This window comes from Rattus norvegicus, chromosome 10, assembly GCF_036323735.1.
Source record: "Rattus norvegicus strain BN/NHsdMcwi chromosome 10, GRCr8, whole genome shotgun sequence".
Classification (NCBI taxonomy): Eukaryota; Metazoa; Chordata; class Mammalia; order Rodentia; family Muridae; genus Rattus; species Rattus norvegicus.
In genome coordinates, this window is record NC_086028.1 from 34,395,503 (window position 1) to 34,456,450 (window position 60,948).

The 60,948-nt window shown below is 50.4% G+C and overlaps 2 protein-coding genes across 2 annotated transcripts in view; one reads left to right on the top strand and one right to left on the bottom strand.

Moving 5' to 3' along the window:
• LOC102555091 (nuclear envelope pore membrane protein POM 121-like) overlaps window positions 1-1,586 on the bottom strand; it is a 4,019-nt gene extending 2,433 nt beyond the window's left edge. Inside the window, exon 1 of the mRNA XM_006246352.5 lies at window positions 1-1,586. This exon is cut by the window's left edge and continues 1,227 nt beyond it. Within this exon, the coding sequence (XP_006246414.1) occupies window positions 1-871 (871 nt within the window). The 5' untranslated portion in view covers window positions 872-1,586.
• Window positions 1,587-19,331: 17,745 nt separating this feature from the next.
• Window positions 19,332-60,376, top strand: Flt4 (Fms related receptor tyrosine kinase 4). The gene is made up of 30 exons (NM_053652.2): window positions 19,332-19,389; window positions 34,337-34,433; window positions 34,928-35,172; window positions 35,416-35,528; window positions 35,617-35,779; window positions 35,973-36,112; window positions 36,388-36,556; window positions 36,827-36,944; window positions 39,708-39,862; window positions 39,956-40,118; window positions 41,277-41,403; window positions 42,409-42,517; window positions 43,307-43,669; window positions 43,980-44,126; window positions 44,221-44,352; window positions 44,490-44,596; window positions 44,901-45,036; window positions 45,522-45,626; window positions 45,958-46,071; window positions 46,271-46,359; window positions 46,490-46,640; window positions 47,060-47,154; window positions 47,552-47,674; window positions 49,205-49,316; window positions 50,981-51,080; window positions 52,143-52,248; window positions 52,987-53,135; window positions 54,468-54,588; window positions 56,552-56,637; window positions 59,912-60,376. The coding sequence occupies exons 1-30, from the start codon at window positions 19,332-19,334 to the stop codon at window positions 60,108-60,110; spliced, it is 4,092 nt and encodes a 1,363-aa protein (NP_446104.2). The 3' UTR covers window positions 60,111-60,376.
• The last annotated feature ends 572 nt before the right edge of the window (window positions 60,377-60,948 follow it).

The following is a 60,948-nucleotide window of genomic DNA, read 5'->3' on the forward strand; positions in this document are numbered from 1 at the left end:
TAGAAGCCCCTGGGGCTGCTGAAGGAGCACCAGGCCCAGCCCTTCGGGTAGCATGTACACAAATTCTCTCTGGTGGCCACTGTTCCTGAGAGGAACTGTAGGAGCTGGCAATGGCATTTCGTTTGCATGAGCTCTTGAAGGCGATCTGGTATTCCTTAGTACCGCTCTTTACTGAGTTCTTGGAACAGATATCTCTATCCAGAGGACCTGGCTTGGGTATAAAAGAAGAGAGCACACCATTGACAAATAGACGTGTAAAGGCTGACGAGGCACTCACGCTGCGATCAGAATCCTTTCCCTGATCACAAGGTCTTTCAGTGACTGGGGAGCCTTCCCCCTGATTGGTAAATCCTTCTTCACCTTCTCCCAAGATAGTGAGATCTTTCTTTTTCTTGATTTGAACTTGGCTGCTCTCTTGGAGAGCATTAATCTGTGTCTCCTTCCTAGATTGAGTCAAGAGGTGGCTAGTAAGAAACGACCATATAATCAGGACGGGCTGCACCAGAACAAAACGGAGTGTGTCTCTGCCCTTACCAGAGAACACATTCAGGATTATTGAGTTTTGGGACATCCTGGGACTAGAAAGTGTCGGCACTGAGTTGTGCTGGTTACCTAAGAATTCAGAGGAAAACTTCTCCACTGGATAGTTCTGTGCCTGGGCAACCACAATGCGCTCAGGGTGCTGCTGAGGATGGGCTAAAGCTGCACCATCTTCAAAAGGCAAACTATCAGCCGTGTTCAGACACCCATCCATGGAATTAACGCGGGGAGACCGGGAAATACAGTGATCGGGTGCTAAGGGATTCTTCTGCGGGTCCCTAGCGGACACAGACAGGGGTGGAGGGCAAGCCCGGCCCAGGTATCCACCCATACGGACTGCTCTGCACAATTGGCGACTTCAAATGGAGTCAATGGTTCAGAGACGCTTCCCTAGCATCGAAGGAGCCCACGACAAGGCACACACTGTGGGGTATGTCGCCTATGACGTGGCACTGGAACGAGTGAGCAAAGAATGGGCACGAGTGAAACAGCCACGCGGGGGAAGGGCCCGGTGAACCGCTCTCTTGTCTAGAGGCCAGTAGGCAGCCCCGCCCCCACTGTTGGAACCCTGCAACACTGAGGTCTCCTAGAGAGAGAACTATGGAGCTAAGGAACTCCGAGCTCAGCAACATCCCCTGGAGACCGCAGCATACTTTCTCTGAAACAGTGGAACAACTGCTCAGAACCAGAGCTCGCCTGTGCCATCCAGACCTGGAGAGAGTTAGCAAGGCTGGAGCGAGCTCCAGGAATTGAGGAGAAAGATAAAGAGGAACCGAGTCTAAGTGGGTGCCGCCACACCCTCCCATCAATCAACAGCCAGAAGACTGTACTTCCTGAAATGTTCAAAAAGAGTTCTATCATTTAAAGTTCAAGGTTAGGGCTGGAGAGATGGCTCAGCGGTTAAGAGCACTGGCTGCTCTTCCAGAGGTCCTGAATTCCATTCCCAGCAACCACGTGGGGGCTCACAACCATCTGGGATCCGATGTCCTCTTCTGGTGTGTCTGACAGCTACAGTGTACTCATAAAATAAATAAATCTTTAAAAAAAAAAAGTAAATCCTTGCTTTGAAAAAACTAAATAAAGTTCAAGGTTAAACAACTACATCAAAATCAAAGAATATACATGGATCTAGACCTAGGCCTCCCCTCCCATGTGTAGCAGATGTGCAGCTTGATCTTCATGTGGGTCCCGAAGAACTGGAGCGGGGACTATTCCAAAAGCTGTTGCCTGTTCGTGGGGTATAATCTTCTAGCTGGGCTGCCTTGTCTGGCCTTAGAGAGAGTCGCAGAAACTTGATGTGCCAGGGTGGCGGGGATACCCGGGAGGCCCCACCTACTTAGAGGATAAGAGGGAATGAGGAAGGGTTGTGGGAGGGGGTAACCAGGAGAGGGGCATTGAGCAGGATGTAAAGTGAATAAGTAAATAAAATAAATTTTTTAAAAATATCTGGCTGTTGATAGATACCATGGCTTACATGAATCTTTTTTAAAAAAAAAAGCATTATGCTAGATCAATGAACATCCACAAAGTTATGTGCTTACCTCATGACTCCATATATATGACACATTTTTTGGAGAGAGGAGTTCTCAGGGATGGAGAGTAAATCAGTGGTTCCCAGGATTTAGAGCTGGAGGGAGGACTGAATACAACATATAACATGGAGGAAACTGGAGAGCAGAGAGCATCGTACATGCTGATCATAGCAGCTGGTGCAACCATGTACACATTCGACGGTATGGCACATGATACAGATCTTTACTATAGATAACCTTTAAAGTAAGTATTTAACACTTAACCTTTATTAACCATAACTTGATAACACTTTAGAACCAGTATTTTTCTTCTAAAAGATGAGACAGACTCTCTCTTTTATGTAGCTCTGTCCGTCCTGAAACTCATTATATAGAGACCAGTCTGGCTTCCCACTCCCAGGGATTCACCTGCCTCTGCCTCCCCACTGCTGAGATTAAAGGTGTGCAGCACCATACGTGACTAAATAAAAATACTTCTTTGTTTTTTTCAAGACAGGGTTTCTCTGTGTAGCCCTGGTTGTCCTGGAACTCACTCTGTAGACCAGGCTGACCTCAAACTCAGAGATCCACCTGCCTTTGACACCCAAGTGCTGGGATTACAGGCGTGTGCCACCACTGCCTGGCTAAAAATACTTTTTAAAGGCATTATTCTTCGTTTGGTGTTGGGAGCTATGCCCTTAAAACCCTCCATTATTGATGCTAATATTAGAGTTAAGTATGACTGGGTTCATTAAGAGGTCAGGATGATGGAAAATCCACAGTCAGCTACAGAAGACTAATACAGATCTGGTGGTCAGGTTGCCCAATGATATGACAAACCTGTGACCTTTCTGAGAAACCAACATCCTGTTGACATCAGCTGACCACAAGCGCACTGTGTCCTTGGCTTGTGTAGATGTTTCCCGCTTCCCCCCTCCCTCTGTTACCCCTGCTATGGTGTAAATTCAGCCTTGGGAAAAAATAAAATTTGTCGCCTTGATCAGACTCTTGTCTTGGCGTCCTTCTTCTTGACTCATGTCCCCTATTCTCTCCTAGGTGGTCCCCAACCTCCGCTGACTGCCCTGCAGGCTGGGCAGTTTGGGCCTACAAGGTAACCAAGGCAGGATGAGTGAAAGCTGGGCATCCCCTTTACTTGGCTCAGTCACCTGCTAACTGCACATAAGCATGCTCATAGCTCTGGGAATGTCTGTCTAAAAGGCCAAATCTAAAATGTCCTCTTTTCAGGGCTGGAGACAAAAGAGATAAGAACTAAATTATTTTCCTGCCCACTCTACAATGTCCTGCTCAAGACACCCAAAAGTCATTGTCCTAAACCTTCAGACTCCTTGGATTCCAGAAATGGTGCATAAACACACACACACACACACACACACACACACACACACACACACACACAAGGAATCACCCTATTCTGTACACTTGATGCTTAAAGATGCTATTTAACCTATATGGCCCATACAGACTATATGAAAAGTAGGACACTTACATATGATATGACAGAGGACAGATTGTCACCCCATCATGAGCCCACCATAATCAGAAGCAGTCATCTGTAATGTTCATGAGAGAAGGCTCATCAGCAAGACCTGTGAACTTGTGCGTGGGAATGAGGCGAGGTGGGCAAAATGTGAAAGCCTTTTTCCTCCACGTGCTCTATATAGGCAGCCATGATAAGGTGTGACCCAGGTTTAAGGTCAGTCTTCCTACCTCAAATGATCCAGCTGATGCCTGGATTAGGTTGGTGTCGTGTCCCATTGACCTTGATCACAGAACTCTGCAACACCACGAGCCTCCCTAAAGGCTCTCCTCCTGTACTCCAGACATATCTTCTTTAACCTCCATTATGGAAAAGCAACCTACTTTTCCTTGGGTAATTTGGATCAGTCATTTCTCCTAACTCTGTTATTCATTTCTTAGCAGGTAGCCAGGGAGAAGAAATATTTACTGTATCCTCAAAAAGGAGTGATCCCCTGAAAGAAGTGCTCCCCTATCTGGAACCAAAATTTCTAAGGTCACAAGATCAGGAAGCAAAAATTTTCTTAGTAGAATCATTCATGTACATATATATGGATGAATATATATACATACATATATATGTATACACTTTAGTATTTAAATATTTTAATTTAAATATATTTTATCATATTCTTCCCCTCTCCCAAATTTATCCAGTTCCTCTCCTCCTCCTTACCCACCCAATTTTAAGTGCTTTCTCAAAAAAAAAAGAAAAAGACCAAAAATCCAATACAACAAAATACCCAAAACTTAGAAAAATACATCACCCAAAAAGAAAGAAACTAACCAAATTAGAACACAGGCACGCATGCACACACACACACACACACACACACACACACACACACACACACACAGTCCATTACATGTTAGTCAGCCATTCCTGAACGTGAGGCCTGTCCTGGAGTGGTTGATGTACCCAGTGTCGTTACATTGGAGAAAACTGATTCTTCCATCCCAGAAGATATAAATGACAGTTCTGTTGTTAACCTTTACCCTAGTAGCTAGGGTTACATTCATTCATTCAATCATTCATTCATTCATTCCGTTTTAAGAACATAGCAAAACAAAATAAGGTAAAAAAAAAACTATCACATCGAAGACAGGCCAACAGAAGAAAAAGAGCCCAAGAAAGGTCACAAGAGTCAGAGACCCACTTGCTCACATGCTCAAGAGTCGCATAAAAACACTAAACTGGAAGCCGTAATAAAAGCTCAGAGAACCTGGTGCAAACCCATGAGGGCCCTGTGCATGCTGCTTCGGTCCCTGTGAATTATTAAAAGCTGTGCTCGTGTTGGTTTAGAGGACCTTGTTTTCTCGATGTTCTCTGGCTTTTACATCCGTTCTGCCTCCTCTTCTGTGGAGTTCCCTGAGCTCTGAGGAAGGGATCTGATAGAGACGTCCATTCCACTTAGGGCCGAGTGTTCCAAGGGCTTTCACTCTGTTGTCATTCCAGGCTGTGGTCTCTGTGTTTGTTGTCACCTGCTGCAGGAGGAAGCCTCCCTGGTGATGTTGAGCAAGGCGCTGATCTATGAGTATGGCAGAATATCATTAAGAGTCATTTGATCGCTACATATTTTTCTTTTTTTCAGGACCAGCATTATTTGCTCTAGGTCCCTGGGTTATCTAGTCTCACGTTTACTTACCCAAGTAGTGTCAAAAATGGGTTCCATCTTGAGAAGTGGGCCTCAAGTCAGACCAGGTATTGGTTGGTTACTCCTACAAGCTCTGTGCCACCGTTGCCCTAGCATATCTTTCAGGCGGTACACCACTATAGGCAAAGGAGAGCCATTCCCTTTTAATGTGGTGGTTTGAGTGACAATTCCCCCAACAGGATTGTATGTTTGAATGCTTAGCCACCAGTTACTGGAACTGCTTGGGCAGAATTAGGAGGTGTGGCCTTGCTGGAGTATGTGTGTCCTTGTTGAAGGAGGTGTCACTAGGGGTGGGCTTTGAGGTTTTTAAAAGCCCATGTCAGGTCCAATCTCTCCTCCTCCCCTCCCCCTCTCCTTCCCCTTCTCCTTCCCCTTCTCCCTCTCCCTCTCCCTCTTCCTCTCCCCTCTCTGCTTACAACTTATAGACCCGGTGTAAGCTCCAGCACATGCGCGAGCGCGCGCGCACGCACACACACACACACACACACACACTGCCACACTCCTTGGCATGATGATCATGGACTGACCCACTGAACCTGTAAACCAAAGGCATCTTTCTATAAGTTTCTTTGGTCAAGATGTCTCCTCACAGCAAGAGATCACTAACTAATTCACTATCTAAGATCTAGCTAACCTAGATAGACTGGCTCTCTAGCCAAAACCTAGAGAGAACAATTCACTCAAGAGAAAATGCATGGACTCTATCTTTAGCACCAGGGTGGAAAATAGAGGAGTAATTATAAACCAACTGATCCTACAGCCACCTCCCTCATCTATTAGGCTCCCTTCCTCTGGACCACTATCCCCCTGATTTAAGCACTCTAACCAACTACAAGCACAAGTGGGGATAGCCTAGAACCTAAGAGCCTACCTAAAGTCATTCAAACTGGCCAATCTCAAGACCGTTTACTGTGTCTCATCCTTCCCTCCCTATGAGGACAAAGACCATAATAACTAACAGCTTTTTAAATACAGATGCTTTAATTAACAGGTGCAGGACACCCCATGGTCTAGGTGGTAGATATCCAGGTCGCAGCAGCAAGGTGAGTGAAACCTCCAAGCTTCTCCTTCTGGGTCCCGTAGGGTGAGCACATCACCCTCTCCAACGAGGCCTTTGATGTTTCGGATGATAGAGGGGCTGGTGTCATCCATAAATTCTACATGCACCTGTGTGCTCTGTCCCTGTGAACCAGTCCTGCCCAGCACTTTGGTTACCCTACCTTGATGGGCTGCACGTGACTCATATCCATGATGGCAGCGATATGTTGGAGTACTAACACTTCTCACACACAGCATCCTTCTGACTAGCCCTGCCTGGAGATTTTCCTTGCATCCCCCTCACAAGTTACATGTTCCCGTCCTTGGATCTGTGAGTGACAGTCTTTAACTTCCAATGACAGCCACCATGAATAATAAAACTTATATTTAAGCCAGCACACAATGCATTTGGAATCACCAAGACACTTCAAGAGAGAATGAAGAGATATGGTTTGCTGTAACAAATGGAGGATTTGTTCCAGACCCATATGCTTTTAAGGTGGCTTTTAAGGTATTGGCACAAAGGCAGGTGACTAAACCTTGGACTAGGCCAAAGATCCCAGAGACAGGTTTAGCTCATAGACAACTTCAAAACACATCTTGTGATGTTATTCATATGTGATCCTTCTGGTTATAAGATCCATCCCCCAAGAGATGTTCTGGGAACCACTGGTGGCTTAAACAGCTCCAAACCATAAACCCTGGAGTCCTCCTGGAGTCCTGCTTTATGGACGACTGTGCTGGTGTCTCTCTCTCTCTCTCTCTCTCTCTCTCTCTCTCTCTCTCTCTCTCTCCATACTTCCCTTTCTCGATAGGCAGATTAAGGTAAGCATTCTGAGTACATGGTAGTGGTTTGGTGTATTATTTTGTCACTGTGATAAAACACCATGACCAAATGCAACTTAAGGAAGAAAGACTTTATCCTGGTTCACACCTCCCTAGTCACGGGGCAAGCATGGCAGAGCAAGAATGCAGCAGGGCAGGAAGCTGAGAGCTCTCATCTTCACCACAAACAAGAAACAGAGTTAATTAGAAATACAGCCATGCTATGTGCTCTCAAAAACCCTCGACCAGGGACATACTTCCTCCAGGAAGGCTCTACCTCCTAAAATGTCCTCCAAGCTGTGTCCACAACTGGGACTCAAGTGTTCAAATGCATGAGCCTATGAGGGACATGTCACACGTGGGCAGTGGATTCAACAGGCAAGAACCTCCCGCTTATTCATATCTATATCCTGAGTGCCTGCCACATAACAGGATAGACATGATTGACAGCTGAGGGGAGAAGCAAGTGCTGCAGGTACTTAGCACAGAGGTGGGGAGCATCTGACAAGTGTGAGTACCTCACTGGGCCTCCTCGAATCCCAGCACAGATGGAAGGAGGGAGGGAGGGAGGGAGGGAGGGAGGGAGGGAGGGAAGGAGGGAAGGAGGGAAGGAGGGGAGTAAGAGGAGGGAGGGAGGGAAGTAAGAGGGGGGAGGGAGGGAAGTAAGGGGAGGGAGGGAGGGAAGTAAGGGGAGGGAGAGAGAGAGGGAGGGGGAGGGAGGGAAGGAAGTAAGAGGGGGGAGGGAGGGAGGGAGAGAGGGAGGAAAGTAAGAGGGGGGAGGGAGGGAGGGAGGGAGGGAAGGAAGGGAAGGAAGGGATTTGTCTTTGAATCTCACAAGTGTCTGAATAGCTTGTCTCCTGATGCAGCTTGTCCCAGTGCACCGTGGTCACGACAGGACAAATGATGAATGCTAAATACTAGTAGTGAAGTCTCACTAAACACGGTGTGGAAATATAAAATGAATCACTCCAATGTCTTGGGAAAATAAACTGGAGGAGTGATTTTAAAGGTGACCCATCTAAGGTACATGGTGCCCCATGGCAAAATATGGCCACATGGTGGCGCCCTGGAAGCTGGCAAGAGACCGTTGCCATCATTGCTTCGTGTTGTACAAGCCAGCCTGTTACATACCAGCGTCTCAGCCTTGAATGTGAATATTCTCAGCCTGTGAACGTCCTATTTTAGAGTTCTCATCACTGAGATAGTTCTTCGCTAGGGTCCAGAGTCGAGAGATACAGGGATATGTGAGAGTCTGTGAGGTAGAAGACACAGGTCATGGATATGCAAGGCCAACAGCCATAAATAGGTAGACACTAAGAAAAGACACATTGCCAGGCATGACAGCACAGGTTTGTGACCCCAGCACTTGGAAAGCTGAGGAGGAAGCATTTCTGTGAGTTTGGGGCCAAATTAGGCTACGTAGGGGCTTTCATGCCAGCCTAGATTACAGGGCAAGGCCCTGTCTCAAAAACAAACAAACAAAAAGAGTACATACACACACATAAATAAGGCCTTTTTCCTACTTTATCCACTTACAGGTACACACACACACACACACACACACACACACACACACACACACGGGGGTGGGGGAGAGTAGTCTGATGTCTGTTCTGACATATATGTACTCTTTAGAAATATATTACTTCAAACAAAATAGAGCCTCTTTAAATTTTTCAGGCATCACTCTTAGACCTGTCTCTCAGAGTCCAGAAGGAAGCAAGCCCCATTTCCCAACCCCCTTTTAGATATTTAGAGATGGAGTACTTGTGTTCATGTGGGACAGTTTCAGTGCCAGCCCAATCACAGGCGAAGGGACCCTCACCAGGCCAAGCAAACATGACCATGGCAGCCTTGCCCTTCTCTCCCACACTCTCTGCCTCGCTAAAAACCATTGGATTGCATTCCTAAAGCTAACCAGCAAGGTCTACTCCCTTATTGGGCCACTTCCTCCTGAGGCTGACCACCAAGGTTCAGCTCTCAAAGTACTGAAGTCCAACCATGAAAAGACCACTTCGGCTGCCCTAATTAACACGCCCTATTAAAGTTAAACACCTTGCCCTAACCCAGAGTTTCCCGTTACCTCTATAAACCACCATTTTCCTATGGGCCACATCGGTCTCCTCTCTATCCAGAAGCAGACCTTTGTACCCACCGGGACAAATAAATGCCCATTCCCTCTCCTTTGTTCCTTCTCCCTCATCCTCCATCTCCTGCCTTTGTCTCTTATTCCCTGCCCTCTGTCCCTCTGGGGCAAATAAATCTCCTTTGTGCTGAGAACTTGGTCTGGGGAGTCCCGAGGCGACTCTTAGGTTCCCTACAACAAGTATGCCTCCACACTGTGCATAATGAATGATCCTGAGCAGGACGGTGGCCTGGGAAGGGGATCCGGAGGCTGGGTGGCCGAGCTCCTCCTCGGGGTTGGGGGGTGGGAGGAAAGGGCTTTCTCCCTTCTTTGTGATGAAAAGCTCCCGCCGGCCTACCTATCTCCCTTCCTTCTTTCCTCTAGTTGTAGTTTGAATTTTTTTTTTTTTTTTGGTTCTTTTTTTTTGGAGCTGGGGACCGAACCCAGGGCCTTGCGCTTCCTAGGTAAGCGCTCTACCACTGAGCTAAATCCCCAACCCCTGAATTTTTCCTTCAAATTGTCATGTGTTGAGGGGCTGGGGATGCATATCAGTGAGTTGAGCATGCGCGAAGCCCTAGATTCCGTCCCCAGCACTACGTAAAAAGGACATGGTGTCTCGTGCCCGAAATCTCAGCACTCGAGGTGAAGTCAGGTGGACTGCATGAGATCCTGTCTCATATGTGCGTGAGCGAGCGTGTGTGTGTGTGTGTGTGTGTGTGTGTGTGTGTGTGTGTGTGTACAATTTAATCCCCAAATTGATGTGATAATGTTAAGTGTGGTAGGATTAGACAACATCTTCAAGGTGGAGACTCTACCCAGGTCTGGTGTCTCTAGAAGAGGACAAGATACACAAACCAGTGCACCTACTCTTCTGTATCACAGGACGGTGCCCTATAACATGATATGAAACAGCCAAAAAATAAAATAAAATAAAATAAAACCCATACCAAGCCCCTGGACTTTCTAGGTAAATAAACTTCTCTTCTTTATAAATCACCCAGTCTTGGGGATGGGGGTTAGTAATAGAAAATACGCTAAAAGATGTCTCTTTTTTTCTTCACCTAGAATAAATTTCACTGAACAGTTCCACTTGCCTTTTTTCACAGGCATCTCACGGCATTAGTACACAAAAGTCTAGTCCTGTTACCTGGCTGGCTGTCTGGTACTCCACTCTGGGTAGCTGTTCTAACTCCCTTTCTGTTGCTGTAATAAAATTCCCCAATAGGAAGCAACGTAGGAAAGAAACTCTTTATTTAGCTTACTATTCTAGGTTAAAGTTCATCCTAGCAGGAGGTCAAGGCAACCGGAACCTAAAACAGCTAGTCACGTCCACGGTCAAAAGCTTAGGGAAATGAACGTGTGCGTCCGTTACTCAGCTGAATGTCTCTGCTCTTACACGGTCCAGGGGCCCCAACCCAGGAAATGGTGCTTCCTGCTTTCGGGCTGGGTCTTCCCACGCCAGTTAAGGCCATCAAGACCATCCCTCACAGACATGCTCACCGGCCAACCTAATCCAGACCATACTCATTTGTCAAGTCGACAACTAGGATTAACTGCTGCAGGGGCTTTATTACGATATTCAAAAAAAAATCCTGTTTTAGGGCTTCTCTCACACACAAATGTGGAGGTCTTAATATCCACACACTACAACTCACAGGCACAGAATTACATTTTTTTATTCATAACTGAATGAAATTACATCCGAGAACCATTCTCCCAATATCTCAACCATTTATAGGTTAAATCTGGACCTCCCTAGATGACCCTGGCTCCCTTTAGTAAGTCTCCCAAATGCCACCCCTACACCCATCCCATGTGGGTGTTGTAAAGGCCACACAAAGTTCCTCCTCCAACCTCAACCGTACCCCCACAGCCTGGGCTCTCCTCTATTTTTGACCACTGGTATGTGCCTGGCTGGTTGGAGCTATGCTCTGCTGAAGCCTCCCATGGTGCCTGTAGCTCCTCCAAGCCATATCTGCTGGGAATACTATGGGAACTGATCCAGGGACTTCTCCTCAGCCTCCCTAACTTGTACTGAGCAGAGCCCTCTCTGCAGAGCTGCTCTGAGCCTGTCACTCTGATTATCTCTCTGAGCCCATTCCACAAGCTAGCTGGTCATGTGATCTTTTCTACAAGACCCACATTGTTTCTGACAGCTCTCTCAGAAGTAAGGTGCTGCCTCCACACCTTGGGGTATCCTCCCATGACCACTCCCAGTCTGTCTCTTCATGAGCCAGGGTCTGAGCACTGGGGATTCCCAGTCTCTTTGAGTTGTAAGCCTCATCTGACTCCTCCTCAAGTCTTGCCTCATTCCCTTCCTCCTACTTGCCTGTGACAAGCACAGCTTTCAGCGGGGGAGGCAGGGGAGGCAGGATCTCTGAGGTAGTGTTAGCGCCCTTCCCTACCTACTTCTGTGGCTTCGTTTTATAAACTCTGTGGTCTAGTCCCTTCAAGCGTGGCTTTTCCCAAAGTTCAAACCAAAACCATGTAGCACCCCCTAGCAAGCTTTAATCAAAATGCTTCTAGCACTTAGGAGATTTACTTTTTTTTCCCCCCCTGTGTTCTAAAACATTCGATCTGATGTCCTTGGCTGGACGATTTCTTGTTGGAGATCAACATCCGCCTTTCAAACTTCCAACATGCTGTCATAGGTGCATGTCTCTCATGTTGGCTGCTGAGTTGCAAGGGTGACAGGGGAAAGTGTTCTTGATGCCACTTGTGGTGAACTGGCTCAGCTAAAATGAGGCAGCAGTCCATCTCATCCTAAGAGAAAAAAGAAATCACCTTCCACATATATATATATATATATATATATATATATAATGTATCATATATTCATTCAATTCTTATATTCATTTTTATGAATCCATTTAATTTATTTAATTAAATTTAATTAATGTATTTAATTAATATATTCTTTTTAATCATCTCTGTTCTTTCAGAGAAAGTCATTGACCCATTTCCAATTAATATTTGTAGACCATGTGAGATAAAGGTTCAACTTAACTGCACATGACTATCTCGTTGGCACCAATCCCATTTATTGAAGAAGCTATTTCTCCCCCTAAGGTAGTGACCTTGGAAGCCTTGTCAAAAAGTTAATTGATTCAGGACAAGATTTTATGGAGCTGGATAATAGAAAAGCACCAGAAATCTGTCCTCCTATCTAGATAACTCCACTGGCAGAACTCGACTAATATCACTATTTTGGAACTTGAGAGTCTGTTGATGGCAGCATCCAATAGAAGACCTGAGAGGCAAACTGCAGGCTATTCAGTTCCTAGTTCAGCCATGAGGTAGGCAGCTATGCACACATTTCTGAAGTAGCAGCTTATCAGCAGTTCTCAGATCCAAGGTGGGCACAAATGCATATGAAGAGTGTCTGAGAAGACTGCTGAGAATCTCATCTGATCAGGGAAGGAGCCGAAGCAGTGTTGGTCATCTTTGCTCCTCCATCCATGGTTGCAAACCCTGGCCCTTGCTGAATCGACTTCTAGGATGTTTAAAGGCAGTGGCATGTTCACCCCTTCATTTTCCTGAAGTGAAAACTTAAGGGTTCTTTGGAAAGTCGGTTCTGTTGGATGGTGTTTTGCTGGGGCAAACACGTGATGGAACGTTTCACTGAAGCAGTGAAAGGCTAAGGCAGACTAGTAAAGAAACATTTTGCTGAAGCAGACACAGGTGAAAGGATGTTCTGCTAAAGCAAGCACATGAAAGGACACACGATGAAGGATTCTTTGCTATTAACACACATGTATTGGTCTGCCTTACATGGCATAGTTGAGCTCCTTTGGTCCAGACTCCATAGAGAGAAACATACCAAAAAAAAAAAAAAAAAAAAAAAAAACTTCTGATTGGTATGCTGTGGGCTCTCGCCACTTCCGTGGACTCAGGTCAGTGGGCAGAGAGATATCAGGTGAGAGAGAAGTATGTGCTGAGGCAAGGGTGAGGCAAGACCCGTAGAAAACATATGATGTTTGGAGACAGTGAGTATAAACAGAACTCAACAGACAGTGCTAGAGGCTGAGCTTGGTGGTAGAGCTAGCTGTGCAAGGCTTGTTGGTCTCAAGTCTTTGCTGATCTTTGCTTCACTGAGAAAGGCACAGTTAAAGCCACGCCTGGTCCCTCCTGCTGACTTGTGCAAATTCAGTTGAGGTCTGGCTGTTCCTGCTAGGTCGTGCCACTGCTGCTCCTATCCCTACACTACCAAACTGGACTGCTGGTGTATCCGTGAAGTGTTGGTGAGTGGATCGAGCTGCCACTGCAGACCTGTAAACTGAACTGCTGATTTCCTGACAACACGGGTGGGATTTACTACAAAGAACAATTTCTGAACAGACCCATTTCCCCTTCTTTTCCTTTCTTTTCTACTACCTCTGGTGGGTGGTGGGCTAGAAGGAGGGTTAAATCATTTAAGAATCATCATTAAAAATAGACTTTTAAAAAATTAAAGTTACACTTTCCTATTTTTGTCTTTTTAAAAGCCAGTTGTTAGAGAATAGAACATCCAAAAGCAATTGTTTATAGGACAAAATTAGAAAGCCACCATACAATGCCGGAGTTTGTGGTGATGCATGCTTTAATCCCAGCACTTAAGAGGCAGAGGCAGGCAGATCTCTGAGTTTAAGGCCAGCCTGGTTTACAGAGAGAATTCCAGGATAGCCAGGACTACCAAGAGAAACCTTGTCTTGAGGAACAAAAACAAGAAAGAAAGAAAGAAAGAAAGAAAGAAAGAAAGAAAGAAAGAAAGAAAGAAAGAAAGAAAGAAAGAAAGAGAGAGAGAGAGAAAGAGAGAGAGAAAGAGAGAGAGAAAGAAAGAGAGAGAGAAAGAAAGTCACCATGAACACATACTACACAATCACAAATGCAGAGAGAGAACACTCACAGTTCTGCACAGCATGTGTTGCTCAAGAGCGATGATAAATGGCTGTGAGCTTCTCATCACGATAATGTGGTCCCTGTATATCTTGGTTCACTTCTCTGTTGCTATGACAAGCACCCTTTGTGAGAAAAGGGTTTCTTTCGTTTCACAGATTACAGTCCATCATCCTGGGAAGTCAAGCCAGGAACTGGAAACAGAAAGCACAAAAGAATGTGCTTATTGCTCGCACCCCCTGGCTTGGTCAGCTACCTTTCTTACACAGTCCAGGCCCATATACCTAGGAATGGTACTACCCATAGTGTTCTGGATCTGATGCACAAACCAATTAACTGAAAGAAGGGACCCTCAATTAGGAAAAACATCGTCATAAGATCTGGCTGTAAGGCATTTTCTTAATTAGGGATTTATGGGCAAGGGCCCAGCCCATGGTGGGTTGTTCCATCCTTGGGCTGATAGTCCTGGGTTCTATAAGAAAGTGAGCTGAACAAGCCTTGGAGAGCAAGCCACTAAGAAGCACTCCTCCATGGCCTCTGCATAAGCTCCTGCCTCTGAGTTTCTACCCTGCTTGAATTGCCCTGACTTCCTTTGGTGAAGAACTGTGATCTGGAAGCATAAGCCAGGTAAATCCTTCCCCCACCCCCAAGTTGCTTTAGTTATAGTGTTTCATCATAGCAATAGAACCCTAGAACCTGTAAAGGCATTTACCGTGACATAGTGAATGGGCCGTGTTAAACCAGCGGTCACATACTTTCATATTTCTTGCATGAGTTTCTTGTACTTGGTTTCATCTTTTCCTGTTTTGGTACTGTGACCAAAGGAGAAATACTGTGTTCTATATACATCCTAAACCCTAGATGTATAGGTTCGTGCGAGTCTATGCTATGATATCTGAACAGCAAGTCACCCGACAGCACGCTGCGCAGAACGCCCTTCATCATTAAGTGATGCATGAGGAGTCATGCCAGAGCCACAGTCAGTAGAGAATGGACAGAAGAATCTAGAAGGCACCTCAAAGCAGAGTATAACTAGACAACTAGCCAATAACCAGCATGTTGTCAATACAAACTAAAGCAAAGTGAGATGATAGCTTGGCCAAAATACACTTTCCTTTCTGCCATGAACAACTAAAAAGCAAGCCCCTCTACATGTTGGGTTGTAAGTCCCGTAAGGCCTATAGCTGTTTCAGCTTTCTGAATCAAGACGATAAAACCTATGTGAGGTTATGGTCCAGAATAATCGATGAATTGAACTTCATCAAAGCCAAAAAGCAAACAACAAAACAAAACAAAACAAAACAAAAACTTCGGCTATGCAAAATGCATTCTTTTTTTTTCAATTTTTATTTATATTTGAGAGAGACTGCTCGGTGGTTAAGAGCACTGGTTGTTCTTCTAGAAGACCCAAATTCAATTCCCAGCATTCATGTGGCACCGCAAATCTGTCTAACTCTAGTCCTAGGGCATCTAACGCCTAGCCTCCCCTGCTCTTCGAGACGGTATACGGACATACATGGAAGCCAAACATTTGTTTACAGAGAATAAAAATAAAGATTTGAAAGCTGTAAGATTTACTTATTTTCCCCTTACAGGAATGTGGTTTGGGTTAGATGTGTATGCGTATGTTTGCATCACAGTATGCAGTGCCAAGGAGGCTAGAAGATGGCGTCAGATCTCCTGGGACTGGAGTTACAGAGGAGCTAATGTTCAGCTGACCACTGAACCCCGGTCCTCTGCAAAAGCAGCAAGTGCTCTTAACCACTGAGCCATGGCTCTGGCTCCCCAAAAAGCGACTCGTCAAAGGAGACTGGCAGGACAAAGTGCAGATAACATTATCATATTTCTGCTAAATTATATTTCTGTGTCTAAATATCCAACGAGCTCTAAAATATCACTAACAAGGAGAAAACCCACTCTTAAAGACAGCAAATGTTTTCGCATAAAAGTAGAAAATAATTAGGAAATGAAATGTCCGTATATGGTTATCTTTGCAACTGCACAAGAAGATTAACTCTCTGGGGCCAAGTCTAACTTTGAGAGCTTGACACAGAAAACTGTGTAAAATGACACGGAGAACTTTATGCCTTAAAACGGAGCAGTATTTAATGTTTGTGGGTTGAAAGGGAATGAGCTTCCCCAAGTCAGTGACAGACTAGTGATTCAAGCCAGAGTCCCAGGATACCAAAAGTGTCTAGGAAGAAACCCGATAGAAATGAGTCTGAAATGTAAATGGAGATGTAGCTCGTAGAGAGCAGCGGTCACTTCTGATGAGCATGTTGGAAGGATCATATACTTCCAGACAGAAAGCTTCAATGTGGGAGATCAGCATAAAACTGGATGAACAAGACAAAGCCCCAAAAAATCAGTTCTGTTCCAAAGAGACGCTTCATCTACAGTCACAGAAAGAAACGCAGTGCAGAAAGAATTATCTTTTCACAGGTGGTTATGGAAAAGAAGAAGGTAAGCTGGACCCTTCTCTCCTCCGCCACTGCAGATGCCTGGGGTCTAAACACAAAAGAAAAGCTGAGAATTTGTCACTGGCAAAAGACAGCAGACGCCTTTGTGGTATCGAGGCAGAAAAAAAAATATTTCTTCGAATGAATATAAATGACAATGGCCAGAAGGAAAGTGACTCACTCTTTGAAACCAATACCACCATTCCCTCCCCAGTCCAAAGACACTATTAAGAGGGTGGGGGTGGGGGCAATGGCTGCACCTGTAGTCGCAGGTACTCCACTCAGGAGACTGAGGTAGAAGGACTGTTTGAGCCCAAGATTTTGGGGAGAGTCTAGGCAACAGAGCAAACTTTTTTCTCAAAAAGAGAATGGATGGGAGAGGGGCCTCCTCAGTGGCCAACTTTGTATCCCAATCATGGCTTCCACGATACCTCCCACCCTACACTTTTTGCTTTGCCCTACCTAGAAGTAGGGGGAACTTCCTGTGCACAGGCTCTGTTTCTTCAGGACCGTGGAATTCACTTTGGAGAAGTCATTGTATTAGATTGTCACAGGGGGAAGGTTCTGGGTGGGTGTAGCAGCTAACAGCCTCAGCAGAGCTCCCAGGTGATCATCAGCAAACCCTGAAGCCTTCCCACCAACGCGGCCTTCAGACTACTGACAGCAACCCTGAAAAAGCCCAGTCAACAGTGACACAGAGAAGCCTCTGGAAACCTCCTGACCTTCCCAAACAAGAGTAAAGTTAAGAGATGCCATTTCACAGGTGGGTGGTAGCATGTACCTTTAATCCCAGCACCCAGGAATGTTGATCAGGTGTGGTGAGAGGTGGTCCAAGGGTTGGTCCCAAAGGGCTGGGAGTGGGAATGGGAACTGGCAGAGGGAGGGGCATCTCTGGTGACTAACTGGAGGCCAGAGATGGGAGAGGATACAGGAAGTCTATGGGGGTGACTCTAGCTGAAATCCCTACCAGTGGTGGGTATAAAGACTGAAGTGGCCACCTCCTGTAGCCAGACTTCCAAAGGAGGGAGGGGGACATCAATCCACCTACAAAACCTTCAACCCAAAATTTGTCTTGCCCACAAGATGTACAGAAATAGAGATAGAGCAGAGGCTGAGGGAACAGCCAACCAATGACTGCCCCAACTTGAGACTCATCCCATGTGAGAGAATGAACCCTGAACATTATTAATGGTACTCTGCTATGCTTGCAGACAGGAAGCTAGCATAACTGTCTCCTGAGAGGCTTCATCTAGCATGGGATGAAGGCAGATGCAGAGATCCACAGCCAAACATCAGGTGTAGCCTGGAGAGTCTTATAGAAGAGTCGGGGGATAGAAATGAGCAAGCCAGGGAGGTCAAGGACACTACAAAAAGACCCATGGAGTTGAGGAACCATGGGAGCTCACAGAACCTGGGCCTACAACCGTGGGGCATGCAGGAGCTCCCCTTACACATTTGTAGCAAATGTGCAGCTTGGTTTTCATGTGGGTCCCCTAACAAGTGGAGCAGGGTCTATTCTCAGTCTCTGTTGCCTGCCATTGGATCCCCTTCGCCCTACCTGGACTGCTTGGTTGGTCCTCAGTGGGAGCAGATGTGCCTAGTCCTACTGGAACTAGATGTCCCGGGGTGGATCTCTGAGGAGAAGGGGAGAGGACAATGGGTGAAGGAATTTGGAAGAATGGGACTGGAAAGGGGAGGGCTGTTATCAGGATGCAAAGTGAATTAAAAAATAAATATAAATAAACAAATAAATAAATATGCTTATCCTCAGTGGCAGTTAGGGAAAAGCCAATTAACACCACAACGTGATTTCAGTACAAACTAAAATGAAAACTTGTCAGCGCTGTCTGCCGATGTTAGAGACACACACACCTCGCAGTTTCATTCCTGTTCTGTGCTTGAGAGAGTTGGCGACATTTTAAAAAACGGTCGTCATCATTAACAGTCTGGCCTTGACTTTTGGCAAGCATGAGCCCGGGCTGGTAGGTGGGGATCGTGGGAACAGTGTGAACGGAGTACATAAAAGCAGAAAAGGTTGAAATCGTCATTGTCATTTGGGATATATTTTGAAATAGGAAAATTCTAGCAAAGGAACCACAAAGAGAAAGGAAGTCTGCGCGAGAGCGTTTGCCAAAACAGAAAGTGGAGTGTCACCTGATAAAAAAGACTTATGAATGAGCTCAGAGCTAAAGTATTTGGTGGGGAAGCTAAAGCCTGCCCATCATGGTGGTAGAACAGTGGGAGGCTGTTACCCAGGTGCCGGCTGCATTCACACTGTGGGGAGAGAGGCCTCTGCAGGGCTCGCTAAGACTTAACGTACAGCTGTTTTAACGTTATATTCGTTGCCACTTTGCTTACTGATGGAAGGGAGGTGCAGAAAACACTACTACCCGTTTTTGTTCATTCCCCGATGCTAAAACGCGCATGGGGGACAGGGCAGTCACCTGCGCTCCTCGCCCACCCGCAGTGGCCCTGGAGTTTGTGCTTGGTGGCAGCTGCTTTGGAACTGAGCGCCCTTGACTTTCGCAAAGTGGGTGCTCTTCCTTCCCGGGCTGGATTCTCCTGGGGCAAGCTGGAAGGGGCAGAGAGGGGCGAGGGGCGGGCAAGGCTACGGTGACCCTCCTCCCCCTGAGCCCCGCCCCGGGCCGCCTCGGCTCCGCCCCCGGGCCGCTGACCGGTCCGCGCCCCGTCGGCGCCTCGGCGCGCGCTCTCACTCCCAGCCCAGAGCTGCGGCCGCGCAGGTCCCACCCGCGCCCAGGGGCCGGAGATGCAGCCGGGCGCTGCGCTGAACCTGCGCCTGTGGCTCTGCCTCGGACTCCTCCAAGGTGAGCGCCCGGGCCACAGCCCAACCCCCGCTCCGCTTAACCGCCCGAGGGCGGCTGAGCACCTGGGGCCAGTGGTGAGACCGCACCGACGGGGCGGGAGAAGGGACGGGGCAGTTTGGGAACCTGGGTATGCGGACGCTCACTGGAGCCAGGGAAGTCGGGGGAGCCCGGGGGCTAGAGACCGAGACCGCGGGGGAGCAGGAAAGACCGGGCGGGGACTGCAGCCGGGTCACTAACAGTGTGGCGGGGCTGCGAACAGGTCCCAGTCTTAAGTCTACGGTGCGGGATGAAATGCATCCTTAGTCTGGATCCTTCAGGTCCTTACTCAGTCCCCAGGAAGTCCAGGACTCCCTGCCTCTGGGTCCCGATCCTCCAGCGTGAATCATTTCCCCATTGATCACGCCCGACCCCGCACTTGGGTGCGCACTTCCCGACGCCTTGCGTCTGCACTGGAGATCGGTACCCCGAGGTCCCCCAGAGGGCGCTCCGGACGGGCATCTACCTTCTGGACTGGGACTAAGAGGACTTGGGACACCCCACCCGTACCCCACTGCAGGAACCTGACAATAGTGCTGTCCCAAGTGAGCCTAGATGCAAGTTAAAACCTAAGCCGAATCTTTAGTCCATAGTTCCAGACCGATCCACGTCGAGGTGAAGGGCCTGAGGTCCTGGGATTTGAGGGGATCTCTGAATCAAAAGGATAAAAGATTTGAACCATAAAGCAGAAGTTGCAAGGAGAGCCTTGGGCACAGGGAATAGCAGGTTCAAGTTTGTGTTGAGAGCTTGGCTCTGCAGTGCTGAAAAGAGTCTCTGGAAGCAGAGGGGGCTGCGTGGAGGGGCCAGGAAGGAAGTAGTGGGGATGAGACAGGGGATGAGACGGGCATCCGCTCAGGATCCACTATCCCTGGAAATCCAGGGTGACGGGGTCATCACAGAGCCCCTGATGCTCGACGGAGATGTGCTGAAAAGACCTCAGAGAGAGAGGAGACCTGCATGTTTGTAGAAATTGACTTTCCATGTTTCATCTTTTATTCCCACAGAATATGAGACATTTTTTATTTAAGGGGAAACGTGTAACCTTCCAAGGTCCTCAGGAGCCGGCAGGCAGGGAATTAATAGATGCAACTTTTGGTATTGGAGCCTGGCTCTTAGCTCCCACCGTGTACCGTCAGACAGGGAAGCTGAGCAAGATGTGTTGAATCTGTGTGTAGACATGAAGAATGACTGGCCCTTTGGCTGTTTCTTGCTCCACTGCCCCCAACCCTGGATGACGCTTTTTTGCCAATGTTCAGGGTGTGTTTGTTAAGCGACTGAATGTGTGGGAGAAGTAAACAGGACTCTAGTTGGACACGATGGATGAGGAATGAGACTTTCCTGTGCCCAGGAGACCTCCCACGTTCAGCCAAGAAAGGTATCTGAGGCCCCAGGAGGTTACATTGGCTGGAATGTAAGCTGTGCAAATTCTTCCCCCTCCCCATTGCTAGAATCCTGGAGTAAACAGTCTGAAAGGAAGACAGGTACATTGTAGAAATGTGAGGAGCAGCAGAGGTCAGTAGGAATGAAGCGAGGTGGAAGTGTTCCCTGAAGTAAGCACCCATGACCACGTGGGCTGTGAAGGGAAGGAAAGGAGGGGGCTGCCAGTATAAATAGAGACCAAGCTTCCCTGAGCCCTGTGTCTGGTCCCACTCGCTCCTGGGTGAAAGAGGATCCAGGAGCTCTCAGCCTGGTGGGGGATGCCTCCAAGGGAACATGAACTCCCAAGTACAGTGGACGAGATGTTTAAGTCCACGGTAGGATACAGAAAGAAACACACACCCAGAGCAGGCAAACCAGAGTAGGAGACCTGCGTGAAGCCTGGGAACCCTAAAATAAAGCCCTCAAAGGCAACAGACTCACACTTTAGTCTTAGCTGTGCCCCAAAGGCCTCAAGGTGTGTCCTGAGATCTTTTTCCATTGGGCACCAGTGTCCGTTCCTGCATGTGTGGAGCACTGGGCTGGACTTCAGTGCTTGGTGTCCTGATCTAGTTCTATAATCTGACCCTGCAGATTCCCTGCAGGAAAGGGCAGATGACAGCTTCAAGAAAAACTCCATGTCCGGACTTTAGTCTGGAGGGAAGCTAACAGGTGACAGACACAGAGGGGACTGCTGGCTTCATCTAAAGATGGTCTGCCTTGCCATGGTCTACAGCAAACATGGCTGCCTCTCTGATATTCCTGCTCTTAGGTATCATTCAGGTCCAGGACAGTGGGATCTACTGGTCTCTGTGGCCTTCTGGTCCTAGCTCAGAGCTCTAGAGACTGAAATGTAAGTGTCTCTCAGAGCAATGTAGCAAAAGGGGCCCTGATCCCTCTTCAAAGCCTGGCCTGGGACAGTGTGGTGAACAATCTGGCAAACTTCCCAGTCTGTCAGGGAAAGAGACTGCAGCTCTGTGCAGCTATAGCCACACACACACACACATCACCTGCTCAGGATGGCAGGAAGGACAGGGGCATGACCCCATCCTGCAGGGGTTTTCCAAGTGCCAGACTGATGTGGCATTGGCTTTCTGTAGCATGGGTGTGAACGTGCTCAGAGACACCCAGCTACTGCCTGTAGGCTGCACAGGAAGCCAGTTGTCAACTCCATCTAGGGCATCTCAACCTTCCTAACACGGCGGCGACCCTTACTGCAGTTCCTCGTGTTGTGGTAACCCCCCCCCAACCATAAAGTTATTTTAGTTGCTATTTCATAACTGTAATCTGCTACTGTTGTGAATTGTAATGTAAATAGCTGATATGCAGATGGTCTTAGGTGAGCCCTGTCAGTCATTTGAGACCCCACACACACAAAGGGGTCAAGAGAACCACTATTCTAGCCACTTGTAGGAGGGGTCTACAGAACGTCAGCAAAGGGTATTCCGAGCAGAGTGAGGAGCACCTCACATGAGGCCCAGGGAGGAATGCCCCAGGGGAGATAAGTGAGTGGTCCGATGAGGCCAGCTAGATCTTAAGGGTGGTTGGCTAGGGAGTGACAGAAGAGCTGGCAGGAGTGACATAGATGACTGTCCTGACGAAGCAAGGACGGAGTGAATTGGACATTCGGAAGTAGGAAGGGGGAGGTTGTCCCCCAGGACTCTGGCTTAAGCAAACAGGTGGACAATAAAGTCATCCACCTGGTGAGGACCTCAGGAAGAGGAAGTAGTATGGAGAAAGCATGGTCTCCAGACGTTAGCGTCAAGTAGACTTTCTTGACGATTCCAGTTCATGCTGCCAGGTCAGATGAGGAGGGAACGAAGTTGGGAGAACCTAAGGGCAGCCACAGAGGAGGGAAGGAAGAAAGCTCTCTGTGTCTAGTTTAAAGTTTGGTGTTTTCCTTTACCGCTCAGTTGTCTCTCCGCCAGGGCTTGGCCTTCACCCCACAGCTTTTGGGAAGCTACGGGAGTGAAAGGCGGGTGGGGAGATGTCCCCAAAGATCTTCTTGCACTCTGTCCGGACGTCTCTGATAGAGAAGCAGCCAGCGTGTCCCAGTCGGAGCCAGGGATTGCTGAGTTTCGGTCCTTTTCAGACACTGGCTTCCTCTGGGATCTCAGTTTTCCGGTCACACTGAGGGGACACGTCTGGGAGCAGGAAGGTGCGGGCAGTCGTTGCTGGAGGAGGTTCAGAGGCTCAGAGCTCATGCCCTGCCCCCATTGGGCGGTGCCAATAGCAGTCACGCCCCCCTGCCCTGGCTCTTCAGCCTGCCACCCTGTCCCTGGACAGGCACAGGTCCTGGTGGCAAGTGGGGGAGCCCCCTGCCACGTGGACGGCAAGGTCAGCAGGGGTTCATGGGAAAGGACTTGTCGGCCACAAAAGAGGACATCCTGCCTGCATTTCCCTCTTCCTGAGGCAGGAGCTGGTGGCCCCGATTTAGCAGCACTGGGGGGCCACCTCTGAGCCAGCTGGACTGTGTGATAAAGTGGCACGTTCTGCCAGCTGATGAACAGAGCCCTAACCCCAGGGGTGTCCAGGGCAACTGGCTGGCACAGCTGGTGAAACCACAGCCAACCCAGTGCTGAGAATTCAGTGTATGCTAGAGTCCCCCTCCATTCTCTCCAGCAGCCCAACAGAGTATAGAGGCAGCCTGTGCTCCCGACCTCGTCCCTGACTCTTGATGTCCAGCACCTTCCAGAAGTTTGCCATGATGATTCCTCAAGGAACATCTCTGAGACACAGATCTGAGTCTCGCAGAAACCGCCAAACATGAGCTGGTAGAGCAGAACCTTCCTTCTGGATTCCAAGGGTATCCTAAGAGATACTCAGCCTGCATCCACCTAGCCCCACAACTCCCAGCTTGCATCCACTTAGTCTCACAGGTACCCCCTAACCCTGCAGTCACATAGCCTACACCCATTATATTCCTAACCCAGTATTGACACTTTGCTGCTTCAGATAGGCACCTAGAAGATTACAGGGGTCCGCCAGGGTGTGTGGCTCATTCCCATCCTTTGTGTGCCCAGGAGTAAAGATTGCAGGCTTCCAGGAGGACTTAGGATGAGCCCAGAGTGCCAGATTCAAAGCTTTCCTATGTGAGGTTCATATATATTAAGTCGTATCCCCAAAAGCACACATTAAGTACACACACACACACACACACACACACACACACACACACACAGAGAGAGAGAGGGGGGGAGGGAGGGAGGGAGAGAGAGAGAGAGAGAGAGAGAGAGAGAGAGCATGTCTGGGAGTGAGCTATATACCTCAGTATAAAATGATTCATCAAATTGCTTCACATCAGAGAGTATGGAGAGCTTACCCTTGCGATGTAGGCATCGTTGTGCCCATTTTGGAGATTTGGAAATTAAGGCCAAAAGGGTAAAATGGCTCACTAGAGATGCTAGGATGATCTGGTTATAACAAGAAAAGGACAGGTGTCTGTTCCAAGATGACATGGAGACCAACGAGATAAATGGCAAGTGGGGCTGTTAGGACAGCATTGCAGAGGAGGGCAAGTGGACTTCTAAGTGTCTGACCCATCAGACATTGTCACCTTAATGTCCCCAGCATGTCCCAAACAGTGGCCTAAGGTGCACATCTCAGTGAATAGCATCTTCACTTAGCCAGGTACCACTTCCTCCCCTCTGCAGATACCTACAGATTATGTATTGTTCCCCAAAGCCAGCCAGGGCTTAATCACTTGAAAAGTCCAGTTTGTCCCACAGGAACACTCTGAGGCTGCCACAATGAAAGAAAAAAAAATTGAAAGTTCTTAAACTAAGAATTTAAATCTTAAACTAAGGAATTTTTAGTCTGAGAAATCAAACTTCTCAAGAAGCTGCAAACAAGTATGAGGGGAGACTGGGGGTCCTGTGAAGAAAGCCTCAGAGGGGAGGAGGCACTGGGTTAATACCTCAGAGCAGACGAAGAGACTGTCACACAAAGATGACCCAGGGAAGACACCATCTCCAAGACTAGAGAGGGATAGTGTGGGTGACTGGGAAGCCAAGAGCACCCATTTTACACCCAAGCAGCAGAGAGGCACAAGGTCATTTCACCCAGAGAGGGAGTTGAGTTCCAGCAAGATCCCCTGGCCACTGGGCAGATGGGAAGATGCTGGTCCAGGCTTGGTGCCCTGAGCTAGTCCAGATGACCTAGCGGAAGGGAAAATATAAAGTATTTGAACTCTGGGTACAAAATTCAGTGTCAACGTGACAAGGAGAGGAGGACTGGACCTAGAGTTCCTGTCACACTATCCTTGTTGCCTTCTTCCTGGGTGAGCAAGCTCCTACTCGGTCTACAAAGCCTATTCCAACTCTGAGAACGGGTGTGATACAGAGACCCATTGGCTGTGGGAGATGAGTGTGGTTACTGTCAAGTGGTGGAACGAGTGTGGGCCAGCAGCCTAAGCTGGAGGCGGATGAGCAGTGATGCCAAGGTTGACAGGAGAAAGCTGGTTCTCTTTCATAAACTGCAGACGTGCAAGGAAAACTGACCTCCCTGAAGGTTGGCATAACCCTGACCCCAAAGGCGATCTGTTACAAGCTGTGAAATTTCAGGCAAGTGCCTCAGTTTCCCCTCTCCACAATGGTAATAAGAGTACCTAACTGGCAGGGCGAGCCTATCAATGGGAAAAGGGTGTGTGAGAGCAGTGTGGTGCAGCACGGGTGCACAGAAAGTGCTAACTACACATTTGCTTTTATTGTTGTAACAGGATGTATTGGTATAAGCAGAATTTGGGGGTCAAAGTGTGTGAACGTTTTTTTATTATTGCTGCGTGAGCCGCTGCCTCTCCACATCCTTGCCAACCCGAGGAAGTGCGTGCTTTCAATTCTTGCTCATCAGATGAGTGGACATTTTATGTTCCCAGGCTCCTGTTTGTCCTGTTGATGTTAGACGTGGCCTGAGTCTGAGGGCTGGGGGGGTCCCACCAGGACAGAAATGCAAGAGAGCAGTTGAGGAGGTTCAGGGAGCATAAAACAGGGTTAAAGTCCCCAAGATATGCCACTGTCCAGAGGAGATGAGACCTGGGCCTTTTTCTATGACCTCACTACCCACATCATTCTCTCTCTCTCCCACCTACCTGATTTTCAAAGTTACATGTGGGTCAGTCGTTTCCTAATAGGTCTGCAAACCCCACATCAGTTCATAAAAACAATCTCTCTGGTCCCCATGGAGCAAGGTTGTCCCTAACCCCCTCCCTGCATGCTCTGACTCAACCCAGAATGACTGGCGGGCGGCACTCGGCAGGACTGTCGGAACCATGAGTCAGTCCCTATGTATTCTAAACTTGTAGTGGTTCTGGGAACGCATCATAGTATTTGTGGTCTGCCACTCATAGTAATCTTGAGAGGAGTCTGCACCTCATAAGGGGACAATGTGGAGCTTAGAGAGAGGAACGGAAATCTGGTCCAGGTCATTGTGGTGAAGAAGAGCCATCTCCAAGCATACCCTCAGGGCAGCACCTTCTTCCCCTGGCAGCTCCTGTGGGAGCTGGGACACTGATAGCTACTTGACCCTTGAGCTCAGAAGCTCAGAATGTCGGTCAGCTCAGGAGCACTCCAGGACAGAACATTCCCCCCATCTCCCTGCCAAGTGTCTGCACAGGGCCGTAACTAGGGGGTGCACAGGGGCACCCCTGAGAGCAACACCCTAGAACCTGAGCTCTACCCAGCCAGCTATGACCCCTTACGTTCCACCACAGTTTGCCTGTAGTCTGCAGCCTGGCCATCTTTGTCCTCCTGGGCATAGATGCCTAGAGAGCTCATGTCACTCTGAAACAGACAAGTCTGTTTTTCACGTCAGCCCAGAGGCAGAGATCCTGATACCATTCCATTTCAGTCATCCTGGACCTGGGGAGATGGGGACCTAGATGTGAGCTGCTAACATCATAACTCTAGGCACCATCGCATGACACAAGCCCTCCTTAAGCTGCAGGTCAGGGCTGGGCTGCAGGTGTCATTTAAGCCTCACTTTCAGGGGAGCTGCAGTAATTCTCCAGGTGTAGACAAGGCAGACAGAAGACACTGCCTGAAGCCAGGCGAGGGATGGGCCAGCCTGATGTGCTCAGTCAGACTGTGGAGAAATGCAACCTTTCAGGAAATGGGGCCAGAATGAGGCTATCTACAGCTCCAGACAGCATATGGGAGCCAGGGACGGGGCCCTGAAGCAGCAATGTCCTTCTGTGCTTAGAAGTGGGCTAAAGGTCATGGAGGCTGCTGGGCATTGAGGACTAAGACAAGTGCTCAGAAAGGGACTGAAAGGGACAAAGAGACATTAGGATGAGAGTGAGGAGGAATATCAAAGGTGTGCTGGTCAGTTGGTACCTCACTCCGCCATGTCTTGGCCCATCCCAGAACCTGTGTAGCAGCCCGCAAAACACCTCCAGCCTACCTGCAAAGAAAACTAAGACTTTACCCTCTGGAGTTCTAGCATGGCTCCTAGGCACATTTATCAAGGAGATGACCGTCCCTTCCCTTGGTTCCAGACTTCCTTGACTTATATTTCTTCCTATAGATATCCTTCATATTTTCTTTCCATCCCTTCTATGGGCCCACCTGGATAGGAATAAGGGACACACCCAGTCTGGGGATATCCACAGTAGAGAACGAATCCTCACTGTCTCTCAGACGTTCTTGTGTGAGATTGCGTTTTCCCTGTTTCTCCGGGCAGATGCTTTTGAAATTGTGTCTTTGCTGGGTATGAGCCTGTGATCCCAGCACCCAGGATGCCGAAGCAAGAGGATGGAGAATTTAAGGCTAGGCTTGGCTACATGGATCCCTGTCTGAAAAGGGAAGGAGTGGGAAATGGTCGGTTCCTGCTTTAAAGGGATTTGCTGGCTGTAAACTGGGCCATCAAACTAAATAAATAGATGAGCAGGAAGCAGAAGAGGAGTGAGGGAGGAAGCTTGCAGCTCAGGAACACATGGCTTCCTGCATAGGCTTTTCCATCTGAGGGGGTCCCTGGGGCTTTAGATGAGGGTTTCAAGGGAAGGGAAAATAGTTTCTGGCCTGAGTATCTTTACCCACTGCCTTAGGCTCCAAAGCAGGGGTGGATCTAGACTCAGATAGACTTGGGCTGCCCTAAAACTGCTACCTGCTGCTTCCATTTCCTCAATACTGGCTGGACTCAGGATCCTCCCCTCCCTCTGAGGCTCTTGTGATGACTAAGTGGGATGCTGTTGACCTGACCAATGCCCAGCCCCTCATCTTCCAGAAGCCTTCCATACCATCTGCCTGGCTCACAGCTAGATGCCAGCTTTGCCCTGGGACTGGCTGCACCACACGCAGTCTCTTGAGCCTGACATCAGGGTCTCCATGACTCAAGGCTGGAAGGTGCCCCCAGGACTGCTGACAGCACAGAGGAGGTGTGCGCTCTGGCCTTGCTGACCCCAGCCTGGTGCCCGCCTCTCCTGCTCTGCCACAACCTTGGGGGCCAGGGCTCTGCTGGCCAGGGGAGGAAGAAGTCAATTCCCGAGTCAGGAACAGGAAGGCAGGGGGAGCGCAGCAGAGGCCAGGATGACAGTGCTTCCTGCTTCGGGAAAGGAAGGACAGCAGAGACAGACAACAGCCAGGCAGGAAGGATGCACCCTTTGCAGGGTTGTATGTGGGGGTTGGGTGGTCACGGAGCCTCTGAACACAGCAGCCCTCTGGCCCAAATGGATCCAGGTGCTGAGTAATCTCAAGGTTTTCCTGACCCGTCAAACTGGGAAGCATCTTTTGCAAAGGAGCAAGGTCTTACTTAGTTCCAGGCTAAATGAATACAATTCGATCTGTTTAGCCATCTTTCCATCCATCCATCCATCCATCCATCCATCCATCTGTCCGTCCATCCATCCATCCATCTGTCCACACCCATCCAGTCACCCTTCCAACTGCCTTTCAATCCATCCATCTGTCCATCTGTCTAACCTTCATCAGTTTACCCACACACATCTATTCCTACAACAAACTGTGTCCTTTCATCTATCTACAACCATACAATCACCCATCTCTCTTACTTTAGCCTACCTGTCCATCCATCTGTCCCGTTATTCACACACCCTTCCACCCATCCACCTATTTAGTCATTCAGCATGTATCTATCTTACCAAGTGCTGACCTAAGTAGGCATTGAGTGGGATAGAAAAAAAAAGTCATTTGGTCCTTACCCACTGAAACTTATTGCTAATGGAGCAAGACAATGGAAGGCGGGGACAAACAAACATTTACAATGCCTGCCTCGTAGCAAGCATGAGGCCGAAATGGAGCCTGAAGAAGGAACTTGGGTTTCGTAAGAGCGAGGAGGTCACATCTAAGCTGTGACCTAGAGATACTCAGTGCATGAAGAGAAAACTTGCATAGAGGACAGATATAGCCCTACTGTGGGAATGAGCAGGATACGCTTACTGCTGAACAATGAGGTGGCTGAAGAATGTGGGTGTAAGTGGAAATGGGCCATGAGTGTGTGCAAAAGTGAGTGGACACCAGGTCTCCAGCAGAAGTTTGAATTTTCCCAGAAAGGCAGTACAAAGTCACATAAAAATATTCAAGTACACATGACTTCAGTATGACTTCACTGTGAGACACACACACATACATATCACATATATACGATGTAAGTATACATTATAAAGTATATTCTATATTATATTTACATATGTTTTGCCTCCATGTGTCTGGCCACCACTTGCGTGCCTGGTGCCCACAGAAGTCAAAACGTCTCAGATCTCCTGGAATCGGAGTTGTGGTTGTGAGCCGCCGTGTGAGTGCTAGGAATCAAACCTAGTCTTCTGGAAGAGTAGCCAGTGTTCTCTTAGTCACTGATCAGTTTCTCCATCCCCTCACTCTGTGTGTGTGTGTGTGTGTGTGTGTGTGTTAATATTACCAACAAATGTATGGAGGAAATCTTGAGGAAGACAGCCTGCCCAAGAAACCATTTGGGGGGTCAAACATAAGTAGTAGAACCCTAGAGGTAAGCACTGGACCCACCAGACATTATGGTATACGTCCTAGAGAGAAGAAATAGCCGTTCATGCTGTTCCCACTTGGAGACACTGAGACTCTAAAAGACGAAGCCTTGGATGGGGATAAAGGAGTCTAAGTAAGACCTTAGATGAGGAACATGAAGTTGGAGTGTTTGTGGGGCTAAATCCACTGCACATCTGGACTCCTTTAGCTGAGTTGAGAGAGGTGGTCTGAGCTGAAGATACAGATTTTTTTTAAATTATCTGGATCTTTAGAAGGGAGAGCATAGGCAAGGGAGAGTAAAAGGAACAGGCAGCAGTAGGTGAAAGAGAATAAAGAAGACAAGAGTGGCAAACATCCTGGATGGAGGTCACCGTGGTGTGGCTCCACTCCAGAGGTGCACAAGATAGATAGATAGATAGATAGATAGATAGATAGATAGATAGATAGATAGATAGATGCCAGAAGCAAGTGGAGAATTGCTTTGAGGGTTTCTTGTATGAAGATGGCAATTAGAAGAGAAATGAGTTATGTGAGATTTGAGTCTAGGGCATTAGGGTTTGGGGACACAGAAATGAGCTTGCTGTGAGAGCAGGTGTGGAAAGCCCTTCTGAGAGGCTGGCATGGGCTTCAGATGAAGGACAGTAAAGCTCCCCACTCACGCTTTACTTGTGAATGCTGAGAGTTGAGGAGGAAGAAAAGAAAATTCTAGACCATATTAACGAAGACCACTCGGTCTGCAAGGAGTAGAACCAATGGGACACTGCCAGTATGAAGGGCTTTGTGAAGCAAGGTTGAGCTTCTCTGGAATGTGGTATCCTGAAACTGAGGATTATAGGCAAAAGGACAATCCAGATGACAGGCTGTGGGGTCTCCCCTGCACCTGGACAAGGGCAGAGCCAGGAGAAAACATGGGGTGATGGATATTATTGATGAAGGTGACAAATTTATCAGTGGCGGATAAGGACACCTGAGCAAGAAGGAAAGGAAAAAGGAAAAGGAAGGAAACATGGAGTAGCAGGCATCCGGGGATGGTGCGATTTTAAGTGGTGACCACATCCAGGCTGTGCCCTTGGAAGTCAGTGGCTGAGGAGGAGAGGAGGAGAGGACTCAGAGTTGAGGGAGGGGGAGTCATCCTGTGGATGTTGAAGTCATGGAGAATGGCATGAGTTGGGGTGGGGAGGAGGATGGTGAGCCAGGCGCTGCAGTCAGCAGAGAATGAAAGGAAGTGAGCCGGGCGAGAAACTGATGACAGCTTTAGTGGGGAGAACATGGTGCCATCAAAAGCGTGAGCCTCCAGGGGTTGCTACAGGGAGGGGTAGTGGCCAAAAGGCATTCTCCATCTGGGATATGGGGTGGGTTGGAGAACCCAGCAAAGGAAGCCATGTCCTCAGTCAGGTTTCATATAAGCAAGAGGAAACAGGATGGATAGTCTTAATTAGGATGAATTCCTACTCCGGGGGATACAGTATGGATGGGGCTCCTACAGGCTTGTTTGCTTTCATTCCTCTGTCTATCCACCCTGGACCATTTACCCACCCATTCAACCCATCAATCTCCGTTCTTCATCCGTCTGTCAGCTCAGTCTCCCATCCATCCCATTTATTCGTCTGACAGTCCGTCATCTGTCTCGTCCTCTTTCCCACTGTTATCCACCAGCCACTCTGACACCCATCTTCTGGATCCTTGTTGCGCATCTCCCAGTTGGAGTTTTAAAAAATGAAAGTCACAATTAAAGCTAATTAACAACGGGAGCTCTGAGAGGGACCAGACGGAAGCCTGTGTGATAGTGACTGCTCCCTGGGGAAGGGAAATATTGAACTAGACTAAAGAGGGATATCCCCAGAAGGGAAGGAAATGGGAGTGTCCCAGACTGCGGGGACAGACTAGCTGTGGTGCCCTATGCCTCTTAGCAGCTAAAGTCAGAGGGACAGGGAGCAGCCAGCAGGTGGGCTGCCCCTCTGCTCTATGGTAGAAGCAAAGAAGCTACTAAAGAAAACCGGGCTTCCAACCTCCACAGCTCTGCAACTGGCAGTTGCCAGGGGGGCTCACACAGATGTACGCTCCCAACATGGCTGGGGGAGGGCCCTCTCTACTAGGTGGGACCGAGGTAGATGGGCACTGGCCATTGTAGCTCTCTTCATGCTCCACATGCCGCCTTCACCCTCACCTCCCACAGGTCATGACCCATACCCCTTACACCACCTCCTTCCACAGCTCAGATTGTAGACCACTGTCCACTTGGTCACCTGCGTGTTTGCCCAGATGTCTACCTGTTGTGGTAACCTCTCCAACCCAAATAAGCCCGTGTAAAGAAAGCACAACTCGATTAATATGAATACAAGCTCACACCTAGATTGGGCAGGAGGCATAGCCCCTCCCCTTTTGGTATTACTTTGGTTTTTCTCGTCGTTATATCTGAAATGACCCTGTTCACCACAATGAAAACTCTAGGTGTCTAGTGGCAGCTTCTCCTATCACAGTCATATCAGGCAAGCCAGATCCAACAGCTGTATATCAAATCCACTCATCTACTGATGCTGACCTGGCCCTCGGTGGTCTGATTACTTCCTTGCACTCAGTATTCACATTTTTCAAAGGCTAAAGATTCAATTATTGCCTTTCTTGCTGCTGAATCTGATACACTCCTTACCACAGCTGAGGTTGGCAGTGGTGACACACCCCTTTAATACCAGCACTCAGGAGGCAGAAGCAGGTAGATCTTTGAGTTTGAGACCAGCCTGGTCTACGGAGCAAGTTCCAGGATGTCCAGGGCTACACAGAGAAACCCTGCCTTAGGAAAAAAAAACAAAGCTGGCTCCACAGAGACTCTTTTGGGAGTTCTTCCCTGACTCCCCTGAAGCTGAGCCTTCTGCAAGCTCTCTCCTCCAACAGTAGAAGACTCCTCAGATGTACCCAGGAGGTCAGGCAACCACTCATTTAGAAAGCAGTTTACAGAGTCCAGACACTTCTCACCTCAGAACCTCAGAGCAAGCTGTGAACCAGAGCCAAGGCTGCTGACCTGGGTATCAAGACCTAAGTACAAAAGGGAGACCTTGACAATAGCTACCTCCGTAGGCCACTACCTCAGTCCAGCTGAGGCCTCAGTTTCACTGACTGAACCATGGGACTAGATATTTCATAAGGTCCCAGACAAGTTTGTCTGGGAGGTGATAGGGACAGAAGAGGGGAAATAGTTACAAATTTGACTGATGACCATGTTGTCTGCATGGTGCTAAAATGAGACTTTGGTGTGTGGAGTATGTTTTCCTGGCACCATACCACTCCGTCAAGTGGCTTGTGATCAGGGTGCATAGAACCATGCATAGTGGGGTACTCTAGGCTCTGCCCTTCTACCCCTACTGACTACAAGGCAAGGACTGAACTGAATGAGGCTAGGGGCAGGAGAGTGGTCTGTGACCACCACCCCAGGAGGACAGGGACTAGGGGGGGAGGGACAGGACACAGCCCTGGGCCTCCAGTCACACAGTCCTCCCTTCCTGTTGTCTCAGGATGATCCTGGCAGGATGCATCTGCCAAAGCTCCAGGCCCAGACCTCCCCCAGGCCATGCTCCCCCATTACCCCCCATCAGGATTCCATTCAGTCAAGTGCATGCATATGCAACTGAGAGCAGATCAGAGATTCACAACCAGGCACACTTGTACACACAGTTAAAGCAGCACCCATGACTCAAAGGCATGTGTGTCTGCACACTGTGTTTGCCCTTGTGCACGCATGCAGATACACCTATGTATATGCACCCGCCCTACTGGGAAATGGAGGGTAGGTACAGAATGATGTGAGCCACAGAGCTCTGAAGAAGGCCTTCATCTAATCAGCCTAGTCATGGGAGGCTGAAGGTGAGTTCCCCAGCTAAAGCAGAGAGGCACCATGAAAAGGCCTGAGGGTGTGGAAGAGACCTAGGCAGGCAGAACCCAAAGGAGGCTCAGACAGTTGGGCAGAGAGAAAAGAAATTTGCAAAGCCTAGAAACTGTGAAGAAAGGAACCGTCAGGGACCTACGACAGGGTAAGGTAGAGTACAGGCCTAAGATATGAAGCCATCGTAAGCATCGGGTGTAAATGTGGGATTCAGAATCTCAGGCAGAGCTCTGGGGACTCCACATTCTAAATCATTTCCCCTGCCCCCCACTACCCCCATCCCATAGGAGTAAACCTGGAGGCTCCTCCCCTTCCTGCTTCCTGCCGGCAGCTCAGCTTTCTTAGGGTCAGAGGTCAGGCAAGCAGTCATGGTCAGTTGGGATTGGGCTCAGTCTGTGGGCAGCGATAGGGTGGTGGTGGGGACTGATGGCCTTGGCCAGAGCAAGGAACAATTTATGGTGGAGATCGATAGTTGTTGTGGGACCTTCGGGTTGATGCTGTAGTCAAACTGCAACATGATGGGAAACAAGACTATGCAGACTGAAAGCCACTGGACTGGCCCTGCCTTGAGGCAGCATCCCAGAAGGCCTGCCTGTACCTGGACAGTGCAGGAGTTGTCACATGGCCCCATGGCATAGCTCCTTAGTAACCGTGTCTTTCATCTCAGGCCTGGCAAATGGCTACTCCATGACCCCTCCAACTCTGAACATCACAGAGGATTCATATGTCATTGACACCGGGGACAGCCTATCCATATCCTGCAGGTACTGGCTCCTCCCCACCTGGCGGTTCATGAAGGCTGCCCAAAACTAGGACAAAACGTGCTTGGCTGAAGAACCAGAAGGCCACCCCTCCCCAGGACAGAGAGTCCTAGACACTGAGTGGGAGTCCTAGGGTGTGGTCTCCCAGAAGAGGTGCAGACAGATACCCTGAACTCACCTTGCCCTCCCTTCTCCTCTACTAGTCACTTACGTCCATTCCCAGCCACCTGTCACCAGCCCCGGGCCTCCTCACAGTACCAGCTATTAACTGAGGCCCATGTTACAACCTGCCCATTCATAGCCCCAAGAACCAGGCAGAGAGTCAAGGGCTCGGGCAGTGGATCTGGGGACTGTACCCCAATCCTGGATTACTCTTCCTTGGAATGAAATAACCATGGGTGAAGAAGTTCTTAGCCCTTGAGGGAGGCTCCTTGGAGAGTGTGGCCTTAGGTAAAACTTGAGTAGGAGAGATCCTGACTTCTCCTATTCTCGGCTAGGGGGCAGCACCCCCTCGAGTGGACCTGGCCAGGGGCCCAAGAGGTACTGACCACAGGTGGGAAGGACAGCGAGGACACGCAGGTTGTGCAAGACTGTGAAGGCACAGAAGCTAGGCCCTACTGCAAGGTGCTGTCGCTGGCCCAGACTCACGCCAACAACACAGGCAGCTATTACTGCTACTACAAGTATATCAAGGCCCGGATTGAGGGCACCACAGCTGCCAGCACCTATGTGTTTGTAAGAGGTGAGGCCTATCTTGGGCAGAGTCCTGGAGGGAGTACCCGGGGCCTTCACCCACTTCCACCCTGCTGACGCCAAGCTGGCAGGAGTGAGTACGGGGCCTTACCCTGTTTCCACACAGAAGCAGGACGCTAGAACTTCACCACCCTGACCCACACACGGGGCTCCCTTATACTTCCCCCACCCCCAGCCCTAGCCAGAGACTCCCTGAGCTGTTGCCTTACCCAACCCTACTCCAACCCCTCAGACTTTGAACAGCCTTTCATCAACAAACCTGACACGCTCCTGGTCAACAGGAAGGACTCGATGTGGGTGCCCTGCTTGGTGTCCATTCCCGGGCTCAACATCACACTGCGCTCGGTACTATTCTCTTCCCCCACCTGACCCCAGGACCTCGCCCTCCTGCACATCCTGGGAAAGGTAGCTGACCATCACTATGTCCCACCAGCAAAGTTCGGTGCTGCACCCTGATGGGCAGGAGGTGTTGTGGGACGACCGCCGGGGCATGCGGGTGCCCACTCTACTGTTGCGTGACGCCCTGTACCTGCAGTGCGAGACCACCTGGGGAGACCAGGACTTCCTTTCCAATCCCTTCCTCGTGCACATCACAGGTAGGGGGCGCTGGTTCTATCTCACTGAGGCACCACTCTCTGTGCCCCAAGAGCAGCAGGGCAGACTGTAATGCCTTGTCCTACTAGTTCCCAGTCATGGGGTTATTAGTATCACGGATGGTCTTGTCACCCACTTGCTCTGCGTGTACTATCCTGTGAGGAGTGTGGGAGGTGACACTGTGTGTGTCACCAGGCAATGAGCTCTATGACATCCAGCTGTACCCCAAGAAGTCACTGGAGCTGTTGGTTGGAGAGAAGCTGGTTTTGAACTGTACAGTATGGGCTGAGTTCGACTCTGGTGTCACCTTCGACTGGGATTACCCAGGAAAGCAGGTGAGATCGGCAGCTCTACCAGGTTCCTTATTCCCATAGCCCTGTCCTCAGTATCACCCCTAGGAGTCACCGTGTTCATGCTACCTGTGCCTCTATGGGGGAGGAGATACAGACTCCGGAACCCAAGTGAATCGATGGGGAAGTTTTCTATCCCAAAACAAACTCTGAAGCCCAGCATCCAGAGCTACCTGTGTTTGGGCAGGGTTGTGTGCCTTTGCTGGGTTAGGTCTGCCCTTGCCTGCCTGCTGACCCTGGGCTTCCCCTGGGTGCGGCAGGCAGAGCGTGCTAAGTGGGTACCTGAGCGGCGTTCCCAGCAGACCCACACGGAACTCTCCAGCATCCTGACCATCCACAATGTCAGCCAGCACGACCTGGGCCCCTATGTGTGTGAGGCCAACAATGGGATTCAGCGGTTCCGGGAAAGCACGGAGGTCATTGTGCACGGTATGACCTGGGAGGCTGAGGTCATTGTGCCCGGCATGGGATGGGATGGGTCCAGTATCATGGAACCTGGAGAACATAGGCGGTGTGAGTCAGAGGTCACGATGCACCTGAGCAGAGGTGGGGCCAGCCAAAAGGAAGGAAGGGCTCTGAGGGGAAGCCCTGCCCAGCTCCTACCAGCTGGACAGCAAGCTCCAGTCTGCAGGGGGAGAGGCTGGGAAGGCCTGGGGGATAGTCAGCCCCAAGTTTACACTCATGCCTCCTGTTTGGCAGAAAAGCCCTTCATCAGTGTCGAGTGGCTCAAAGGACCTGTCCTGGAGGCCACAGCCGGTGACGAGATGGTGAAGCTGCCCGTGAAGCTTGCAGCTTATCCCCCACCGGAGTTCCAATGGTAACAGCCTGGGCCCCCTCCCCTTGCTGCCCTGCCAGGCCTAACACAACACTGACCAAAGAAGGAAAAGGACAATATCCTTCCCCATCACATCAGTGGCCCTGAATCTCAAAAGAGGATCTGTCCTGCCCATCAGGGCCTGCATACTTGAAACTCAGGTGGGACCCTCACTAAATAGAGTCCCTAAAGGGAATGAGTGCCCTATTCAGCTACAGGAAGCTTGGCCCGGGAGCAGCTAAACCTCAAAATGTTTAAACACCAAGTCTGGTATGTGGGGTGTGATAGGCAGTGTGGGGTTTTATATACCCGCTTTTTACATCACCTCAGACTCTCCAAGACTCTGCCAGCTGGGCCTCCACACAAGGAGCAAACTCAGAGCCTACTCTGCAGTGGCTACTTCCCTGGGCTCCCTTCTTATAAGAGTTCTTCTCTGAGGACCCACAAATCTGAGATATCATAAGACTGATAAATTATTAGGGAGCCTGGCTCTGAGCTGTATGGTAGTGAGAGGCCTGTAGGAGAACTGAGAGCTGGGCCTTCCCTGCAGGATATGCCCAGGGCACAGAGGGGACCCTCAAGATATACCTTCTATATCCTCCTAAGCGAGTACAAAGCCTCAATCCTCCCTTACACTCTGAGCTACCTACTTGATGCAATCCTACTGCAGCTTCCGTCTACGGATAAGGAAACGGTCCAGAAGAGGGACAAGCATTCTCACCTGAGCCCCAGGTCCCCTGGCAGGAATTCCTGTTTTGTCTCTTCCTGTCAACCCAGAGTAGCCCTGCCCTTCCAAGCTCGAGGTGCCTCACACTTGGGAAAAAAGGTTCCAGTGCTGGGACAAACAGAGATGCCAAAGGTCCTCAGCCAGGACCCACTGGCCATAGACTGGAAGCTGGTTCCTGGGAAGGTTCAGGGTGTCCCAGTTACAAGCCTGTGGCTCCAAATCCTCCATCTAAGGCCATAGCTTTGAGCCATATAGCACCACATGGCATAGTATCAGAGTCCTAGAGGGAAGGTCCGAGAGACCCTGATGAAGCTAGCACAAATACAACTCTTCGAGTCACAGAGTCCCCTGACCTCCGAGGCCAGCAGGACTGAGCCTGCTCTCAGCAGTTTCCCACAATCTGCCTTCTCTGACTTTTCTCTCCCACTCAGCTAACACTTTCCTCTCAGGAGTGTGCAGCTGTCCCAGCGCACATGTGTTCATCACAGTCTCACAGGCAACCACTGTTTAAGTGGTACAGTGTTGGGGTTACTCTAAGTCAATGAATGGATGAGGGTCTAGTGGACAGACAGCCAAGCCGGAGCTTTGGCCCAGTGTGCCCAGAAACGTGCAGGCAGTATTTCAGTGAGCCTTTGCAATTCCTGCAAGTACATTGTTCCAGTTGTCAAATAAAGACACTGAGGCTTAGGGGAGTTTTTAACCTAAGATGTGTCCCTTTTCAGGGCCACGGAATCATGGCTTAGCCTATCCGGAGGACAGGGGCCACAAAGCCCAGGACTCAGGCTACAGAAACAGTCTAGGGTATAAGGCATTTGCTTACACTTACAGCAGAGGCCTAGAGTGACTACACATGCCCAGTAGGGTATTATGTAAACAGGATACAGCAGTGAGTTGTCCCTGTCCTCAAGAGGACAAATTCTTATATAAAACCCAGTGTGACAGACAGGAGTATGGGTCTTGGGTTTGATAGGAAGAAAGGAGTGGGGGTAGAGAAAGGGGACAGAGAAGGAGGGAGGGAGGGACTGGGGAGGGAGAGAGGGAGGAAGGCAGTGGAACATGGCAGGCAGGGCCAGATGACAACCTTCTTTGAAGAGCCAATACTCCAGCCCCAGCTCATGAAGGAGAGAGCCATGCAAGTTGTCATCTACAGAAAGAGGATCCCAGTTAGGGTAACAGTAAGACAGAAGCCCTGTGAAGGCTTCGGCTCGGCAGAACTCACAGAAGCTTCCAGAGGCAGCTGTTGGAGAACCAGGCGATTAACACTCCCTGTGCTCAGCCGCTGCCGTCCCCTCATCCATATACACTGTGAGGAAGCAGACAGGGCCCATCGAGGGTGTCAGAATCAGTCTCTGATGCTGAAGCCCTCCCAGCAGGTGTAGAAGAGCTTCATGGATGAACTGGGAAACTGATTTCCTAGTCCCTAGGCTAACTTCACAGAAGAGGGAATGGCTGCCCTAAGCAGAAACTGGTAGGGGGTGTCAAAGGATTTAGGAGTGGGTCCAGAAGTGCCACTGCGGATCTCAGGATGGTCCTGAAGGTCAGTGGCACTGCTGAGCTGGCCACATAAGTCAGCCCAGTCCATCTTTCCTCAGACCAGGGACTCTGTCCATCCCACACTCCTGCTGCCCTTCTTGGTCTAGTACAGGAGAGGCCTCTTGCTCTAGCCTGATCTATCAAGAGAGGCCACACGGTCTTCTCTTCCCACCTCCAGCAGTATGTGTGACCTTCATATTAGTGCGGTCTGCAGCCACAAAGCCAGTGAACCTTGGATATCTTCTAAAATGTATCTAGACCTTTTTTGTTTGTTTGTTTTATCATAACCCCTGAGCACGTGAATAACACAGCCTTTTATGAAATATGATATATGAGTATCAGATATCAAGATGATTTACAGTATATAGAGAGGCTACTTTATAGAAGGGACTTGAGCATTGGGTATTTGTGGTTTTAATTTGTCTTGCTGTCTTGATTTTGAATTAGCATATGGTATATAGAGTTTATTATGACATCCTCAAACAAAATGTGTTCCTGTCGAACAGGTACAAGGACAGAAAGGCAGTGACTGGGCGCCACAATCCACATGCTCTGGTGCTCAAAGAGGTGACCGAGGCCAGTGCAGGCGTCTACACCCTCGCCCTGTGGAACTCTGCAGCCGGTCTGAGGCAGAATATCAGTCTGGAGCTGGTGGTGAATGGTATAGCCCGGAAGGATGGGAGAAGGGATGGGTCCTGGGGGCTGGAGGGTGGCGGTGGGAGCCAGCTGACTGACTGTTTGCTTTTTGCCACAGTGCCGCCCCACATCCATGAAAAGGAAGCTTCTTCACCCAGCATCTACTCCCGCCACAGCCGCCAGACCCTCACCTGCACCACCTATGGGGTACCCCAACCTCTCAGTGTTCAGTGGCACTGGAGGCCCTGGACACCCTGTAAGACATTTGCCCAGCGCAGTCTGTGAGTATGTCCCCACCACACCCCCTTCTCCCCTCCACACAAGAGCTTAGCTCAATCATGGCATCTCTTTATAGGTGAGGAGACAGGACCAGAGAAGGGAGATAAATTTCCCAAGCTCAAGGTGTAAGCAACACAGTCTTGCCCAGATGAGACATGCTCCCTGCACCCAGCTCAATGTCAAAATGACTGGTGGGGCTGGGTAGGTGTGGCGGCATGTGCCGACACTTGGGAGGTAGAGGCAAGGTATCAGGAACTGAAGATCATCCTTGGCTACATAGTGAACCAAAGCCAGGAAGAAAAAAAAAAAAAAGACAGAAGAACCTGGAAGGACATTTTAGATAGAGACAAATTAGACACACAGGGAACAGGGGAGAGGGAAAGTCTCCCATGAGCAGGAAGTCCGAAGGCATCAGGGAACCTGGTGGAGGGCATTCAAGCAGCAGAGTGACAGGTTTGTCCTTCAGTCAAAGATTCTGTGTTCACGTGCTAGGGGATGAACAGAGCCCAGGAACCCAGGCAGGAAAGCAGTCTAGCCCCACCTGCTGGCCTAGGGGTTGTGGATCCAGAGCCATCAGTGAGGAGGCTCAGGAGAAGTAGCCTGTAAGCCTGAGACAGCCTGAAGCATTCAAGGCTCTTAAGGGATTCTTGTGAAACACATGCAGCTCACAGTGGTATCTCCTAGTTTACCCTTCTAGTACTCTTATGCTCTAGGCCAAATGACCAAGTCTTGGGATAGCCCCTCCCCACTCTTCAGAGAGGGGCAGACAAGATCTTGTCTAGCTCCAGGCCAGCAGAAGACTGAACTGAAGCACTGAGTATACCCAGGAGAAAAGAGAGGGAAACGCTACTGGGATGGGGTTCATGGGGCAGAGTGATGACTTATGGTCCTCCTGGAAGTTCGGTGAGGACATCCAGCGTGGACTCTGCAGGCAGGACACATGGCAGACATAGGACAGAACAGTGTCTGTGTGAAGGAAGGATTGTAGGGCTGCAACAATGTTCTGGGCCCTCATTGTCCTTGTTCCCAGGCCTGAGGGGTGTCCCTTACCCACTGTGGTGTGAGACGATGTCTGAGAATAACAAGGTGTAACCCCCAGCCCCTGCCTAGGCCTTCCCTTCCTTATTCCTGACCTACCCTTGTCCCTCTTCACCTGGCAGCCGGAGGCGGCAGCCGCGGGATGGCATGCCACAGTGCCGAGACTGGAAGGAGGTGACCACTCAGGACGCTGTGAACCCCATCGAGAGCCTGGACACCTGGACCGAGTCTGTGGAGGGCAAGAACAAGGTACGGGTCATATGGAGAGGAAAACCCAGGTCCAGCCAAGCTGCCTCTTGCTGGTATTGAGTTTCTACCTGCCTGCAGGGCTCAGAGAACCACAGCTGACAGGCAGGTGACTTTCCTGCCCTCTCTGGATCTCAGCTCCCCTGCCTGCCTGCGAGCCAGGCCTTCTCAGACAAGGAAGCTGAGAGCCAGGAGAACCCAGCTGCCTGCAAGCCCCAAGGCTTGGAGGGGATGGGGCTGGGGGCTGACCCGGTCTCCATAGAAGGCTGGTGAGCCGCTGACCAGGAGGGGGAGGGGGACTGAACAAAGGCACCCACTTCCTACAGTCACTTCCTGTTTTCCTACACACCTCCAGAGCCTCTTCCTGTTCCAGGCCCGGCCAGGAAGTGCCCAGCTTGGGATGGGGGTGGGGGGGTCTTTGGATGATAGGCAAGGCCTGTGGACCTCTCTCCTCCCCGATTCTTCAAACTTGCTAGTCCCTGAGAGCAGGATTTCTCTAGAATCTTGGGATACCTCTGTACACATACATACACCTCCTCCACTCCCCTGGACCTTGAAGAAGTGTTATACGCCTTCAGACTGACGTGGGCACATCACAGAGACCTTGAACAGTGACCAGCCACTGACCTTAAGCCACAATTCAGAAGTAGCTGGCCCTGGTGTGACTCATTACAGTCTGACTTTTAACCCTTGCTTAGACAGGCCCAGTTGCCAAACTGGCTTCTGACCCTTCAACATGGCACAGATAAGTCCCCCTGGTCCTGCCTATGGGCACTTTCCAGCCCCAGCCACTACCTAGGCCAGCTGTCTACACATTGTTTCTTGGCTTTTCCTGGGTGCTGCCTCTCTACTGCCAAAGGCCTTGCCTCGTTGCTCTGGACAGTCTGTAGACTTCGGTCACTGCCAGCACAAACCTCCGTTTCCCCCTTACTGGTGAGCACAATAGCCTCTCTGGAGAGGAGGAGGGTCCAGGTATACAATGGCGCCTTATGCTTCTGTTCTGGGTAGACGGTGAGCAAGCTGGTGATTCAGGATGCCAATGTGTCAGCCATGTACAAATGCGTGGTCTTCAACAAAGTGGGCCAGGACGAGCGGCTCATCTACTTCTATGTGACCAGTGAGTAACCGGACTGTCCCCAGAGAGTACCACCTCACCTAGGCAGGCCTGGGTTCCAGCAATGAGCTCACTGGGTTTCTGGTGACCATGGGAGCATTCAGCCCGTGGAGCTACCACCGCCTCATCACCTAAACATAAAGTGGAAGAGATACATTTAAGGATTCTTAGCCTATAGACTGACACCCATTCTCTAGAGTCCTGTGGTTCCTGTGGTTCCTGTGGGCATGTTGCAGTGGAGAGAAATTCCAATCATTTACTCCGATTTCCAAATGGGTTAGTGACCTCTAGAAAGCCAGGTGTCACAGGAGGAGACACCTACTGGGTCCAGGACTATGGATGACGTCACCTGAAGGAGCAGGTGGAAATCGTGAGAATGGCGCTGGCAAAAGCTAATTAAATCATTGCAAGGAAACGCCAGGGTCAGGGTGTGGTCAGTAGCTAAAGAGAACAAGGACCCCCCCCCCTCGGTCTGGTGATAAGAGCTCCAGGACCTGGGCTGCAGGAAGTGTATGGACAGTTCCCTGTTTGTGGCATAACTAGGAGTATGTGAAAGCTAGCAATACAGGAGGAGCCTAAAGCCCGGGGATGAGACTAGCTTCCAAGACGTGTTGGCTCCTTAGATCAGGGAGAGGAAGAAACAGGAGAGGGGGGTGGATAATAGACAACGTGAAAACCTGGCTACACGCTATGTACACCCTTGATTAAGAACTGAGTGGTGGAGAGGGAGACCCACACTGCGCGGCAGTAAACATGGAGACAGTGTCACTCGGGTTCCTCTCCCCTTCTTAGCCATCCCTGACGGCTTCAGTATCGAATCAGAGCCATCCGAGGATCCCTTAGAAGGCCAGTCCGTGCGCCTCAGCTGCCGGGCGGACAACTACACGTATGAGCATCTGCGCTGGTACCGGCTCAACCTCTCCACGCTGCACGACGCTCAAGGGAACCCACTACTGCTCGACTGCAAGAACGTGCACCTGTTTGCCACGCCCCTAGAGGCCAACCTAGAGGAGGCGGAGCCTGGGGCCCGCCACGCCACCCTCAGCTTGAATATCCCCCGAGTGGCGCCCGAGGACGAGGGTGACTACGTGTGTGAGGTGCAAGATAGGCGCAACCAAGACAAGCACTGCCACAAGAAATACCTGTCCGTACAGGGTGAGATGGGCGTGGCAAGCCGGAGAGGGCGGGGCCAGGTTTCTCAGCCTTTGTAGCCTTGCACCCAGTCCAGCACAGCCCTGGGTGGTTGAATCCCAAGCCTGGGTCTTCAGAAGCACCCCCTGAGGCCCAGTTTAGCCGTAGAAGTCCTTCGCATGCTCAGTCCCTGATCCTTCATCGCCACGTCACCCGTCTCACCCTTGCACCCACCACTACTCCTATCCCTACTTAAAGCCCCTCACTGCCCCATCCCGAGGTACCCTCTTGGTTTCTGCGCCTTCATTTAGTTTCTTCTCTACCCCTGCCCCAGCCCTGGAAGCTCCTCGGCTCACGCAGAACTTGACCGACCTCCTGGTGAACGTGAGTGACTCCCTGGAGATGCGATGTCCGGTAGCCGGAGCACATGTGCCCAGTATTGTGTGGTACAAAGATGAAAGGCTCCTGGAGAAAGAGTCGGGTAAGGAAGGTTGCCTTAGGTGATAGATCAGAGGTCTGCAAGTCCGATATCCCTATACCAACCTGTACTGGAGCCTTCATTCTACCTCTTGCAGGAATCGACCTGGCAGACTCCAATCAGAGGCTGAGCATCCAACGCGTGCGCGAGGAGGACGCGGGTCGTTACCTGTGCAGTGTGTGCAATGCCAAGGGCTGCGTAAACTCCTCCGCCAGCGTGGCCGTAGAAGGTGTGTCCCTGCCTGGCTCTGTTCAACCCACCTCACACACCCAATTGGTGCTTTCCTGTGGCCGTTTAGTACAGTAGTTCTCAAGCACGAGGGACACTTCCTGTTGGCTACATTTTCCCTCTCATGTACCCGCCCAGGCTCGGAAGATAAAGGCAGCATGGAGATTGTGATACTCATTGGCACTGGCGTCATCGCAGTCTTCTTCTGGGTCCTCCTCCTGCTCATCTTCTGTAACATGAAAAGGGTGAGGGTGCTCCCTGCACAGAGGTCCTCTCCAGTGCTGAATCGACATTCCTGTGTCCCCATTCCCTTTTCAACCCGGGAAACCCTTAAGATTCCCATCGTGATTCACTTATCAGCTTCCTGCCCTAAGAATTCTCCTATTCTCCCATGTTTGGCTCCAAGTGGAGCAGAAGTTGTCTGTTGGCCTGTCCCCACCCCCTCCTTGACTGACAACCCAGAAGCAAGGGCCATTTGTCCTAGGCAAAATATGTCCAAGCCACAGTGATCTGTCCAAATCAATGAGTTGTCTCCACCTCCACCCCCAGCCTGCCCATGCAGACATCAAGACGGGCTACCTGTCCATCATCATGGACCCCGGGGAGGTGCCTTTGGAGGAGCAGTGTGAATACCTGTCCTATGACGTCAGCCAGTGGGAGTTCCCCAGGGAAAGGTTGCACCTCGGTGAGGCCAGCACCCAGCTTGCCCCACCCAGCACTCACTGCCTGGCAGAGACAGCTTCAGCTGCCACAGGGTCAGGCAGGCTGAAGTAACAGAGATCCTTCCATTCTCAGAGCTTGTGCCAGGATGGCCCTCCTGGTCTCCACCTGGCCTGACCCATTCCAGCTGGGTCAGAGTCCCCAGAACCACAGCCAGGGCTCCCAGTTCCCAGGCCCCCGAGGTCATTTCCTGCTGCTCTGAGCAGGGTGGACCTGTCCCACCTGCCTGAAGAGGATGCGGGGGTCTTCCTGTCTGCCTCTCCTCTGTGTTCTCCAGCTTTCCCTCTCTAAGACTCCACTCCCTATCCCCTTCCTGTTTGGCAGAAGAGCCTTCCATTTTCCTCCTGCCCCAAGCTCTTGGGACAGGTCACCCCTGCTGTCCACCTTTTGTCCACCCTCACTCCCCAAACCCCGTACAGCTCACCTGGAACTGGCCCCCTGCTTCCACAGGGAGAGTCCTAGGCCATGGGGCTTTTGGGAAGGTGGTGGAAGCCTCAGCCTTTGGCATCAATAAAGGCAGCAGCTGTGATACCGTGGCGGTGAAGATGCTGAAAGGTATGGGGCTCACGGGTAGAAGGCGCTGTGCAGCTAGGGGAGGGTCATGAGCTCTGCGTGAGCCTGACGCAAGAGCAAGAAGGGAAACACTCAGAGATACAATCCCCACCAAGGTTGAACAGAAGGGATTAGGAAATCAGACCCAAACCTCTACCCGAACCCTCTGCCTCTGCAGGGTTAGCAGCACGCGCTAGAGACTCAGCGCAGCCTGTATTCCCAGCACAGGGTTTAAGCATGCCTTTGCTAAATCAGTGTCTCAGGAGGCTTGAGCAGATTGGGAAAAATACCAGGGCTGATTTGGCATTGTGCTATGCCTCTCTGTCTCCTCCAGAGGGCGCTACTGCCAGCGAACACCGTGCCCTGATGTCCGAGCTCAAGATCCTAATTCACATCGGTAACCACCTCAATGTGGTCAACCTCCTAGGGGCGTGCACCAAGCCCAATGGTATGGAAATGAGATGACCAGAGGAAAGGACTGGGCAGTGGGCATTGGCACTCTCACTACGGGTGGGAGGAGCCATGTGGATACTGGGGACCTGCATTGGAGCCTAGCTGAGAGCAGGAAGGATAGACCAAGCGGGGGCGCCTTGCCTATACGCAGCTGGCATCATTGAGTGCCTAACTTCAGCTCTGTGGTGCCCTAGGCCCTCTCATGGTGATCGTGGAGTTTTGCAAATACGGCAACCTCTCCAACTTCTTGCGTGTCAAGCGGGAGACGTTCGACCCCTACGCAGTAAGTGGGTACCCCAGCCTGTTGCAGGAGTCCAGTTAAAGAACGGGTGGACTCCAGGTTGGCTGGGATGAAGATCTAAGATGCTTCTAAGGTAGCCACCCTGGGCCAGCTCCTCACTTTGCTTTGGCAGGAGAAGTCTCCCGAGCAACGCAGGCGCTTCCGCGCGATGGTAGAAGGCGCCAAGGCTGATAGGAGGAGACTTGGAAGCACCGACAGAGCCCTGTTTACAAGGTTCCTGATGGGCAAAGGAAGTGCACGGCGAGCCCCATTTGTCCAAGAAGGTAAGAGAATGGCTTCCACTTGCCAGTAAAGTCTCTCTATTCGCTTTACCCAGGGATAACGTAGCCTGCGCCCTCGGTGCCAGGGCTTCTATGAGAGAATGGTAACGCACTCTGCTTCAGAAGAGAAAGACATCCCAGGGGCAGGAAATGAAATTTATCTCGGGTATCACAGGATAAACAGCAATGGATTGCAGATTGGGTCAGAGAGGGGGTACAGAGACAGACAGCAGATGCAAAAGTGGGTGCCCCGGGGAGCATAAGGGTGACAGGTATAACGAGGGCGCATAGTGTCTGGAGTTTCAGGGGCCTGGCCAGGAAAGCTGTGGTCAGGGCTGGGTTCACAAATGTTAAAATTTGGAGCTGAGACAGAAGATGAACTCTAACAGAGACGCCTCCTGAGCTTCCCTCCTTCTGCGCAGCTGAGGACCTGTGGTTGAGCCCGCTGACCATGGAGGACCTTGTCTGCTACAGTTTCCAAGTGGCCCTGGGAATGGAGTTCCTGGCTTCCCGCAAGGTAGGTCCCTTGACCCTACCAGGTCCTTTTCAGAGGAGAAGGATACACATCCCTTGCCATAGATACGCCCAGTCATACTTTTATTTTACAGTGGCCTTAGTACCGATTCAAATTTGTCCTATTTTGGAAGAAGCCCAGCCCAAAGTGAGGAATTCCCTGCCTCACATCTCCACACTAAGCAGTGGCCATCGAATTACCCTGGCTGGGTCCCTAACTCGCGGCACTGTCTTCAATTTCCTATGTCCTCCTCCATTAATCTACTAATCTCTCTCCGAATGAGCAAGATGCAGGAGGCATAGGAGGGTATATTCTAAGGAACCTCAGAGCTCTAGGCTAATGTCACCCTGGGGGGGTTGAAACTAAACTCATTACTACTCCCTCCCTCCCTCCGCCCCAGTGCATTCACAGAGACCTGGCTGCTCGGAACATTTTACTGTCAGAAAGTGACATAGTGAAGATCTGTGACTTTGGCCTCGCTCGGGACATCTACAAAGACCCTGACTATGTCCGAAAGGGCAGCGTGAGTGCAGGCTATGCGGTGCAGGGGACTGGGATGGACGGGGAAAGTGAGACCACAGGCCAACTGTCCTCTGGGCAGCACTGGCTCAAGGTGACAGGAACCTCTGGCCTGCCAGGACACATGCCCAGCTGCCAGGGGACCCACTGTTCTTAAGAGCTCAGCAAGTGTGCCGATTACATGTCTTATTGCTGTGATGAAAGACCAGACTGAATCAACATACAGAGTACACCATAGCATAGATGGCATAGTGCCCATAACAGGAGGGTGCAGCTCATAGGGTGTCTGAGTTAGGGTTTACTGCTCTGAGCAGACACCATGACCAAGGCAACGCATATAAGGACAACATTTGACTGGGGGCTGGCTTACAGGTTCAGAGGTTCAGTCCGTTATCATCAAATCAGGAACATGGCAGTGTCCAGGCAGGCATGGTGCAGGAGGAGCTGAAAGGTCTACATTTTCATCTGGAGGTTGCTGGCAGAATACTGACTTCCAGGCAGCTAGGACAAGGGTATTAAAGCCCACACCCACAGTGACACACCTACTCCAACAAGGCTACACTTCCTAATAGTGCCACTCGCTGGGCCGAGCATATACAAACCATCACACAGGGTGTCAGTCAGGAAGGAGATGGAGATGAGTGCTTCTACTCAGCTCAGCTTGGCTTCCATTTCTCATTGTCTGCCTGGCTTCTCTCTCTTCTTTTTCCCCTTCTGTTCAGCTTGGGATACATGGAGTAGGACAGCCCACATTAGGCTGGGTCTTCCCATCTCAGTTAGCCTATTCTAGGTAATCCTCCACTGACAGTGTCAGGGCTGTTCAGAGGGCTCATAGAAGGGCACTTGCATGATTGACCAGAGCTCAGTAAGGGCTTGTGCCAGGGAGAGGAAGGAAGATGGCTGGAGAGAGAAAATAATCAAAGTGCGCCCAGGGCGATGTAATGACCACTTGGCCTAGAGTGGCCACCCTATGGAAAGCTGTTGTCCTTCATGCTGACTCCTAGGTCTGGGAGGCAAATGCAGGTAGGGGCAGGTGTGCATGCCCCCCTCCATAAGAGTCCAAGAAAAGGGCTGGGAACACTGGGTTGGAGGCAGAGGCCAGTCTGGAAGGACTCTCAGATAAAGCAATAAGGTGGAGGGAGACTGATGGAGGGAAGCACGATTAAGAGCTTAAGAGAGGATGAAGAGAAGCAAAGAGGAGAAAGAGGAGAAGAGAAGGGAGGAAAAAGGGGTAGAGAGACATAAAAGAGGGGACAGAGAGTAAAAAGCAAAGGGGGTAGGGAAGCGGGAGAAAGGAAAAGATAAAAGTGGGAGGGAGGGGGAGAAAAGGGTAGAGGGAAGGAAGGAGGGAAGAGAGGGGGAAGGGGAGAGGGAGGAAGAGAGGGAGCAGGATAGGGAGAGAGATCTGGGCACCCAGGACTATTCCAGGAAAGACCCAATCTTCACAGAAGGAACCTAGGATTGTGGGTATCCTGGTGTCTGACCTTAGCCCTCTGTCTTCCACCACGAGACACATCTCTTTCCGCCCACCCAGGCCCGACTGCCTCTGAAATGGATGGCCCCCGAGAGCATCTTCGATAAGGTGTACACCACGCAGAGTGATGTGTGGTCCTTCGGAGTGCTGCTGTGGGAGATTTTCTCACTGGGTGAGTAAGAGCATGGTGCCCATCCAGGAGAGAAGAGGGGGCACTTGTCTCCAGAGGTTGATCACACAACTGTAGCTGTACACGGATCTATTAGCCCAGAGCCTTCTGAGGCAGGCAGTGGGTCGCAGAAAGCCCACCCACTCACCTTCTGCCCAGCCTGGCCCAGCTATCCAGAGAACCTTGCCTCCCAAAGGGGCTCTCTTGGCAGTACTTTGAGACTGAGCAGGGCAGGCTCTTCACTCACCATGGGTCCCAAAGAAAGTTCAGTATTCATTCAGCGTCTTTGTCACTGCTCCGTTGCTGTGACGAGACATCAAGGCCAAGGCAGTTCTTATGAAGAAAGGCATTTAATGTGGGGCTTGCTTACAGGTTTAGATGGTTAGTCCATTACCGTCATGGCAGGGAACATAGCAAAGAAGGTGGCAGCACAAAAGTAGGCATGACACTGGAGAAGTAGCCAAGAGCTACATCCTGATCCTCAGACAGCAGAGAAAGAGTCTGGAATCTGGTGTGGGCTTTTGAACCCTCAAAGGGTACCCCCAGTAACACACCTTCCAGCAAGGCCACACCTCCTAATCCTTCCAAATATGTCCATTCCTGGTCACCAAGCATTCCGATACATGAATGCTTTGGGGGAGGGGGCTTTCTCATTCGGTCACTCCTGCTTACACAAAGCCCACATGGAAATTGACCCCGTGAAGGGTAGAAGACAATGAACAAAAACATAAATGTCACCAAACAGCAGCCATGATAAACAGTTACTGAAAACAGAAGAAAGATTCTAGATAGTACAGGGGTCCTTGGGCTGCTGGGTGAGCCACGGGGACTGGGAAGGAGCTGGGCCACATGAAGAGGGGTTCGAGTGCAGCTCAGTGGGCTTAGCATGCATGGGGGAATTAATCTCTAGCAACAATCCACAAATAAATAATAGAGAGGCGCGGTAGTGCAGGTGGCCCATGAGGAGCCCAGGGACACCAGGGCAGTGGTCCTCATAAGTCGGAAGTAGACCACTGTGAGTAGGAGATGCAGAAGGACTTTATTGAACAGGTTCTGTGAGGCTGAGCGCCCATCTCAGCAACTAGTCCCACAAATGCACTCTATGTGGCTGTGAGCGGCACCCTACCAGAACCCTACGTGGCATTTTCTTGGCTATTCTAAAATTGATTTATGATTTATCTATGTATTTTATGTGTATGGGTACTTTGCATGTACATGTAAACACCAGAAGACCGCATCAGGCAGGTGTGAGTTGCCATGTGGGTGCTGGGAATTGAACTCAGAACCTTCAGAAGAGCAGCGAGTGCTCTTAACCACTGAGCCGTCTCTTCCTCCCCTTCTTGGCTATTCTAGAAGCCGACAATCATCAGTGTTTCTCCTACCTCTGCCCTGCTTGAATCTGGGGTTACACGAGTCTTGGGATCAGAATTCTGGTCCTCATGATTTGCACAGCAAGTGCTCGTAACGGCTGAGACATCTCTCCAGCCCCATGCAGCCTCTTTCAATTAGATGAAGAGTTAGAATGGGGGAGGGAGCTAGATCAGCCCCTGGGTAGAGACATCATACTAACTCCGGTAGCAATGTACAAGAGAGGAAGGAACAAGACAGGCTGGGCTGAACAAAGGGCAAACTGCTCCCCACCCACCCCACCACCTTTCTTCTGTCAGGGGCCTCTCCATACCCTGGGGTACAGATCAATGAGGAATTCTGCCAGCGGCTGAAAGACGGCACACGAATGAGGGCCCCAGAACTGGCCACTCCTGCCATGTGAGTCCTCCTGACTGGCCACTCAGTTGTTGGGGGCCAGGCACCGGGAAAGAACTGTGCAGTAACGGGTAGTGGAGAGGGTCTGTGCAGATCATGAGGTGGAAAGCAGAAAGAGAAGTCTGCATGCATGGAGGAGGGCCTCGGGGCAGGCACGGGGACACACAACGGAAGAGGGGATCATGAATTGTGAGGCAGAAGATGGAATTTGAGCCCAGGAGACAGCACCTGGGTATAACACAGGTAATAGGCACTGTCTTACTCCAACAGTGATCCCATCCATTCATCCACTAACATACCCCCAATCCTGGACCTCACTGCTGTGCCATCCTCTGGAAGTCCAGAGCCCATAAAGCAGACCAGGCCCCTGCCCTAGAGGAGACACACAGGTGGTAGTTACATAATGAGATGGAACAGACACCCTGGGGGCACCTGATAAGCACTAGAAAGTCAGGTAACCAGGGGAAGAGAGGATATTGAGGTGACACTTGAGGGACAGCTAGAGGATGATGAGAGACAGGCAGGGGACAGCCAGTGCTAAATCTGAAGTAGGGCCAACAGAACAAGTACGAGGGACAGAAGTCTGAGTCCTATAACATACTGGACACAGGACACTTTATCCGGGAAAGGAGTGTTTGTTTAGCTCAGTTCTTAGAGTTTGAGAGCAGACGTCCCTCTCCATCACTCAGCTGTGGTGAGGGCCTCCTGTGTACATTGCAATATGGCAGATGACATCATGCTGGGAGCCCATGAGAGGGACAGATCACATAGTGAGATAGGAATCGAGGGAATTATAGACAACCGCCTGCTCTCTGGAGACCCTACCCCTGGAGTCCAGCATTAATCCATTCATAGACCCCATGACCCTGCAGTGGGCACCGTCTCTGAAAGGCCCATCACCACGATAGTGGTCAACCACTCTGGGTTCAAGCTCCCATCACCTGAACCTTAGGAGGACACACTGACTATCCCAACTGCCATAGAGATCCAGGAGATGCCGGAGTGATGGGGTCAGCTGGTGGGAGGGTCACAGTGCACAGGTCAACAGCCATCTGCATCCCACAGACGCCACATCATGCAGAGTTGCTGGTCTGGAGACCCTAAAGCGAGGCCTGCTTTCTCTGACCTAGTGGAGATCCTGGGGGACCTGCTTCAGGGTGGAGGCTGGCAGGTGAGCCCCATCTTTGTCTGGTCCTAATACAACCAACCCATGGCCTTATCCGGGGTCCCTACCTTGTCTGTCTTTCCAAACTCCTCTAAGCCCTGGTCACCTGTCAGCTACACCTATCAGGAAAGGTCACGCATCTCTGGGCCCCAGGTCCATAGGCCTATCCTCCCACTGCCACAGTCAACATGAAGCTGGGCAAATACTGCCAGCACCTACTCTAGCTGCCTTACTGATAGTCAGAGGTCATCTTTGTCCACAAGGAGCCCTAGGCTGGTTCACACTGAGCCTGCAGGGCAATGCTGTACCAGACATGATGGTACTACATCCCTTTACCTCCTAGCACACGCTGAGCACCAAGACACTGAACTTGTATATCCTCTGCGTCTCCCTTCCCAGAGGTACGTCCTAAAAGTAGCAGCTTGTGACTGGTACTTCGTGCTCTAGAACCTCAATTGAGGACGTTTGTCCAACTGAGACCCATCCTGCATCCTGTCCCACCTGGCTGTTGGGGGACTAAACAAGGCTAGCTCAGCAGGCACTTAGCAAACTCCATGCTTGGCCTGCTGTGAGCATTAAAGTGTGCTAGGGCCCAGCATGGCCCCACTTATTCACACAATCACACACACAACCCAACCTGACCCTATGGCAGAGGTCAGGACCACAGAAGTCTCGGGTAGCATTAAGACTACTGGTGGGCTTGGGGTAGCCACTGATCCTGGAAATGTCTCCCATTCCTTCCAGGAGGAGGAGGAGGAATGCATGGCCCTGCACAGTTCTCAGAGCTCAGAGGAGGATGGCTTCATGCAGGCATCCACCACAGCTCTACATATCACGGAGGCTGACGCTGAGAGCAGTCCACCCAGCATGCATTGCCACAGCCTGGCAGCCAGGTCAGTCTCCCTTCCCCAGGTCTGTCTGGGAACGGGTCTAATGGTGGCGGGGACTTGGAGATGGGATATTTTATGAGTCCTTAAGGAAAAGCAACTTGCAGTGTCTTGAGAGGTCTCTTCCCATGAGCATTTCAATCCATTGCTGTAACAAAACACCTGGGGCTGGGTACTTTAGCAAGAAAAGAGGTTCATTAAGTTCACATCAATGAAGATTCAAAACCGTGGTACCATCATTCGCTTATCTCTGAGGAGAGTTTCCTGGCAGATGGCATCAGGATAACAGAAATTCATAAAGAATAAATCATGTAGTGAGAACAGAAGCCAGGGGAAGCCAAAGGAAGCCAGGGGAAGCCAGAGGAAGACGGAGGAAGCCAGAGGCCCTTACCACTTCTCTCATAACATCTCAGGGTCCCAAGAGACCCTCATTAGTCCTTTCTGAAAGATGTTCCCATGCACTAGGCCCCACCTCAGTGCCCCCACATGGGGGATGAAGCTTCCGGCACATGGACCTTGGAGACACATTCTAGTCAAATTTAAACCACAGCAACAGGCCTTCCCCAGTTCTCTCTGCTCCCCACTTTCAAGTGAGCACCCACCTTAGGCACTCTCTCTTTGGAGACGCAAAGTAAAGTAGACTCTGTTTGGGCCAAGAATGCTCCCAGGGTGCAATTGCTATTTCAACTCCACAGCATATCCCCAGGACCATGGTGAGGCCTAAGAGCAGTGCAGGCCACATACACATTTGATTCGCCATATTCAGGAGTGAAACAGCCTGTTTGTAGAACTTTGGACCCAACCTTTCTTAGCATTGATAGTTAATGCCTCTAATATGTTGTACCATCCATGTTCCCACAAGCATGACAGAGAGGCTGGGGCTCTGGGGCTCCTGTCCTGTGTGCTCAGGGCAGGGACATGCCTGAGGACAGAAGAGCATGCTGGGCCTTACCAGACTGCTGCTCCCATGCACCCAACAACCTGTGCACAAACCGTGCACACTGACACCTGTGCACACTCAGGCATAGGTGGGCAGGCCAGTCAGTGGTTAATAACAGGAGGATGACTACCCTGAAAAGAAAGCCATACCTGCCTCAGCTCCAGCCACACTCAGCCTGGGGTTGACAGTGCAACACAGGAAAGGGCGGGGGGGGGACATGCCGAGGTCAGCTGAGCTGTGTAATGGATACCAAGTTGGGGTCTGAGGACCAGTCCAAACCTTGGACCCAAGCCCCACTCTGTCTCTCACCGGAAGGCCTTTCTCAGCCAGGAGAAAAACAGTCTGGGAAGCAGGGGGAGGTTCTGAATTCATCGAAACCTTCTGTGTCCTCCCCACAGATATTACAACTGTGTGTCCTTTCCTGGGCGCCTGGTCAGGGGGACTAAGGCTCCAGGTTCCTCCAGGATGAAGACGTTTGAAGAATTGCCCATGACCCCTACAACCTACAAAGCCTCTGTGGTAAGGGAAGGAGAGGGGAGGAGGGATGTGCAGCTGAGATGGGGCCAAGGAAGGCTCAGAAGTGGGGGACAGTATCAGGTATTCCCAGCACAAGCAACAGAGAAGCCAACAAGACTTCTAAAACATTCTGTTTAATTTTTATCACTGTGTAAATTGGACGTATTAATGGATGCAGTATTTCAAGACATTCATCTGGGGTGCACTAACCCAGCCTCCCTTTATCTACCTCCTCTCCCTCTTCCCAACCAACCTCAATTAATGGCTGTTCTTCCAGGTCAGTCATTTTTTTTTTTTTTAGCTCCCTCATGAGAGAACATGCCATACGAGTCTTCCTGTTCATTTCAGTTAATGTAGCAATCCTCCAGCGCCTTCCATCCCCTGAGGGCTTCTCTGGGGCTGAATAAAACCCCACTGCACACACACACCACATCCTCCTGTTCCGTCCTCTGGTTTATGGCACCTAGGCTGGCAGTCGCCTGCCTATTGCATGTCAAGCCATGAGACATGGGCATGAAGGCATCTGTCTCCTGCAGGAAATCCTTGAAAATATTGAATCCGGGGAGCACCTCAAGTTCTTTTGCATCTTGGTGGTCATTCAAAGCTCCCCTCTCTCAGCTGCTGGCCATTCTCACACCTGTACAGAGCTGTACAGAGACCATGGTTTTGTTGGTGTTGGTGGTGGTGGTTTGGTTTGGTTGTTGTTTTGTTTAGTTGGGGGTTTTGGTTGTCATTGTTGCTGTTGTTTGAGACAGGGTTCCTGTGTAGCCCTGGCTATCCTAGAACTCACAGAGATCCATTTGTCTTCTGCCTCTCAAGGACTGGGGTTGAAGGCATGGCACTGCCTGCCACCGCCACCACCACCCAGCTGAAACGATGCTTTTTAAAGGGGGCAGGGTGCCCAGAGCCACCAGTGAGCCAGCTCAGTAGATAAGCTTGCAACCTTAGTTCATTCCTCAGAACCCACATGGCAGAAGGAGATAGCTGACTGCCTCAAGTTGTTCTCCGACCTCTACGCACACTGTGCCATGCATCTGTATTTGTATATAGGCATGTATATGAACGTTGGGAGAGAGAGGGAGAGAGGGAGAGAAGGAGAGGGAGAGAGGGAGAGGGAGGGGGAGAGAGAGGGAGAGAGGGAGAGGGAGGGGGAGAGAGGGAGGGAGAGGGAGAGAGGGAGAGGGAGGGGGAGAGAGAGAGAGAGGGAGAGGGACAGGGAGAGAGAGGAGGAGAGGGACAGGGAGAGAGAGGGGGAGAGGGAGAGAGAGAGAGAGAGCAGGGCATCAGTCAGCCTGGGCCACAGATGCCCCTGGAAGTGGGGGCTGACAGTGCTAACCCAGAGCATACAGGTGTCACTGAAAGCAGTTGGGGTATGGCGACCAGGAAGGTTGCAGGGACCCACTCACCTGAGGGTGGAGTGAAGCTTGGGGAGGCTCGGCAAGCGAGCCCGTCTGTGAGTGAAGAGACTGAGCCCCTAGGCCTGATCAGGCTTTGATGACCAATGGCTATAGTTTCAGACCTAAGTCCATCTAGAAGGGGCCATGGATCCTGGACCCAGTCAGTGAGCTATGGCCCAAGGAAGATGGCTGATGAGGTCATCAGGGAGGGACCCTTGAGCATCCCTAGATACCTAAGCTCATGTCTCCAGGACCCATTGAAGGCCTTTTGGAACAGCTCTGAGATTCCAGTTCTGCCTCTTAGGGGACTCAGAATGAGTACGTGCCCATTGTACTCCTGTCATGGGCCAGACACAGCTCCTCCCCTTCCGGCCCTCACCACTCAGGCCATAGTTTTTCCCCTTCATATCAGACATGTGGCCCTCTCTACATTTCTGCTGGACTAGAAACAACTCACCTAACTGGGCTCCCATGGGGACAGCAAGGCCCAGGTCTTTTGACACCTGACCAGGCTGGGACGCAGCTGCCCTGCCTGCTGTCCACAGGCTTGGCTGGTTCTCTCCCAACAGGATAACCAAACAGACAGCGGGATGGTGCTGGCCTCAGAAGAGTTTGAGCAGATAGAAAGCAGGCATAGACAAGAAGGCAGCTTCAGGTAAGGGCCTCTGACAGTGGGCATGTCACCCTAGGGAGGGTCCTAAGCGGGAGCTACTGAAGCCGCTGGGGCTTGGCGGTGCCCAGAACTCCTTACACAAAAGACTTTGTGCCTTCCTATATTTGTGTGGTCAAAGTGAGTAGTGTCTCAGAGACACAAACCACTGCTCCACTCATTTGTAACTCAAGGTCCAGAGTATCAGATGCCCTCTTCTGGTCTCTATGGACACTTCACAGAGAGAGAGAGACAGACAGACAGACAGACAGAGACAGACACAGAGAGAAAGAGACAGAGACAGACAGAGACAGACAGAGACAGACAGACAGAGACAGACAGACAGAGACACCCTGACAGACACAGAGACAGAGACAGACAGACAGAGACAGACACACACAGAGAGAGACAGACAGACAGACAGAGACAAACAGACACACATACACAGAGACAGAGAGACAGAGACAGAAACAGACAGACAGAGACAGACAGACAGAGACAGACAGAGACAGACAGACACACACACACAGAGACAGAGACAGAAACAGACAGAGACAGACAGACACACAGAGAGAGACAGACAGACACACACAGAGAGAGACAGACAGACAGAGACAGAGACAGACAGACATACAGACAGAGACAGACAGACACACACACAGAGACAGAGACAGACAGACAGACAGAGACAGACAGACACACAGAGAGAGAGACAGAGACAGAGACAGACAGACAGAGACAGACAGACACAGACAGACACAGAGACAGAGACAGAGAGACAGACAGAGACAGACAGACATACACACACATAGTACATACATACATGCAAGCAAAACACTCGTACACATCAAATAAAAATAACTGCATGTTAAGAGATGGCGTTAAGCACAGTAAGCCAGGAATAATAAAGTATATAGAGAAACAAGCACTGCACCGAGAATCAGAAATTCAGTGACTCGAAATACAAGTGGGCAACATGAAGATATAAAATGATAGTAACACGAGAGAAAGTGGAGATAAGGCCTCTCGAAAATGAAGACCAGGACACTCCAGGAACAGTCTAAGTGGTCAGATGACTAATTGAAATGAAAGGAACCAAGAAAATGAAACTGATCCAAATAAAGAGATAAGAGTCCCGGGGAGGGGGGCGTGCAGAATTGGAGCCCCCTAAGGAAAATGTGGGCAGTGGGAGTCAAGTCATACTTGTCTTAAACTCATAAGCCAAAAACAAGCTTTCACTTTTTAAATAAATAAAAGACATGAGTCTACATATTAAAAGTATGCCTAGGGGCTAGACAGACACCTCAGCAGTTCAGAGTACGTACTGTTTTTCCAAAAGACCTGAGCTCTCTTCCCACATCCACAACTGGCAGCTCATAACTTCTGATAACTCCAGCTCCAGAGGTTCTAATGCCCTCTTCTGACCTCTGAAGACAGACAGACACACACACACACACACACACACACACATACATATCTATGCACATTAAACACGCACACGCATACACACACATTTAAAGTTTTTAATTAAGAAAATTAAGTGTACCTAAGTAGATTGACCTAGAAGAGTAAACTATTTGGTTTTAAAAAATAAATATTCTGGGGACAGGAGATGGCTTAGTAGATAAAAGCACTTGCTATCATGCCTGAGAACCTGAGTTCTGTCCTCAAGACCCACATGGAAGGAGAAAACTACAAGTTGTCCTCTAAAATCCACCTCTCCCTCTCCCTCTCCCTCCCCCTCTCTCCCTCCCCCTCTCCCTCCCCTTCTCCCTCTCCCCCTCTTCTCCTCTCCTCCCCCTCCTCGTGCGTGCACACTAAGCAAACAAATGTATAAATGTGAAAAAGAAAAAGTTACTAGTGATGAAAAACCAGTATTGGGTTTTTTGATATGCTATGAAAATCAATAAATCATTTTATAAAAACCTTAAAGGAAATAAGAGATAGGGTGGATGATCAGGAGCAGGCAAGGGCTGGAGCCTGCAAGCCCTTATAGGCTCTAGTAAGAAGCTAGGGGGTTTTTTTTGTTTTTGTTTTTTTACTGTATATGGTATGCATGCATATGTTTCCTGTGCGTGTGTGTACATGCATTTACGTGTATATGTGTGTATTCAGGTGCACACATGCGTGAATGCACATGAGAGCCAGAGTTGACAGGAGGTGTCTTACTTGACCTCTCTACTACACTTACTGAGGGGATGTTTCTTGCTGAATCCAGAGCTTGCCAATTCAGTCAGTCCAGCTACCTGGCTGGCCCCAGGCTTCCCGTCTCTGCCTTCAGGAGCACTGAAATTGCAGCCTGGCCGCCACAGCTGCCTGGCTTTTGCTTTTATACACATTCTGTGGATCCAAACTCTGGTCCTCATACCTGCACAGCAAGCATCTTCTCTATTGAGTCATTCCCCAGCCCCAAAGCTAGATGCTCATCCCAAAAGTGATGGAGGACCCTTGGAGGGAGTGGAAGAGGAGGCCATGATGTCACATCTAACTAAAGGATCTCTCTGAACACCTCCCAGAGAGACAAGTGAGAGGGGATGTAGAGATATAGGCCAGGAGGATTACCTATGAGTCCACAGGGAGCCTTACCCTGGAGGAGGGGCCTGAGGGTAGACAGACGCCAGTGGGGACGTTTTTCAGTAGAATGGAAAGCCTCTGGATGGACTGGAGATGAAGGCTGAGGGCAGTCAGGGACCACAGCCACGTCGTTGGCTTGAGCTACAGAGATGCCATTTGTTGAGCTGGGCAAGGTAGCTGTCTGGGGAGCCAACTGCTTCCGAATGGGCAGTGAGCAGAAAGGCTGCATGCAAATGTGCTACGCCTTAGATGCTTTGTGGTGAGGTAAGAAGAAAGTGGTGAGAAAGTAAGAATCCTAAGGTAGCAAGTATCAAACTTTCCAAGACAAACAGGACTTTTCATTAAGAACCCTGCACCTCAAAGTAAGTGGCAGCAGAGGGCGCTATTCTCTGCAATGGTTTTCCTAAAACCCATCAGGAGATGAATCGGATTCACCTGCCCTGGGGCAAGTAGCTTCACTTGGCCTAAAGAAGTAGGATTGCGGGGATGATGTTGGTCATTTCCACAGCCCTGGGTCCAGGCTTTAGAAAGGAAAATTGCCCCCGTCAAGTCAGATCGGTCTGCGGTGCGACTGATGTCAAATCTGTGTTCGTCTTGAAGCCTCTGCGCATGCACCATGCTCTGCTTGTGTCTGGTGATTCCAGGCGGACCCTGACCCAGGGCCCGCTCACTTTACTCATTAACACCATGCTCCCTGTCTTGGCAGCCGTAAAGATCCTGGCCAGCACATGGATATTTCCAGAGGACACCCGGACCTCCAGGGGAGGCGGCGACGGCCCACCCAGGGGGCACAAGGAGGCAAGGTGTTTTACAACAACGAGTATGGGGAGGTCTCCCAGCCGTGTACAGAAGGTGACTGCTGCCCGTCTGCTGGCTCCACCTTCTTCGCAGACAGCAACTACTAAGGAACACGCGGCAAGGCCTCCTGCCCCTGGCTGCAACCCAGCTACGACGGCTGGGCTGGAGAGACATCCCTAGCAGGGCAAGGCTGGAGGCCCAGGCTGGGAAGTCAACTCCTCTAGTTCCAGCCCGGAGGTGTTTTGTGTCCCACCCCTACCCCCTGCCCCTTACAGCCTCCCTATCCAGGAAGAGTCAAACTCAGACACGAGGGCTCCCTTGAACTCGATATCACTGGGCAGTCACCCTCACCCTCGCATTCAATTCCCTTGTAGCTCAGCCTTCTTAGAAGCTGGCCCTGGAATAAGGACTCTGGCAGAGAGTCCTTCTTCAGCACCTGTTGTCATCGCCCTGGTGGGTGACAGGATTCTCGGAAGGAATACATATGTCTGAGAGTTACAGGATGAATCAAGGAAGAGTTAACCCAGAGCCACCATGTCCTGGCCCTCCACACACAGTCCCCCACTTCCAACTGTCTTCCTGCTTCCTTCTCCTGGCCCTGGAGGGCCGAAGAAAGATATTTCTATCTCGAAGGAGGAATGGAGGAGGAGTCCTCTGAGCAACTATCTAGCTCTCGGTAGCTGTTTGTACACAATGACTAATCACAGTGAGGCCACGCCTCTGCCCCTGAGTGTTGAGAAGAACCGTTTTTTAGTAGATGATTGGGCACAGCTGTAAAGAATTTACTCATCAAAAAGTCATCTGGAAAAGAAGCCTAGAGACAGCCCTTCTGAATAGGAGTCCCCAGCAACTGAAGGGTGGGCATAGCATGCCAGTCACCACAGCTCTCTCCCCACTCTCTTTTGAAGGCCCCCAGGCTCCACCCGCCTGGCCTAGAGCCTAAGA

Coding starts and splice junctions, on each gene's coding strand:
- Flt4 (NM_053652.2), top strand. CDS start 19,332: ATGCAGCCGGGCGCTGCGCTGAACCTGCGCCTGTGGCTCTGCCTCGGA. Junction 35,780..35,972: donor CTTCCTCGTGCACATCACAG/GTAGGGGGCGCT, acceptor GTGTGTCACCAG/GCAATGAGCTCTATGACATC. Junction 51,081..52,142: donor GAACTGGCCACTCCTGCCAT/GTGAGTCCTCCT, acceptor TGCATCCCACAG/ACGCCACATCATGCAGAGTT.